The sequence below is a fragment of the Eublepharis macularius genome, chromosome 12 (assembly GCF_028583425.1).
Source record: "Eublepharis macularius isolate TG4126 chromosome 12, MPM_Emac_v1.0, whole genome shotgun sequence".
NCBI lineage: Eukaryota > Metazoa > Chordata > Lepidosauria > Squamata > Eublepharidae > Eublepharis > Eublepharis macularius.
Genome location: NC_072801.1, coordinates 59997444 through 60065683, shown reverse-complemented (window position 1 = coordinate 60065683; position 68240 = coordinate 59997444). Strand labels below are relative to the sequence as shown.

At 45.1% G+C, this 68240-nt stretch overlaps 3 protein-coding genes across 4 annotated transcripts; all 3 read left to right on the top strand.

The window, feature by feature from the left end:
• Positions 1-11650: 11650 nt before the first annotated feature.
• SYT5 (synaptotagmin 5) lies at positions 11651-26840 on the top strand. The gene is made up of 8 exons (XM_054993613.1): positions 11651-11798; positions 15905-16086; positions 18890-19009; positions 19666-19833; positions 20010-20177; positions 21403-21520; positions 22936-23069; positions 26631-26840. The coding sequence occupies exons 1-8, from the start codon at positions 11672-11674 to the stop codon at positions 26838-26840; spliced, it is 1227 nt and encodes a 408-aa protein (XP_054849588.1). The 5' UTR covers positions 11651-11671.
• An 8591-nt stretch (positions 26841-35431) lies between these two features.
• Positions 35432-51537, top strand: DNAAF3 (dynein axonemal assembly factor 3). 2 transcript variants are annotated; one of them, XM_054994757.1, is made up of 12 exons: positions 35432-35514; positions 38269-38352; positions 40430-40572; positions 45311-45404; positions 45545-45702; positions 46422-46598; positions 46743-46865; positions 47815-47937; positions 48540-48693; positions 49432-49546; positions 49777-49851; positions 51280-51537. In XM_054994757.1, the coding sequence occupies exons 2-12, from the start codon at positions 38271-38273 to the stop codon at positions 51440-51442; spliced, it is 1407 nt and encodes a 468-aa protein (XP_054850732.1). In that variant the 5' UTR covers positions 35432-35514; positions 38269-38270; the 3' UTR covers positions 51443-51537. The 2 variants fall into 2 exon arrangements, with proteins under 2 accessions (XP_054850732.1, XP_054850733.1); XM_054994758.1 differs by having other exon boundaries at positions 38269-38356.
• Positions 51538-56842: 5305 nt separating this feature from the next.
• Positions 56843-66471, top strand: TNNI3 (troponin I3, cardiac type). Its single transcript, XM_054994100.1, has 9 exons — positions 56843-56868; positions 57417-57429; positions 58739-58936; positions 60031-60072; positions 60693-60824; positions 61490-61579; positions 63677-63853; positions 64166-64275; positions 66039-66471. Exons 1-8 carry the CDS (start codon positions 56843-56845, stop codon positions 64265-64267), a joined length of 780 nt encoding a protein of 259 aa, XP_054850075.1. The 3' UTR covers positions 64268-64275; positions 66039-66471.
• Positions 66472-68240: the final 1769 nt, after the last annotated feature.

Sequence of the window (68240 nt, the reverse complement as noted above, 5' to 3'; positions counted from 1 at the left end):
GCAGCCAGAAGTAGGGAGATCTGCTTCGCCATCTCAGGATTCTGCATTCTGTTTCATGTATAGGCCAGGCTTTGGAAAACTGAGCAGACACATTTGGTGATATGGAAGGTAGGTTTAGGAAACATCTTTGGGCAGGGAACTGAATGGAATAACAGGAACCGTGCATGGGCCGCAACAGATGTGCAAACAGCACATCTTTGCTTGGAAGACTTCAAGCCTACCCTGAAAGATGCAGAAGAAAAATATAGGATGGAACTCTAGAACCTTGAATTCCTGTAAAGACTGCAACATTCCTTGGGGGACAGAGAAACTGAGACTGGCTTGAGTTGCACCTCATTCCATACAAAGCTGCCACAGGAGCTCAGATCAGGGTTCTGTCCAGCTCATTTTTGTCTACTGTGATGAACAGCAGCTCTTCCAGATCCCAGGCACGAGAAGGAGCGTTTCCCTGAATTGCCAGACATTGAATCTAAGACCGTCTGGATGTAAAGCAAATCCTCTCCCTCTGAGACCCAGCCCCCTTTCCTCCCCAGGTAAAGCATCTCTTTCTCTGCCCAGCAGTGGAGGGGTGTGAGCTCCTGTTTTTGAAGGAATGCCACAAGGACTGGGCTTTAAACAACTGTGCAGGTCCCATCTGTGAACAGCCAAAGAGGCTGGGGAGTGGTGGACAGGAGTAATAAGACAGGTAGATGGACTTAGAGGACAAAGATGGGGTGACTCAGGAGAGGAATTTGGGGGGGTGGTAAAAGGAGGACAGAAGGGAAAGAGATTTCCTCCTCAGTTTGCACTAACTTTGTGAGAATCTTCCTCCTTTCCAACCTTTTCTCTTCCTTTGGAGTTTGTCTGTTTCCCCTGGACTAAAATATTAAAAGTAAACTGATACTCACTCAAGTGTATGGAGAATTACACCCATAAACAGAGTAATCCCGCCTACTCGAGTGCATTGGAATAATTATCTCATCTTGCTTTTCACATTGTTTGGGGGATTTGAAAGTTGAACCATCTCAACTTTAAACTCTTATTTTGGAATCTGTATTGCTTTTTGAGTTAAGAGCTGCTTCCCTTTGTTTTTCATTATCTTCCTATCCATCCCTGTATATAGATAGTTTCAGGTGGGTCTGTAGTAGAAGAACACCTTAGAGACCAACTAGATTCCCAGGGTTTGAGCTTTTGAGAGTCAAGGCTCCCTTCAGCAGACACATGGAGGGGGTAAATATAGCAGTCTTTAAAATCTAGGTAGAGGGTAGGAGGAGTATTGCAAATGAGATTGCCAGGAAGCTAGCTATAATACATATTGTAGTTAGGTTGATATAACATAGGTGTGGAATGCATAAAATTGGCATCTGTAATGTGAGAAAAATCCTATGTCCTGATTCAACCCTGGGGGATCAATTTCAGCCATCTTGACTTGTAATTTTCCTTTGAAGTTTCTTTACTTGAGAACTGCTACTCTGAGGCCAGCAATGGAATGTCTTGGCAGATTGAAATGTTCTCCCACTGGTTTTTGAACGTTGTGATCTTTGACATCAGATTTATGTCCATTCATTCTTTTGCAAAGGGACTGACCTGTTTGTTCAATATAGAGAACTGAAAGACATTGCTGATGCTTGATGGCATGTATAATGTTGGAAGATGAACAAGTGAATAAACCTGAGGTGGTATAGTTGGTGTTGTTAGGTCCAGTGATTGTGTTGTTGGAATGAATATGGGAACATGTCGGTTTATTGCAGGCCCTGATCCCACAGTTCATGGCCAAGTTGGGATGTACATTGTTGTGAGTGAGGAGTTGTTTAAGGTTGGGAGGCTGTCTATGAACAAGAAATGGTTTGCCTCCAAATGCTTGTGAGTGAGCAGTATCATTGTCCAGCATAGGTTGTAGGTCATTAATGATGCATTGAACTGGTTTGAGCTGGAAGCTGTGACCACCAGTGGTGCTCTCAAGCAAGCTGAGGACTTAAAAGATTTCATGGACAAATTTGTTTCTGGGCACAACTCAAAGGACCCACAAAGCTCTACACAGACGAGTTGGAGAAATCCAAAGGCCTGCTCACTCCCGTGTGACCCTGCCCCATTTATTGGAAGCCCCGTCTCTGGGTGCTCCCACCTTTGGAAGTGAGATTGGTGCCTATGAGGAGAAGGTCTTTTCGGTGGTGACACTGAATTTGGGGAACTTTCTCCCTGTATTCCACTGGCGTTGACCTTAAAGGCTTTTATGTGACAAGAAACAGCAGTCTTGATTCCCCACCCCCCCAGGTTTTTAATGGCCTGTGATTTATTTGACTGATCTTGTGTTGATGGATTTACCTGCCAGAGTTTGTATTTTTTTATGATACTATTTTTAATTCTTACCGTATACTGTAAAGTGAGCTGCCTCAAAAACTTAGGCCCAAAAGGCAGGACAAAAACATTTAAAGTAAATAAATGCAGTCTCCGTACCACATGTATTAAACTGCAGTTCACTCTTGTTCAACTCAGACCCCGCCATACATCTCTTGCACAGATGGGGCTATTCTTTGAGCAAACCCCCTTTCAATTATTTTAGTTCACAATTTTTAAAAATCATACTTTTTTCCTCCCCCATGCACAGGCATTCAGGTATGACATTTTTGACAATGCTGGGTGGGAGGGATTCATGTTGGGTGGGAGGGATACTAGGTGGCTAAAGGGGCCCCTGCAGTGTATATGGGGGAACCAGTGAAAATTAGTTTCCTCTCTGCTGCCAATGGAAGTCCCTTTAGACCTGCTGTGGAGGCCCTACCCATTGACAGCAACCACTTTAATATTTAAAAGATGGTTTTGAATACACCACCCCTAGGGCAACCACCAGATCACAAGCATCAATCCTAACAGGTGTGATGAACACCTTTCCTTGCAATAAGTGGCCATGCAGAGGGTCGGGTCTAGATGAGCCTTTGGTCCCCTTCCAGCTCTGGACTACAAGTTTGTTTCTGGGCACAATTCAAAGTAATGGTTAGGAGGACCCACGAAGCGCCACACAGTTGGGGAGATCCAAAGGCCTGCTGGCTCCCTGCTAGCTAGTATTTCAATGCTCTTCCAAATGTGCCAGTGTATGTACCCTCCCTCCCATGTACACACATTCCTACAATGCTGTTCTTAGCAGAGCTAAGCTAAAGGTGTAGCTAAGAGCGACATCTTCCCAGATCATTGACATCAATAGGCTTACCTCCGCTTAGGATGGCACTGTTAGTGATTTATTTACTTAATTAAAACATCTTGCCTCTTTCCAGGCACTTAGGTTTTTTAAAAAAATAAATAAATATCTTAAATCAAAAAATGCATGACTACAAAAACCACACCAGATTTTTTAAATTAAAAAAACCCTCAAAAACATAACAGCATTGGGAGTCAATACCAACAACAGGTCAGTCAAACAATACCTTTGTCACTAAGCAGAAATGTCTGAACCACATCTCAGGCAGATCTTTCTCACCCCCTCTTGTAACCTCTATGTTAATGTCTGGATATGCCAGTAAAAGTGTCCGGGAACGCAATGAGAAATGGGACAAAGTGGGACAAAGAGAACAGCGCCCCCTAAAGCCAGACAAGAGACCCTCTCTGCTTCTTCATATTTCCCTTTCAGTTTCATTCCCAGCAATCTCCCTGACAATTCCTGGGCCTCACGTGTGTGCATGTGTGCAGATGCACATTGGCGCATGCGGACGGCTGCGTGCACTGGGCAAGAGTGAATCACAAGTTGCACTCAGTGGCAGGAGGTGCCTGTGAAGCATGACTGCTCGAGGCTCTCTGCTGTCTCCCTGCACGTCTCCTCCTATATAGAGAGAAGCTCAAGGGTTGTGACGGTGGGAGGAAGGCGAGCGGAGAGAAGATGGTTTTCAGGACCCTTGGGATGGGGGGATGATTCTAGTAGAGAAGTGGTTCCTCTTGATCTAGTGGGGTTGTGGAGAGAAAAAGATGGAAAGGGGGATATATGGATTTTCTGGACTCTTAAGGAGGCATAGCAAGCCAGGCCCTCTGGATTCAGTGGGAAAGAGTCAATTAGAGATGTATAGCAGAGAAAAAGCCATATAGCGGGAGGATTTCTGTGTTCCTTGGATGCAGGGATAGTAGGTTTGCAGTGAGCAATATCTGATCGAGATCTGGGCTCTTAGTATCCCTAGAAATGGACCAGAACTATGGAAACATTGCAGAAATTTTTAACAAGATTCTCTGGGAGGAGTGGGATCAAATAGTTTACAGCAGGGAGACAAAAACTGTCAAACAGCTCAAGGACCATTAAGCAAGGGATCTGGACAGAGGGCCAACTCTGAGTGCCCCCCCCCGTCTCCCCGGGAACTGGAACAGCCAATTCAGAGCCTTCTAAAGTGTCTGAGATCCAGATATGGCCCTCATTAGAGCAAAGAGCCCAAAAAGAATGGAGCGAGGGCCTGTGGAGACCAAGCCTCGAGTTCAGGTGCTATTCAATACTCCTGTCTATAAGGAGAGAAGATCAGAGCACGATAGCGTGTAGGATATTTGTGGTGTCCGCTTTTGAATCCTGAGGCTATTGTGGCCTATTTGTCAAGAGATTAATGGGGGCTGTCCAAGCTAGAGAAACATTCTGCCACTCTGATTTATAGAGACGCTGGCCAAGACACTGAGGATTATCTGAAACTGGTATTCTATGTGGAGGGGGGACTTCCTTCTCCTTTGTACACAGTTATTTTCTTCACCATTCGAAAGGGGTCAAGTGAGTGACATTTTGGTTGGTTTGCAAAGATGTGTGTGTTCGTGGGAGCGGGGAGAGGGGAGAATCTATAAAGTGGGAAAAGCAGCTAGAGCCATCTGTGCCCTGGAAGGAATGGCAGACAAATGGCTTAAAACAAGGATGGGGTGGATTGCGTCCCCTCCTGGGCCCCTGGGCAGGGGGGTGCTTCAAGAGACAGGAATCATAACAGGGCAACCAAAAGCTTGGCCTCTGTCCATGGTCCTGATATGCTGGCCTGCATCCCTGTTTTACGCACCTTCCTTCCTTCATGCTTATGGAGAACTCCCCAGGGAGGACTGTTCACCACCTCCCTCCGCCTTAGCCAAGCTGTTGCCATTCTGTCCATCAGCATCCAGGGAGAAGCTTGGACCAATCAGAAGAGGCTGCATTCGCTAAGGTGGACAGCCCTGACAGCTGCGTCTTCCTTCCCCTCCACAGGCTCGATGAGGCAAGAGTGCATGCAACCTGAACAGAAAAGCTATGGAAAGAGACAGGCTGTGTGTGTGTGTGTGTGTGTGTGTGTCCACTCTGTAATGTGGCTGCAGCATGCAGTCTTGGCTGACAACCGAAGAATCCTGTCTCCAGTTTTTACACAAAGCAGATCCTTCCCTGCACTACACAACCCAGAGAATCTAGTACAGGGTAGGCAATGATTTTTTCAGCCCAAGAGCCACTGCTAGGTCTGCTGCTGAAACCAGGAAGAACTCAGGTGTCTGGCTCAGAAACCTCAAAAGCAGGCAGAGAACCAGATGTATCCTCCTCGCCTGCTGCTCTTCATTGTTCTACTCAGGCTTTGAGCTATTTAAAATTGGAGGAGGGGGAGGAAAAGATCCTGCAGGCTGGATGTACACCTCCCTCCATCATTTGCCCATCTCTCAGCTCCCATTTTCCACTCCCTCTCCCAAATCTCATACAAAAAGCTACTGCATATAACCCTGAACTACCAATCCAGAAGCTCAATCAGCCATCGGGCAGTGTATATCCATTTGCTGCTTTACTCAAGTACTCATTTAACCTAAATACCTCCCTCCTCACCCCTGTATTAATCCCCCTGGATGAATTTGCAAAGCACAATCATCCTATCCCCTCTCTCAGCCCTCTCTTTGCTTGGCTAAACAGGCCGAGTCCCGTCCACTCGGTTGCACAAGGGCTATGTGACCTAGTTCTTGCTGAAGTGGTAAACCTGTGTCTTGACTCAGGAGCTTACATGAGGGAATGCTCACACAGATGTGTGTGTGTCTGCTTGCGTAAACATGCACACATTCCTACACATCGAATTTAGCACGCTTGGTAGAAAGCTCTCAGCTATAAGGTCAGGCTCCTGGGGTGAAGTAGTTAGTGCACCAGAAAAAGATCGGATCAGATAGGAGGGAGAGGGCTTGTTTTTAAAATGCATACTGCAAGCTCATGTGGCTTTGACTTGAACCCATGAATCTGCCTTCTACCAAATTAGTCCATTTGTCTCTCAAGGTTTGATCTACTGTCTACTTTGATTGGTAGTGGCTCTCCGGATTCTCAGGCAAAGGTCTTTTGACAACATCTGCTAACTGATCCTTTTAGAGGGAGATGTGGAGGATTGGACCTAGGACTATATTTTGCCCTTGTCTGGTTTGGAGTTGGGCCGTGGCTCAGTGGTACAGCATCTGCTTTACATGTAGAAGGTCCCAAGTTCAATCCCCAGCAACTGCCTATAAAAGATCTCCGATAGTAAATGATGTGAAATACCTCTACCTGAAACCCTGGAGAGTCACTGCCTCTGTGAGTAGACAGGGCTGCTTCCTGTGTGTGTGTGTGTGTGTGTGTGTGTGTGTGTGAGAGAGAGAGAGAGAGAGATGAATACAGAGGAAGAAGAATGTCTGGTGTAGCAGCAGAGGTGCTAGATGTGTATTGGAGAGATGCGGCACTGATCCCGCCTCCTCCGCTACAAAACTTTCTGGGTGACTTCACTCCTGACATTATCTTTACCCTTCAGTTTAGCTTACTTCCCATGGTTGATGGTGTGACGATTTAGTAATAATAGTAATCAGGAAGGGGTGGGTGGTTAAAAACACACCAAGAGCCCTGCTGGATCAGACCATTGCTCCATCTAGTCCAGCATCCTGTCTCACACCAGCATCCAGTCCACCAGTTATTCTGGAGGGCCAACAACAGGGCGTACAGGACCAAGGCTTTCCCCCACTATTGCCTCTTACCACTGGCATTCAGAGGTTTACAGCCTCTGAATGTGAAGGTTCCCTTTAGTCACCATGGCTAGTAGCCACTGATAGACCTGTCCTCCACAAACGTACCGAGTCCCCCTTTAAAGCCATGCTTGTGGCTTTTAGCATCCTCTGGCAGTGAACTAATGTAGTCGGTTCACTATATATTTACAGTGCGATCCTCAGCAGAGATCCCTTTGCAGACATCCCTCAGCAGAGATCCCCTAAACCCTTTTGACTTCAATAGTCTTACAAGTGGGCAACTCTGTTTAGGACTGCGCTGTTCAGCTTGGTTGCAATAAAGATTAAAAGAGGCAGGGCTTCACCCCCACCCAGGCATTGCATGAAAACACACCACAGTATTCTATGATGATTCTATGACTTGCTGTTACCATGAGTGGCCGAAGAATGGTTTACCAGGTAAGCAGTACTAAAAGAGAAGAAACACATTTGTGAAGAACAGATTTTACGTATTTGCAGTTTGTATGCTACAGCTCACAATAGGCTGCGCTGCCGAACCTGCGCATGTCAAAAGCCAACCAACAAGGGCAGGAGAAGCACCGAAGGAAAATGCAGAGGGCTGTAAAGAACAAGTTCACGGAGCGTTGCAGGCTTGATGGCTAGCAGGCATGTCAGTATTTTATCCGTTCCATTGCCGTGCCCTGCCTCCAGCCAGTTCATATCAGAGCACACGGCCATGGCTTCTTCATTGTCCTCTCACAACAACCCTGAGAGGTAGCTTAGCCCGAGAGAGAGTAATTGGCTGAAGATCACCAGTGAACGTTACAGATAACTGTGGGGTTTGAGCTCAACCCAGGGTCTAGTGCAACTTTTGAGCCACTTTTCCCCACTGGCGGTCTTTGCCACACTCTCAAACCAAGATGTGTCTCAGCTGTCAAGGCTCTCTAAGCTGACACAAAGCAGCACAAGGTGCATTTAAAGCTAGCAGGGGCCTAGAAGGTCCCCATTCCTCCACTCGTCGGGTGTTCAAGTACACTCGTCTCTAGCCAGGATTTCTTTGTAGGGGGGAAGGGGTTAACAGGTCCATATCATGAGACAATATAAAACAAGCAGTATAACATAGTTGTTAGCATCAGACTAAGATGTGGGAGACCCAGGTTCTGTTACAGAAACTTGCTGGATGCTCTTGGGCCAGTTTTGCTGTCCTAGACTAACCTACCTCACAGGGTTACTGAGGAGGGGAGAATTATATTTTCAGTCACCTTCGGTCCCTATTGGGGAAATGAGTAGGGTGTAAATAAATGTTCATGCTTATGCATAAGATTATGTAACAGAGAAGTTTGAAGTTTGGTATAAAATAGATAACAACTTGGTTTAAATGCTATGAATGCTAATTCAAGTTATAGAGAGCCATGCTGGCCTTCTAGAAGATAAATCCATATTCAGTTGTGGTGTGCTATCTTTCCTCAGGATCAATTTTAAAAATCATAAAGTGGTACGCAAGCTTTCACATGCCCCAGGAGGTGGGCAGAAGAGAAAGATCAGGCCGCTCGCAACATGTCAATGTCCATTTTGCCATTTGTAACCCTCTTCAAATGGCCTAATACAAATGATGGGCAGATTTAGGTGCAAAGCACATCTCCATTTGCACCCAGGGCTGCTCAGGGACAGAGATGCTGTCTGCGGCTGGTCTGCATTTGAAAATAGAAATCCGAGCTGCCAAATTGCTCTACCTCTTACCGATCAGAGGGCATCTAACCTACCCGAAGCAAAATCCTATCATTATTCTTAGCTGGCCAAAGTTCTGTTAAGTAGGAAAACTGTACCCAGTTTCACTGCCTAAAATTAGCCTCTAGCTTCATTAACAGAAAGAGCGCCATCTTTTCCTTTCCTTTTCCTATCAGTGACTTGGATGAGCCAATCAACCCCAAAGGCAGATCCGAATTACTGTTGGCTTGTACGCTTTCAGAGGTGTCCTGGCATGCTTTAATACAATGAGATCTTTCTGCAGAAAATGTTGTCTCACCTAATACAGGATGCAATCCTAAGTACACTTACTAGGGAGGAAGTCCCCTTGAATAATTCAGTAGGACTTGTTAGTATACATGCTTTGAAGTGCAGGGCCTCCTTTCTGTTTTAAGACTATTTCAAAGTGGGGTTTGGGGCTTTCTCATCTTGCCCCTCAACAACTTCTCCCTTTTTCTGGGGTTTGTTGGTTGCGTTGCTTACAAGGCAGCCCAATGAAGAGTTCTGGTGAACTCAAAATCTTGCCTTTGTTCCTCGGTGATGTTTCCACTGGTTCTAATGAAGGCACTGGGCTACGGTTGCTTATTTCTTGGTGATTGTTAATAGCTTGAGCTCTTTCACTGGAGAAGTCAGTAAAAAAGTCAGCGCAGTCTATCTGGGGAGAAATGGCAGACAGAAGCTGCGTGAAATGTCCCCAAACCCCTAATTTCATGAAGAATAAACGGGCTTGAAGACCGGTGGCTTGTAACATTCCAGTCACTGGCCAAGTTTCTTGTCTGCTTTAAGACAGCTCATGATACATTCCAAGAATGGATGTTTTCCTGGAAGTACCCCCCAATGAAAAAAAATGAGCAAATCTGTAATTCTATGCACACCATTGGTTAAGCACCATTGAATGCAAGAGGGTTTCATGCTGAAATGCAATTGCTGCCAAAAAGCCTGTTGCTGTAATAGTGTACCTGTTGTGAGCTGACCTCACTCTCACACACACGCCACTGTCATGCAAGGTTGAAGAAGAGCCCTGCGAGCAAGCCACGCCAAGCCTCCTGCTGCTGGGTGCAGAGTGGCGTTGGGTAATATTTGACAGGCAGAGGCAGACAGGGCTGGGCTCAGCCCTCCCCACTGCCTCCTTCCACACAGCACGGAAGCAAATGGCCGCGGAGGTCCCAGCTATGCCTTATATGGGCATTGCCAGCTGGGGGGAAGGCAGAAGGCATTGCACTAAGGACCACAGGCTCTGGCTGGCTGCTGGGGAGGCTTGCTGCCATGGGTGGCACTTTACGTTTGTTAGGGCGTGGGAGCTGAGTGGGCTGCAACCTTTTATAATTAAAGTGTCAAACTCTGTCAAAATTCAAAGCAAGAGAGCAACAAACAGCTAGTGTAAGAGAGGCCATGTGAATAACTGAACATTACTGATAATTGACATCAAGGAGTCACCCTTTCTGGATGAGGCTGCACTCCTCTTGAAGAAGCAGCTCCATAGTCTGGGGGTGCTCTTGGACCCAGTCAGGCTTATTGCTGGGTAAACCAGTGGCAGCTGTGGCCAGGGGTGCCTTTTACCAGCTTTGACTGGTGAGCCAGCTGCAGCCTTTCGTGGGCAGAAAAGATCTGGCCATGAGGTACATGCCCTGGTTACATATAGTTTAGATTACTGCAAAGTGGATTATTGCCCTTGAGAAGTGTTCAAAATTTCAGTTGGGACAGAATGCTGTAGTCAGAATGTGGACTGGTGTGTGTCATAGGAACTATTCCACTCTAGTCTTGGGCCGATCTGCCTACTCAGGATCCCAGTCTGTACGCGGACACAATTCAAGGTGCTGGTGCTAACTTTTAAAGCCCTATGTGATTTGGGACCAACATACTTGAGGGACTGCCTACAACCTTATGAACCCACCTGACCTCTATGGTCATCTTCACAGGTCTTGCTTTGAGTGTCCCCCACCTTCTGAAATTGGGTGGGTGGCAATCTGTGAGAGAGCCTTCTTGGTAGTGGCCCCAAAATTGTGGAACTCTCTCACCAGGGAGATTGATCTGTCCCCAGTAGGTGAAGACTTTTTTGTTTCAGTTGGGATTCCCTCAGGTATTCCTCCTTCATGCCAAAAGTTTTTAATTGTTGTTTTTATTATTTTGTATGTATTTTACCTCTGATTTTAATTGTTTTAATGATGTTTTGGTTGCTTTTAATGGTTTTAAAATGAGATTTTATTAAATAAGTTTTAATTTGTTAGCTGCTTTGGTGGTCCTTGGAAGGGCAGAAAAGTGGGATATAGATTTTGTGAAATAAACAAATAGTTGATTAAATAATCCATAAAGTTTCTGCAGCCCAAAAACTGGCTGTTGAGAATCTTTTATTAGGAACTGGCGCACATGTAATCTCACGATAAATATACACCCTGTGCAACTGATTCAATGCACTGGCATAACTGTGCATGGATTACTCACATTAGATTACTTTTCATCTCTGCCATTTCCTATTCTGCACAGCACGTCTGTGAAGCCCTTTCATACCATAAAAATCTTTGCCTGTCATTTTCTTCACATACTGGTTAGTCTAGTGTCCCGTCTACCCCTCAGATATACCTTAACTTCATGATGAACCATATTTTAGTTCTGCACTGAGCCATATTTGTCTCATAGGTTGCAGACCCCTTAGCCTCTGAAAGCCACCCCCTCCCAAATCTATCTTAAAGCTACGTACTGTAATCCCACAGATAAGCGAAGGAGGTTGTGAGGGGACATGGCATTTAGCAGGCAGCTGCCTCAACCTCCCTGGCTTCTGGTGCCCTCCAGGGTGATCCAGGCTGGGGGGAGTTTTGAACCCATAACTTTTCTCTTGGTCAGACACCATAATATATTCATGGGAGGAGTTCCAATCTTGTGAATTTCCCCACTAAACTGGAATGCTTTTTAAAAAATGAACGATTACAGTGTTAATGGATTAAAGCTGATTGAACTTGTGGCTCTAATCAGAACAAGCAAATCAATTATCTTTCTTTCTCGCCCTCCAGCTTGAACAATGAACGAGGCCCGGAGGTCAGCCATGGTGGCTCCAGAGGTGACACAGCCTCAACAAGAGTCATCCCTCAATGCTACCGAGATGCCCAGCAAGGAGAATGTCTTTTCAGACATGAAGGACAAGTTCATGAACAAATTGGGCAAGCTACCAAGTAGGTAGAGCTGGGCTTTCCCCAGTCCCAGGTTCCAGAGAAGACACTGGTCCTAGCAAATTGGTTGAGATGGGATCTGATCCAATATGCAGAAGTACATACTGGGCCTCATTTACTGAATCACTTAATTAAGTATTTCTTGGAGCTGAGTTCCTTTTTTCATGCAGAGGGGGCTGTGTGTATTTTGAAATTCCAGTTAAGTGCAAACAAAGTGATACACATCTCACCTTGTTCTTTTAAAAAAGCCAGCTTCTAGGACTTCAGCAGGATTTGTGTCCAGTGGTACCATAGAGACCAACAAAATTTTCAGGGTATAAGCTTTCAAGAGGCAAAGCTCTCTTCTTCAGATAAACTTTGAAAAATTCATACCCTGGAAATCATGTTGGTCTCTAAGGTGCCACGGGACACAGATCCTGCTGTTCTACTGCAGACCAACATGGCTACCAACCTGAAACTTTCCAGTCCTGGGAGATGTGAAACTCTCCTTGAATTCATGTAGCATATTCAGAAAAAACAGCGTACCAGAGGATACGGCTTGAAGTCCTGCCCTGCTCCCTGGCAAGAAGAAGCAGAATAAATAAAATGATTCAAATGTACATATCTTTCTTCCTTGTTACACTGGAGGAGTCTGGCAGTCCAGGTGACTTTACTTCTCCTCCAGCCTAACAGGGTTGAGCTGAGAAAGACACCATCCATGGGTATTTGTCAGATGGAATTGTGCAGGATTAGTTGGCTCCAGTGAAAGAAGCCAGGAGTTGGGCTAAGAGGGAAGGAGAAGGATACAGGTTGTTGTTGTTTTTTCCCTTTCAAACGTGCCACTGACACAAAAGCTGGCATGGATGGCACATGCTGGTGAGACCAGCATTCTGCAGATGGAGGGCTGAGGAGGGGAGCTCAATAAAGGACTTGAGGAGAAGGCGTGCTGGAGAGTGGAGGCACAAACAGGAAGTACAGCAAACCTCCCCCCCCCCACTGCCCTTCTACCTTTTGCTCCTAAGAATAGGTCAAAAGTAATACAATAGGACTAATGAAATAAAGAGCTCAATAAAGGACTTGAGGAGAAGGCACACTGGAGACTGGAGGCACAAACAGGAAGTACAGCAAACCTTTCACCCCCCCCATTTTACCTTTTGCTCTTAAAAATAGGCCAAAAGTAATACAATAGGACTAATGAAATAAGGACTAATGAAAGCCAGTAACAGCCACAATAGCACAATGTTGAGAGGGCTGGACAAAGAGACTGGGCAAGTTTTGGTGGAAATCTTTACTTTACCATAGAGTTTACTGGACCTGATATTAAAAAACTGTTGGATAATGGAACCAGTTTACTGCAGTGGGTGGATAGCAAGGCTCTCAATCGCTGGCTGTCTTCAAGCAGTTCCAGAGGAGTTAGCCATGTTAGTCTGTAGTAGCAAAATAATAAAGAGTCCAGTAGCACCTTTAAGACTAACCAACTTTATTGTAGCATAAGCTTTCGAGAACCATAGCTCTCTTCATCAGATACAGGATGCATCTGATGAAGAGAAGTGTGGCTCTCGAAAGCTTATGCTACAATAAAGTTGGTTAGTCTTAAAGGTGCTACTGGACTCTTTATTATTTTGTCTTCAAGCAGACACTGGGCAGCCATCTGTCAGGGATACTCCAGCTTTTAATTTCCAGCAGGGGGTTGGATTAGAAAGACCCTTCTGACTCAAAACCTGCTTCTTCCACATGGAGGGTTTTCTCCACTAAACGGAAGTGTTTTTTTTTTAATTGGAGGTTCCACACAATACCATGCTGTAAATATTCAGTTTTCAGGTTTTCCCCGTCTTCCAAACCTGCTTCTCCAGTCTTTTTGGAAAGAATGCAGTCCAAGTCCTTTGAAAGGAATGGTGAGCATTTTCCTGCCCTTCAAAGGTCTTCCTCCACTTTGGTGTCCTTTCCCTGCTGTCAGCACATAGTGGGCACCATTTTCCCAGCATTTTTTTTTCCTGTGGAGGGCTTTTTAAGTTTTTTAAAAAATCAGTAATTGCTATAGCACTACAAAAATCGATTGCTGCTTATCCAATATCTAATGTTCTACCTATATGGTTTGATAGACCGAGATTGGGGGCAGGGGGTGTTCTTCTGCAGACCTGCCCCCCCAGGTTTATAGAATGTTGAGAAAAGTTTTTTTAAGGAAAGGGAAGTAAATTGCCACCAACAAGAGGAAAATTGACTGTGCGAGCCCAGGAGTGATCCCATGGGCAGAAGTGAGAGGAGGAAGGCCCTGGAGCCAGAGCCAGTGACACCCAACTCCCTCTTGTCTATCTCTAATTTTAATAGAAGAAATTTTAATGAGAAGAATGGAACAAAAAAGGGAATGCCGAGGCAGTCATGATGACTGTGCCTCACACAGAAAAGTTGGGGAAAAGATGGGGAGAAGCATGCAGAAAACTCTCACATGTGGAACTCCATTGCGAATGCACATGTCTCTGCATTCCCAGTGGCGATGAAAGCAACACAGAGAATCCTTGCCATGTGGAAGAAGTCTAGGATTCTTATGGTCTGCCATCCTTTTATCTCATTGGATAATAATTGGCATGAACTGGGAAAATGGCGGTTCGTTGAGGTTCATGGTTCGTTGCGTTTTACGAACCATGAACTGGCATGAAATTGCCTGGTTCACAAACCAGTTCATTTGGTTCGTGAAAACATCACTTCCGGGGCAGCAGAAGGTCTGCAGAAAGTCCGTCACTCCACCCCCCCCATCCCCGTTGCCTAGGAAAGTGATTGATCAGCACCAGGCTGTCCCCAGTAATGAACTGAAAAACAAACCAAACAAACCGGGCTAAAAATCATAGCGGTTTGTCATGAGTTGTCAGAAATACCCTCCGACGAACCACTGGTTTGTGAACCGAAAAATGACCTGGTCCGTGATGAACTTTGGTTCGTATTTCAGTTCGTGCCCGTCTCTAATAATGATAATAAATGTGACATAGTGAACAAGTTCTTGAATTCTTCAAATGGATGTTAAGAAAAAAGAAAGTGGAGGGGGATAGATGGAAAAAGATGTTGAACATATAACAAAGTCCCTATCTGCAGGTTATGAGCGACACTCTTAAATTGCAAAGGATGTGGGATTATACAGAAATCTCAGGTTGCACCACAGGCTGGGGGGGACAACAGTTGATCTTCTGTTGAACATACAAAAGCCAGCAGTGCTCTGGACTGATCTCCATTTAGACATAAGGCTGATCTGGCTGCGATATCTGTTGCCCCACTGAGAGCCAAACTACAAGTGACGTCTTACACAGGTTGGACACTAGTTGGCTTCCCTCAAGTTTTGATGGGAAATGTAGGCGCCCTGGTTTTACAGCTTGGCTCTCCATTACAGCTGCAAGACCAGGATGCCTACATTTCCCATCAAAACTTGAGGGAAGCCGACTAGTGTCCAACCTGTGTAATATGTCACTTGTAGTTTGGCTCTGATTGCCAGGGTTGAGCCAGCTGATCTGGTTGGCTAGAACTGTATCCCGTTCCTCCCTCACTGCTCCATGTGCATCCCTCCAGAAGCTGCATGCTTGGCAACAGAGGATGACCGCTCCAGATAAAAGAAGTGCACCATTCTTTGGCCAAGGTTATATCATATGATTTGTATCCATCTCCAGCACTAATTAGAATCCACAGATCCTCCTTGTTGTAAGGCAAGGAGGAGCAAAGAAAACCACGCTAGCCCTTTTATTAGCAAAGCTGGTTTCCAAGGGTGCACTAGAAATAGCGTCATTCAAAGCCAAGTTGGGCAGCACTACTTAGTGATCCGAGGGCAGGAATCTCTCTAATAGCAAATGGATTGTCTTTGCGAGGGGGTGGGGGGTGGGACAGAATAATTGGATTAAAATGCCAAGAGCTTGAAAATGAACATTTTTGAAAAGTCGAGCATTTGCTCAAAGGATGGGGAAGTGGGACAAAAATCAATACTGCGTGTGTTAGAGAACGGAAGGCAGCTAAAGGCAAAACTCTCCCCTGCAAGCAGTCCAGCTTCTGTCCACAGCCTTAATGATAGCTCTGCATCAGTGCCAAGGGTTGTTCCACCACCCCAGACTCAGCTGCCTCCTCTGTCCCTTAATTCTTCTGCTCTGCTTCAGTCCCACCCTGGGCTTTGGCCTCCATCCTCATTGTGGCTGCCCTCCTGCTCCTCTGCTGCTGCTTCTGCGCATGTAAGAAATGCTGCGGCAAAAAGAAGAAAGGGAAGAAAGGGAAAGACAAAGTGAAGGCCCAGATCAACATGAAGGAGGTGAAGGAGCTGGGCAAGAGCTACATTGATAAGGTGAGGTGCTGCAGTTCTCCCAAGAGGCTCAACGCAAACGTTTTTCCTGAAGGGAAGATGCTATGGCAGGAGTCCCCAACATGGTGCCCAAGGGCACCATGGCACCCACTGACACCTTTCCTGGTGCCCCATCAAGTGTTTTTAGGAACTAGGTGGGACCCGGTGGGGCTTTTGCCCAGCAGGGCTTCTGATTGGCCACTGGAGGTCTGATTGGCAGATTTTTAAAATAGTTGCTGCTACTACAACACAAGGATCTTCACTACGTTACTGTATGTCTATACAAGAAAATGTTTGTAAACAATATACCCATTTTTAAAGGCATCCTGTTAAAGAGAGCTTTTGTCTGAAATGTTGAAGAGTTACTATTAGAGCTATGCTTGACCTCACTCCCTGACATTTTAGGGTTGGCTCCACCTCCTCTGGCAGCCAATTTGTGGTTGCACCCACTGCTATGTCATAATTCCAAAGGCACCCACAGGAATGTTGGGGACTCCTGCTTTACGGGGATCCCCAGTGGAAGAGTTTCCCGTAGTGGCCAAGAATTTCCTGTAGTGGTTGCCTGTATATTCCTGTAGTTTCTGGGAAGTTCTGAAGGAGGGCAGGCCATCGGAAACCTTCCCCTTGCTGCTGCCTTCCAAGAAATGGGTATCCCGAGATACATTGCCTCTGAATATGGAGGATCCATCATGGCTCATAGCCATGGGTAGACCAAGGTTTCTTTCACATGGGGACAAATTGCTCATTGTGGTCTCATTGCCATGCATAAGTAATGCCATTCTCCAGGAATATTATGTAATGGCATCTCTGACCTAATGCTGTGTCCTGTGGCAGCAAGTTCCTTAAGTTAATTTTGTAAACTCAATTGCAAAGTGAAGGGAAATTTATTTGGAAAAGAGGGGAACCTTGTGAAATAAGTGGATTCTGGAATTTGTTGAGGTGTCGGAAATGATCGATGCTTCTGTCTTAAATGCCCAAGACAGCATCGTATAGTGTTTAGAGCACCATGCCAGACAGTAGGATGAACCAGGTTTAAGTCCTTGCTGCAGAGGAAGGAGCCAAGATGGCTGAGGGGAAGTGCTGCAGCTCTTGGTCCAGCAGAAGCTCTGTGGCTGTGCAGGGGTGCCCATTGCACCTGCCCCAAGCTGAAAGCATGCACGGCCACCCTCGTGCATGTGTGTGTGGGAGGGGGGAGATGAGCATTTTCTGGACCCTGCAGGGAGGGATGGGTCGGAGGTGAAAAAATATGCATGAAAGGTAGGGTTGCTAGCTCCAGTTTAGGAAATTCCTGGAGATTTGAGGGATGAAGCCTGGGAAAGGCAGGCTTTGGGAAGGGAAGGACCTCAGCGTAAGATAATTCTATAGAGTCCTCTCTCCAAAGCAGCCATTTTCTCCAGGGGAACAGATCTCTGTGGCCTGGAGATCAGTTGTAATTCCAGAAGATCTCCAGCCACCACCTGGAGGCTGGCAACCCTAAAAGGGCAGGGGGAAGGATAGGCCAGCCAGCGATCCTGGTTCCAGGTGACTGAAGTGACTCAGCGAGTGCTAACGGTCCACGGCTTAGGGGACACAATACTTGCCTTGCCACAGGCGCTGGCAACCCACGCCACACCACTGGTGTTCCTTGAAAGAAGGATGGAGTAAAAAGTATTATCTTCTGCATAAAGGGAACAAGCTTCTCCCATTCAATAGCACTGTCTTTGACGTGTTGGAATTGAGCCACACTAGCCTTGAAGAACAGAGCAGATAAGGAATGTCTAGGAGGACACCCATTCTGGCATTTTTCCAGCCGCAGCTCTCTTGCTAGCTTGTGGGGCTGGAAGGGATGAATGGTAATTAGCCGGAGCAGCTAGGTGTATAATCTCCCTATAGCAGCTGGTTCCTGACCTTGAGATCTCAACCTTGGAGAAAGGATAAGTGGAACCTAGGGAGACAGTAAAGGGTGAGAGGGGAAGGGCCAGTAGGAAGGAGCTCTGCTGAAGCTCCTGCCCCTGAAGTCGTCGTGAGATCTGATTCACGAATGCTCATGCTGGAATGAAGGTTGTTAGTCTTCACGGGCCCACTGGACTCTTGCTTTATTTTGCTACAATAGACGGAAACAGCTGCCCCTCAGGAAAGAGCAATGTCAGGAATGGAAATTTTCAAGGAGTCTGAGGGCAAAACAGACGCCTGTGTGTGAATGTTAATTAACGGGGAATGATGAAAGACATATATGTGTGTACCAACCCTGATTGGTGGGTGCGCCACTTTCTTTTTTTACACTGGTACAAAACGGGCACACTGTTCAGTGCTCAGCTGCTGCGGAAAGCGGAACAGCTGGAGGGGCTGACGCTCACAGCAGCTTGGATGGTCTGTCAAGCAAAGTGACTTTCCCATTAGGTTTTGGCATGTCCTTGCCGTTGGTAGGGGAAAATGGACAGGCAGTTGTTTTAAGGATCTGGCAGCTGAATTAGGTCCACCTGCCAGACCCAGAGAGAGAGAGAGAGAGAGAGAGAGAGAGAGAGTATATATTTCAGTTTGGAGGATTTGGAGTTTGGGGATAAAGATGAGACCAGATATGGCTGTGAAAGTAGTACTTTCTGTGTACTTCCTCCTCTGCCCCACAATACCTACTCAACCTGTACATTTATAAATAAACGGATCATTCCAGAGACTCCAGTGTTCACCCCTCCAAAGACACCATTCAGAGTAAGGGAAGCATATATCCAAATGTATCTGTTGAGAAGGATGGGAGATATGTCTCCTTCCTGTCTTTGGTCTTCATGCTTCCCTACCGGCTGCTCTGAATACTTTTCCTTTCTTCCAGGTCCAGCCTGAGATAGAGGATTTGGACCCAGCTCTGCTGCAGGAACCCAAAGAGGAAAAACCTCAGGAGAAATTGGGGAAACTTCAGTACTCGCTTGACTATGACTTCCAGAGCACCCAGGTGAAGATGACAAGAGGTTCACTCATCATCCCATATTGGAGAAGACGAGCCTTTACAGTGCCCTTTTCTTCTAGTATAGTGAAGACAGATGTATGCAGTTAGAGCAGTGAGACCGCCGTGCAGCTGCACTCATCCCTTTTTGCAGAGCTTTTTTTCTGGGAAAAGAGGTGGTGGAACTCAATGGGTTGGCCTTGGAGAAAATGGTCACATGGCTGGTGGCCCCACCCCCTGATCTCCAGACAGAGGGGAGTTTAGATTGCCCTCCACACCACATGGCAGCGCGGAGGGCAATCTAAACTCCCCTTTGTCTGGAGATCAGGGGGCGGGGCCACCAGCCATGTGACCATTTTCAAGAGGTTCCGGAACTCCGTTCCACTGCGTTCCTGCTGAAAAGAAGCCCTGCTTTTTTGAGTAGAAGTGGCCCCGTGGGCAGAAGTTGGCAAAGGAGGGAGCAGGAGCTGTACCCACTGCCGCCCACCTCCCTCTTGTCTATTTCTAATTTTAATAATCTGTTCAATAAAATCCAGTGGTGGAAAGAATCACAGCTTTTAAAACTGAATTGAGAAGTTCTGAACCCAAAGCATGTGTCCTGCCATGAATTATAGGGCTGCCTTCTTGAATGTTGCTCATGGTGTTCCCTTTAATCCTTTCCCCAGCTGGTAGTGGGCATTTTACAAGCTGCTGACCTCCCAGCATTGGACATTGGGGGCACTTCTGACCCTTACGTCAAAGTCTTCCTGCTACCAGAGAAGAAGAAGAAATTTGAGACCAAAGTCCATCGCAAAACCCTCAACCCCACATTCAACGAATCGTTCACTTTTAAGGTAACTTTCCCACTAGTCCCTTCTTCCATTGTTGCCTAATTTTCAGAGATTCTCCATTTGCATGCCATTGCTTCTTAGCTCTGACTGCGCTCCAGCCTTTTGGGATGACTCGTACATCTCACACCTCAGCTGTGGCTCGACCGTTGAATTATAACCCACTGTGTGTTTCCGCTTAGGTTCCCTACTCAGAACTGGGTGGCAAGACCCTCGTCATGGCCGTCTATGACTTTGACCGTTTCTCCAAACACGACGCCATAGGCGAGATTCGCATCCCTATGAACACTGTGGATTTGGCGCATGTGATTGAGGAATGGCGGGACCTGCAGTCGGCAGAGAAAGAAGAGGTAGGTACTGGCACTGAGCCCTCTTTCACAAGGTGTTCCAGTTGCGATGCTGGTATATCAGGGAATGGACTGGCACTTTCTAGCAATTCACATATCATAAAGTCCATGTGGCCAGTCAACAGACATGGTTTGGGATTTAACTTAATTCTTAGGTGTGCACTGGCCCAGTGTGGGTTGACTCTGGACTATGGGGAGAGGTGAGCTTCAGCCTCCCCACCTGTCCCATTTCCTGATCTGAAATGGCCTGAGGAAGCCATTATTTGCCCCATTGGGGAATGGGGCAAATAATTGGGGAAATAGAACGTGTACTAATGGCTACTATTTTAATTGTCACCGTATCTGATTTTTGACAAGCCGTTCCCACAGAGGTAAGGGAACGTATAAGGGACCCAACTACATCGGCGGACAGGGATCTCGACACTGAACTGGCACCTTGTGGGGAGGAGGAGTGCTGATTCTGTAAGGAAGACCCATGTGATTGGCCCCATTGACCCATGAGTTATTTTAAAGTAATTCCAAACTCACAAGAGCGCCTTATTTAAAAATGGAGAAAAATGAATACTCTTTGTCACTTTCAAGTGGTACCCAATTTAAAGCAAATCTTCCACCAGTGCTGCCCGTAGCTTCCACGTTGTGCAGGAAAATGACATCATTTTCAATGTGACGTGGAACCCTGCCCCCCCCCCCACAGGTGCCTTCCCTGCTGGTCAGGTGAGTGGAGGTAGGGGTTGGGGTCAGGGGATGCCCCACCTCCAGTGGGGGTTTGGCAGCTCTGGAATCCAGACAGCCTTCTTTCCCGCAGTACTGAGGAAATTTAAAGGAATGTGTCTGAGGGAAGAGGTGGCTAGTGGTAATCTTGTTTCCCATTCATGCCACAAAGTGGGATTCTGCACCAATAGCAGGTGCACTTGACTACCTCACCATGCAGACTGAGTACCTTTTTCTGCACCAAGAAGCTCATCTCATTAGGCCCTGAATCCTCCGGTTTCTTCATATCTCAGTAGTTTCAGCCCCATGAGCAAGGGTGCCTATCCCCACACAATGAGCTGAGTCACCTGTAGTGCCTTACTTTTCTGTCCTCCCTGATGTGCTAGTTTTCCATATGCAGTCACCCTCTACTTGCCAAGAGTGCTGTACTGCAAGCTATTTTCTTAAAGCAAAGATGGAGATGGCTCCCTGATGCCTCCATCCCAGCTCTGCATTGGCCCTCTTTTTCTTCCCACAGCATGAGAAGCTAGGAGATGTTTGCTTTTCACTGCGGTACGTCCCTACGGCTGGGAAGCTGACGGTCATTGTGCTAGAAGCCAAAAACCTCAAAAAGATGGATGTGGGGGGGCTGTCAGGTAAGAACACCTCTTAGTGGTATAGATGGAAAAGGTAAACAAAAAGCCCATGTGGCTTATACTGCCTTGTATGAGTGAGGATCAATGTTGTCTAGGCTGACTGGTAGCTACTCTCCAGGGCCTTAGGCTGAGGTCTTTCACACCACCCACTAGCTGGTCCTTTTAACTAGACATGCCACGTATTGAACCTGTGGCCCTCTACATGTGAAGCAGATACTCTGCTGCTGAGCCGTGGTCCCTCCTTAAAACGAAGCCATTTTGACTTTCTTGGTCTCCTCTGGCATTTCACCATCTCAGATCTCACTGACTGTTCATTTCATGTTTTTCTGGGCAACAGGCAGGTGTTATAGGGAGTGAGGAACCCCCACCCCCACCCCCTTGCACACACCACATTTGGAATTGGTACAGTCACAGAGGGCTGTTCCACGTAGTTGGAGGATGGGTGGGAAGCAGCACCAGCCCAAGGTATTTTCCCCAGGCAAGGTTCACTCATTGCCTTCTGTCACACCCATCAGTGGTTGGGTCTGAAATAAGTCTCTGCGGCAACACTGCTGCTAGTGTAGCTTGGATTGGATTGGTTTGGGGATCCAGGAGGCAATGTCCACTTCCCTTTCATGGATGACTAGGAGCAAGCTGAACCCCTGTGGAATCCTGCTGTCCTTTTCATTGTGCCATCCCAAACAGCTGGTTGGGTGACTTGGCCACAGATCTGGCTGGGGGGCGTAGACAAGAACCGAGCAAAGAAGTAGGAGAAAATGGACTGTTGGCAGGGCTTTTTTTCAGCTGGAAAGCGGTGGAACGGAGTTCCAGAACCTCTTGAAAATGGTCACATGGCTGGTGGCCCCGCCCCCTGATCTCCAGACAGAGGGGAGTTGAGATTGCCCTCCGCGCCGCTCAGCGGTGCGGAGGGCAATCTAAACTCCCCTCTGTCTGGAGATCAGGGGGCGGGGCCACCAGCCATGGGACCATTTTCTCTGAGGGCAACCCACTGAGTTCCACCACCTCTTTCCCCAGAAAAAAAGCCCTGACTGTTGGGATAAAGCAGGAGACTGGGAGAGAACAGACTTCAGACTACCCTTGAGCAACAGATTGGTAAAAGCCTTGCCCCCAAAGCCTATCCTACAATTCAAACATCTGTTCACCCTCAGCTCTGAGTTTAAAAGAGAACAAATGGACAATCACTTTAATCTGGACCAACTGGGATTGAAAATGCACTGTGCAAGCTTTTGGGGTACACAACGTTCTTCCTTATGCCCAGCACTTGAATCATTTTTTCTCCTTGTTTCTTTTTCTCAAATGTGGCTTTAAAAGTATTGGTCCCTAGTGGAGAAGTTGAAGATGTAGAGCTACTGCAACTCTTTTGTCAGTATAATGCATTACCCAGTATTCTAATCTCCCTCTTTCCCCCTCTCCAGACCCCTATGTTAAAATCCATCTCATGCAGGGAGGGAAGCGTATCAAGAAGAAGAAAACCACTATAAAGAAAAATACCCTGAATCCTTATTACAATGAGTCCTTCAGTTTTGAGGTGCCTTTCGAACAAATCCAGGTAAACCATCAGTTTTTTCCCCTTCCTAATTTCCCCCAATATATAAATACTAGCAATGAAGCCCATTGTGGGAAAACAATACAACGGGCTCTAGAAAGCAGAGGGCGGGCGGGCATTCGCTCCTCCTCCGTCACTGATTTGAACTGGTGAAGGAGGGGTGGGTGGGCATTGTCATCTGCTCCACGTCTGATCTGCCTGATCTCGGACATGTGAAGGTGTGGTGGGCTTTGCTACCTGCTCCAAGCCTGATCCCAGCTGGGTGAAGGGGGGTGGGCATTGCCACCTGTTCCCCACTGGGTGAAGGGAGGAACAGGCATTGCCTCCTTCTCCACATCTGACCCAGACAGGTGAAGGTGGGCAGCGGTCTTTACTACCTGCTCTGCTCCTGATCCCAGCTGGGTGAAGGGAGTGCAGGCATTGCCACCTGCTCTAGTCTTGATTCCGGCAGGTTGAGGGGGGCAGGCATTGCTGCATGCTTGGCTCCTGATTCCAGCAGGGTGAAGACAGGGTGGGCATTGCCTCCTGCTCAGTGGCTTATTCCAGTAGGTTGAAGAAGGCAGGCATGGCCACCTGCTCTGCTCCTTATCCCAGCTGGGTGAAGGGAAGAAGGGCATTGCCTCCTGCTGTGTACCTGATCCCAAATGCGTGATGGCGGAGCGTGGGTATTGCCACATGCTCCACTACTAATACCAGCTGGATTAAGGCAGGGGAGGGCACTGCCACCTGCTCCACTCCTAATACCAGCTGGGTTAAGATGTGTGTGGGGGGGCATTGTCACTTGCTCCACTCCTGATCCCAGTCGGGTGAAGGAAGGTGGACATTGCCATCTGATCTGCTCCTGATCCCAGCTGGGTGGAGGGGGATGGTGTTACCTGCTCTGCTTCTGGTCCCAGCTGGGTTAAGGTGGGGTGGGCATTGCCACCTGCTCCACTCCTAATACCTGCTGGGTTAAGGTAAGGGGTGGCATTGCCGTCTGCTCTGCTCCTAATAACAGCTGTGTTCAGGTGGGAAGGGAAATTCCACCTTCTCTGCTTCTAATATCTGCTGGGTTAAGGTTGGGGGTGGCATTGCCCCCTTCTCTGCTCTTAATAACAGCTGTGTTAAGGTGGGAGGGGAAATTCCACCTGCTCCGCTCCTAATACCAGCTGGGTTAAGGCAAGGGGTAGGCATTGCCATCCATTCCGCTCCTAAAAGGCGGGAGTTAGGCATTGCCACCTTCTCCACGCCTAATATCAGCTGGGTGAAGGCGGGAGGCAGGCATTGCCACCTGCTCCCATCCTGCTTCCATCCTGGGCTTCCCACTATGGCACATTTTCTGGAGGGATGTGGTGCCTTGCCTAGGCTTCCCTCCATTGGCAGCACCCTCTGGTGGCGCACCAGGGTATAAAGTGAGTTTTCTGAAATGCACTTACTCAAATATATAGTAAGATGTCACTAAAGCTTTTCCCCAGTTTAATTATTTCCACAAACATTTTCACTTTGTTGAAAAGTGACACTGTGCCTTTGGGACACAAAAATGGTTTTCTAAAGTGTTTGCGTGTTAGTTTTTATATTAAGGTCTCCAAACTCATTAGGTTGGCCAACCTGTTATGGCACATCACGTTGGGCTACTGCTTTCCATTGAACTAAATGCAAATAGCTGATTGGCGAGTTGATACGTATGGTGCTGGGCTATTTCACATCCCTCCCCTTAGCTGTAAAATTTCTTTCAAATCAAATCAAATCAAATCTTTCTTTGGTTGTTGTGGGTTTTCCGGGCTGTATTGCCGTGGTCTTGGCATTGTAGTTCCTGACATATCCGTCTCATATATATGTGAGCCGCACTTTCTCAATGAGGAAATTAATCATCGAAACCACGCACTTCAGGCAAATGGCTACTCCAGAAATGAAATCCGAAGAGCAATCAAACCCAGGATGAGTCAAACAACCAAGGAAAAACAGTCTCCTACAGGAAAAGTGTTTTTGCCATATATCAAAGGAATTACTGATCAGATGGGAAAGCTTATGAAAAAGCATAACCTTCAAGCAGTGTTCAGACCCACCCGAAAAATACAACAGATGCTACGATCAGCAAAAGACAGTAGAGACCCCCTCACCTCTGCAGGAGTATACCGTATACCCTGCAGCTGTGGACAAGTTTACATTGGGACCACAAAGCGTAGCATCCAGACAAGAATAAAAGAACATGAAAGACACTGCAGACTTGGACAACCTGAAAAATCAGCAGTGGCTGAACATAGCCTAATGCAAACAGGGCACAGTATCTTATTCCAGGACACCAAAATACTGGACAACACTTCCAACTACTTTGTCAGACTGCACAGGAAAGCCATTGAAATTCACAAGCATAAGCAAAACTTCAACAGGAAAGAAGAAACCTTAAGAATGAACAGAGCATGGTTTCCAGTTCTGAAAAACACCAGGCTAACAAAACATTCTATCCCCGACAATAGCTCTGCAGAGAAGATTAGCACATCAAGTACCAATCCATATGCAAAAGAACCTCCTCAGGATACAGTGAAGCCTCCCGCCATTAGCATTCCACACCCTGGGAAACTCTTACAGGATGACTCAGCTCAACCCCACCCCTCCTGAGGAGATACAAATGACCTACATCTTTTCCACACTGTGACACTGAGAGATCTCTGTCTTTTGGTGCTACACCTCTGAAGATGCCAGCCACAGCTGCTGGCGAAATGTCAGGAACTACAGTGCCAAGACCACGGCAATACAGCCCGGAAAACCCACAACAACCATCGTTCTCCGGCTGTGAAAGCCTTCAACAATAAATCTTTCTTTCTTTCTTTCTTTCTTTCTTTCTTTCTTTCTTTCTTTCTTTCTTTCTTTCTTTCTTTCTTTCTTTCTTTCTTTCTTTCTTTCTTTCTTTCTTTCTTTCTTTCTTCTGATCTGCAATAGCTTTGTGGAAATCTGGTGCTACTTTAAAAATATATGAAATTACCAATGTGAAATTTTTACTCCTAAAAATGAAGGTAACCATCATCATATGCGTAATAAGCAGAAAAAGGTCACTTTACCAAAGTTCCATAGAGTTTGCTAGTCCTGGGTTATGAGCCGGCCCTCCTCTGAGAGTAAGCATCCCTCCATAACTACAGACTCTGGAAACAACACCGGCTTTGAGTGCTAGGCACCGTTTCTTAGCTTTCAGTTTGATTATAAGGGATGAACTAGATGTTTTGCAACAGATGAATCTGAGAACCCAGTTTGCTGGAAAACAGGGAGGAGGAAAGGGTGGAATGTGATGAGGAAAATGGCTGGCCGGATGCAATGCTTAATTTTCTTCCCCGCGCGCTCTTTTCTCCTGCAATCCTCTATAATCAGGCACTCTTCCCTGTGATGCAGCAAGTATGTATCCAGAATCCAAGCTGGAAGGAAAACAGCTTTGGTGACGGTGTTGCAGGGCAAAATCAGTAAACAGGGGAAAGTTTAAGATGCACACAGCTGACCATTATGCATCCCCTGCAAAATCCTGTCCTCCACCTGCTGCTTTATCAGTGTTCTGTGCCCACAGAGTTCATCACGTGATCTCTTCTTCCTTTATAGAAAGTCCAGGTTGTCCTGACAGTCCTCGATTATGACAAGCTGGGCAAGAATGAAGCTATTGGGAAGGTCTTTGTGGGATGTAATGCTACAGGTGCTGAGCTGCGCCATTGGTCTGACATGCTGGCCAATCCGCGGAGACCCATTGCCCAGTGGCACACCCTGCAACCAGAAGAAGAGGTGGATTCAGTGGTGGGCATAAAGACCTCTTGATGCCCCTTTCCCTTGGCCGACCCCTGCGGCAACAGTTCCTTCTCCCGTCCAGAGCGAATGGGAGTGTGTGGGTGAGGCACCCCTGAAAATACGTGTGTGTGTTGGGGTAGCCTGTGAGCCTGTCTTCTCTCAGAGCCATTTCCTGTTGAAACAAAAATCTCCAAGAGAAAAAAAATCCTCTGTTTTTTATCCACTGTGTGAAAAAGGAAGGAAGCTTACACAGTTTAAGATGGGTGAGAGATTTACTATAGGTTTACTATGAGGCTTACAGTACAACTTGTGTAGGTTTAAGTGTTTGGGTTTCAGCTGCATTTTAAAGCTGAGTACTGAGTGTAAATTTTTTACTTTTTGACAAGCATAATAATTGGATATTATATTGCTATGCTACTTTTTAAAAACAGCCCTTGAAGAAACCTGTTGTTTATGTTTGAAACAAAAACTTTTACATTTGCAAAAGGTTTTTGTAGAAGGTCATAGTTTCATATACCTTTTGGATCTTGTACTACAGTGCCATGTTTGAAAACTAAACCTCATACTTAAATCTATTGTAAACAACATTTACCAATTTGTTTACAATAGGTTTACTAAAAGGTTGCAACAAGTTGTGTGCGTTGATAACTTACACTATACAACTTTTTTGGACATTGTATTATACTACTGCTTTACAGAGTTAGAGGAAACATGCCGGAAATCTTATAAAACATATTTTAAAAATAGATTTTCTGTAACGATGATGGCTTTATCTCATGACTAAAAAAGTTTTACTTTTTTGGTCATTGTACTATGAAATGTTTAAAATGTGGTTCTCCTGAGCAAATTGTCTGCCTAAAATAGGCTTGGATCACAATAAGATTACAAAATATGTTGTGTGTGGGCCTCATATATAAAAACTTTGGTAAATATGTTTAACATAGTTGTAGAATATCCTAATGATTTTATTACAAACTGCTCACCTGATTTGTCAGATATTTAAAACTAGCCCTCATTTGCAAAATATTGTGGATACGTTTAGCAGACATTTGTCATAGGATTGTTTTTTAGATTACAACAGTTTTATGGGTATTGATGTAAAAAGCATAGTATAGTTTTAAGCATCATCTAGTTCATTATTAGCATTAAGCTGTTCATATAGATTATCCTATTTTATTTCTGCTTAATTATAACAATTCCAACATAACCATTCATCAGTTTTATGGCATGGTTAACATATGTTTTACAACATATTTATGAAATTTTCAATATGAGTATGATAGACATTTGCTCTAGGCTTTTTGTGGACATAGAATAGGTTAACTACAGATTTACTAATGGTTCTTACCCAACAGAAGTTACCTTTGCTATGTTGAAACATGTTTACATTTTTGCTACAAGTTTAAGACTGGTTTATTATACAACTGCAATGGGTTTACTGTTTGTTAGCAACAAACAAACAAACAAATTTTATATGAAGATACATTTAACAGGAAGTTTACTACAGGATTTACAATGGTTTTACACAGGCAAGACCATGTTTACAACACCTTTGCTATGACGACTTTACAAGATCCATTGGTTTTGTCTGTTTAGGTATCTATTACAATTTCATCCTCCCTTTCCTCAGGCAACATATGTGGCTCTCCTCTGTTTTATCCTCACAACAACCTTGTGAGGTAAATTAGACTGAGAGAGTGACTGGTTCTTGCTTCAGGCCTGCTGTGATTTGAAATCAATTCCCCGATCTTAGTCAGTCATGTTAACCACTATACCACACTGGTTCTGAATTTTTCAACAACCAAAATACATTTATCTTAAAGGACTACAAGCTGTTTACAATATATCTGAAATTAAGGTGAAAAATTGATTCTAATTTAACAATTTGAGCTTTCAATCCTGAATTCAACTATTTGTGTTCAGCTTGCATAAATTTGAAATCTCAATTCCAAGCAAGATTTTGTGTATTTTTTTAGTGTAATTTTCTACTTTTGCTGTCACAGTGAATATATGTGTGTATATATGGGGAAATGTAAAAAATTCCACCTGCACACAAATTAGACTATAAAAAATCAAACTAAAAAATGAATGACATATTTCACATTTTTGAAAAAAAAATCAAATGTGACATAATATTAGTTGTTCCTTATTTCCCCTCAATGTTTGATAGAGCATTATAACACAGTTATCATTCATTTGCATCTAACTCATATTTGAGGCTAATTTAAACACTGAGCGTCTGGTTTTGTCCACTGAACACAAACAACTGGGCCTCAGGTGCTAGAAATAATTTTAAATTCATGCAATCTAGAATGACTTGCAGATGAGATCCAGTTTTCAAAAGAAAGCAGCACTCATACTTAGGGAGAAGATATCAGTCATTTTAATAGAAAGGCCCGCCTATAGACAAACTTTGTGCTGGTGATATTCTTGCCTGCTATTTTTTTCCAGTGGAGGCAAAATATTAATATACCTTAATTCCTTGGAGAGACAAATCAGTATTATTCTTATTATTATTTTCAAAATCCTTACTTTCAAGTAAGGACGACTGGCACAAAAAGCAAGGGGGAGGGAGGTAAAGGAACGATCTCTTCCTGACTGAAAAACAGATTTTTAAAAATACTTCTGTGACAGAGAGATCTTTTATTGGTGCTGATCTGATGTCCAATGGATGTGAATAGTTAGGTGCCATATTTGTTTGCAGCTCAGCACAAATGATGGGAGAGACGACAGGACGAACTGTACCAGCAGGATTGCCAGCCTACTGGTAGGACCTGGAGTACTCCCAGAATTACAATTGATTTCCAGACAACAGAGATCAGTTCCCCTGGAGGAAATGGCTGCTTTGGAGGGTGGACTCTATGACATCACATCCCCAAAGAGCTCCCTCCTCTCCCCAAACCCAGCCCATCCCAGGCTCCAGCCCCCAAATCTGTCAGAATTTCCCAATCCAGAGTTGGTAACTCTGGCTTGGTGTGGGAGAAGCCATTTATGCAGTATGCGCCTCTGCTCTGGAACATCTTTTAAAAAGGCATTGCCACCTTTGCTGCACCCATACCTCATTGAACACTATGTGATATGGCACTGTAGCAGTCCTTTGCAACTGGAATGTCTCATCCGCACAGGAAAACCTAGTTGCAAACGATTGCTTTAATGCTACACTAGTGCAATGTTTAACCATGTGCAGATGCAGCCTCTGAGAAATGATATAACAGTGCAGGCTGTATTACATAATGTGGCACGTAAGTTTGCCAGAACAATCAGTAAAGGACCACAAATGTAAAGCCTACCAATTTTCCATCCACAGAAGTCCAGATTTTGGAGTCTGGCACTTGCCAGGCCACTTACGTGTTTTCCTCAGATTTTACAGATGTGGAAGTAAAGCATCCGCACCCTTGTGTCACATGGTAACATGATGAATTTGCTCACAATCAAATCCATGCACTCTGGAATTTATTTTGGTACAGATTTGGTTGCGGATGAGATCCCTGTGTTATGGCTCTTCACATTTATGGCTTAGAAGCCTGGTGTCCAAGTAACGGTTTGTTCCAAATAGGATAATGATACCACTTTATAATCTGAAGTAAAATTGGGAGTTATAATATGTCCAAGCAATGTTCAAAGAGGGCAACTGAGGCAATTTGAAACTAGAAGTCTCAGGGGACTCAGGGCGGGGCGGGGTGGGGGGGAAAGAGACTGGATTTGGGATCTTGTGATGAGAGTAAAGTGAGTAAGGCTCCAAAGCTGAGCAGTTTTCTGTCCAGAATGGACTATCAGCCTGTCATCTAACCAAACATTCGGAGGCCCTCAAAAATAGAGCCTTAAAGTATTAGCACCTCCAGCACTATTTTTAAATAGATTATGTTTATTTCAACTTAGAAAGGAAACAGATCTCAGCACCCATTTGTACAACCTGGAGTTCTTTCAAATTGTAACAGAACTCTCAATCCAATATCAGTTTTGTAACCAGTGGATTTTTTTTTTTAAACTAACAGTGGAGATGCGAAAATCAGCCCCCTTCCATGACCTGGAGAGGGATTTTAAAATGAAACCAAAAAAGGAAACAAACCAACAAAAAGACTAGGCCAAGGTTGATTGCCCAAAGGAGGGCATGGTGGCCATTTTGTTTTGTTGCTATTGTGTTTGTGTAGTTGTAGTGTTGATAGAATCGTTCACCTATCCCCATCGGACTTCAAAATATTCCCTATTGTGTTGACCTCCTCAAATTCATCTTAAATACAACCTTAACCCTCACATCTTGTTTATTTTTAAATATTAGTGACAAAAAGAAGAGAAACATTCAAGAAGGCGATCATTTAGCCGTGATATACTGTTTATTATGTTCTAGCAACAACTGCTCATTTCGGGTAGCTGAAATGCCACCTTGTTTTCCTTTCCTTCATAGTTCTTCACAATTAGAAAAATAACCCCAAAAATTCATTTGAATTGTTGGTGAGTGCTGTTCCATATTACCAATCCCTGTCCCCAGCTAACACATTATCTTCCTTCCATTTCCATCTCTTGCTAACAGCCATCCTCTAGCTTTTGGCATCGGCAAGCATGTAGATGTCTCATTCAATGTGTCTGCCATTGAAAACAGGCCACCTTCGTGTTTTGAGGAGTTGTGTAAATGTAATGACCGAAGGGATTGTATACTAAAGTGCAGAAGGCTTTGTAACTTTGATGTGTATTGTTCCTATTCCCTTCAGTCCTCTGAATTATCCCCTTTAGAGGTGCTGTCCTTTGAAAGCCACCTATACTGCCCTTTTGAAACCAGTTTTAATATTGATGTATTTGACTAAGCAGTACTCTTGTCTGTTAATAAATAAGAGATCTCTATATTTCAAATGTGTTGCTTCTCATTGTCTTTGATAAGGGCTGTGGTGGAATAAAGTACTTGCTTGGAACCACATTCTTCCATGCAGGGGTTTTTTTTCTGGGAAAAGAGGTGGTGGAACTCTCAAGAGGGAAATGAGGAAGAAACACACGGGATTCTTTGAAATTATATTATTTTCAAGCAGTATTGCCGAGTATTTTCAAGAGGTGCCAGAACTCCATTCCCTGGCGTTCCCCCTGAAAAAAAGCCCTGCATGTCATATTTGTGAGGTGTACTGTTTCTTCTTGAGGACTCGGGTGCCTGTACTAGTGATATTCTCAAATTCTATGCCAGGAATTATTAGGAAAGGATTGGGAGGTGGGGGGAATGGTCAATATTGTGATTGCATAGAATTATAATGTGGTTGAGTTTGAAATGGTGGTTGCTCCATCTCTCAAAAAACATATCACAGACCTGGAAAAATTGCAAAAAAGGAGAACCCAAATGATGAAGTCGTTCAAGCATCTTCCCTACGAGGAAAGGTTAAAGTATTTGCAGCTTTTCAATTTTGAAAATATAGTCAATTGATATGAATGAAAGAGGTTTATAGATTTATGCATGATGATGTGGAGAAATCAGAGAACTTTCATAAAGCTACAACAGTAGATTCAGGACAAATGCATTTACTAACATGGAACTCATTGCCACAGGACAGAGTGTTATAGCCACTATTTTTGATGGCTTTAAAAGGGGATTAGACAATCACGGAGGACTAGGGTTGCCAGCTCCAAGTTGGGAAATTCCTGGAGATCTGGGGAATGAATGAAACCTGGAGAAACCGGGGTTTGGGGAGGGAAAGGACCTTGGCATGGCATAATTCCATAGAGATCACCCACCAAAGTAGCCATTTTCTCCAGGTGAAGTGATCTCTGTGGCCTGGAGACCAGTTGAAATTCTGGGAGATCTCCAGACATTACCTGGAGGCTGGCAACCCTATTGAGGACAGATCTATCAATCGCTATTAAACATGATGACTAAATGAAGTCTCTAAGTTTATAGGCAGTACACCTCTATCTTTAGATAGTGGGGTGGAGTCAAGAAGAGGGAGAGGCTGTGGATTTCCTCCCCTTCTTGTAAGCCTTCTGAGGCATCTAATTGGTCAGTGTGGGAAACCACATGCTGAACCAGATGTACCTTAGGAGTGATCAGCAGGGCTCTTATGTAAAGGTTAACAATGGTGTATTTCATGCCCCCAACTCAGGTGAAGTATTAGTCTCTATTTACACAAAGGCATGAGTCATAGATTTGCAATGAAGGGAGAATAGGCTGTTGCTCATTTGAATCTACTGATTCATCAAAATGTTTGCAGATTTTAAAACACCCCTTGGTTGACCACCCAAGGTGACAAATCCACAAAAATGGGACCACATCACAATGCTAGTGGTAGAGAAAGGAATTGTCTTACTCATTTCCATCAAGGTTATACAACATTCCATCTCTTTTTGGTCCTCAAGGAATCCCTTCTGGTTTAGATGGGAAAGCAGAACGCTAACTTCAATGGCCCCACTATATTTTCTTGAACAAACCACCACATACATGGTTGCGACCTTTCACAGCAATGAAAAGATGGTGTGGAATCTTTCCAAAGAGACTGCTGAGCAGTCATTAAAGCAGTTATTCATGCGCAATGCATTCCTAATTTGTAATCGTCCCAGCCTGGGGCAGAAGCACATGCAGACCAAGTCAGAGCCACCTGTCAGAACAGCCTGAGCAGAACTCTGGGGACAGCCTTGCCAGCCATGCGCTGCATGGGCTGTTGCATTAAATATCCCTTGGCCCCAGAAAATCCCTCCCAATCCCAGACTGAAAATGGGCTTTATGTTATGAGGATCAAGAGCTCTTTCATTCCTGGAGATTTAATTTGTTGGAGATAATTAAGGGGAAGAACAAAGAGAAACTGGGTGGGGGGAAATGGGTGTGTGTGCATGTGGTTGACGGTGAATCTGTGGAAATGAAAAAAAAGAGAGAAAAGATCTGTGAGGCGTCTATGCAGATGAAAAAAATACATGAGGATACAATTGAGCCAGGGGGTTGAATGTTGATTAAAGATGTGTCTAAGGCACAAATCTCGTACACAATTTGAAGTTCAAAAAGGTTAAAAAGATCATATATTAGCCTTCTCTCATGGTCATCACTCAGTTCAGAATCCTGAAAAACACAGTTACACTGCCTTTCTCCTTTTTCACCTGGGAATATCAAGAACGGAAGAAAGACTGGAAAACACTTTGAATGGCATGTATGAATTTGTTCTAAGCATATGCCTTCTCTACCTGCCTAAATAATAGTTTTCTATATGCACATATTATGTTCTGGGAAAGCTCCTTCACTTTGGCAATTGTGTGGCAGACATCAATCCATCTGGTAAAGCTCTTCCCAGCATTAAGCTGCAAAAATAGGAAAGGCTTTACCTCCTGTTTTTCTATCTGTTATGCCAAACCTTACCAGTAGGGTGGTGGTGACAACTGAAAAGCTTCTGGAATTACAACTGATCTCAAGATGACGGAGATCAGAGTGGGGTTTCTGACCTGAGTCTCCTAACCTATTTCTCTCTAGATAAATATATCAACAATTTTTTATCAACTGTGTCTAGTATTTTTGTTGAAACCATCTGGCATCCCTATATGCCTGCCACAGATGGATCCTTTTATTATTATGAATTAACAGAATGCCACTTGAAACAGTAAAGAAGATGCTGTCCTCATCTCCTTTGGCAAACCATTCCAAAAGCTGGAGGCAATGAATGACTAAAAGAAAGCTATATCTGGGCTGAGGAAGACTTCACAATCTATCTGATGCAAGAGAACACCAAACAAGCACTGCTAGGAAGAGCAGAGTTGACATCTGGGTTTGTACCAACCGGAGATGATGGTGCTTAGGGTAGGAAATTTTTCTGTGAACCCAATTTTCTGTGAATCCAATTTTTAAAAAAATTATGAACACCAGTATAGTTGGTGCCACAAAAACACCAGGGCTATTGGTTAGCAGCTGATTGATACCCATATTAAATAACCTATATATTATTATTTCTATGTTGTATATGGTCCATTACAGAATTAGTGTATTGCTGTTTTGCTGTTTTGCATTGTATTTCTTTCTTTTTTAAAATGGGTGTATAGTGTTATTGCCCATGATTTCAACAATAAATATTCATACCACCGTTAGTGGTGGCAGCAGAGATGTAACAGTTGTCAAATGAAGAGTGTCAAATGATGGGTGTGTGGCAGTCTGGTTCACTTTTGTGCTTTTAGACTGCAACATTTTTGTAACACCACCCAGGGATGACTGCACCAAGCAGTGGTTAGAGGCACAGCTGCAGGGACAGGATAATAAGTTGGCCACTCTAGCCATAACTGGGAATAATGGGGTGACTGCAGGGTAAATTATACATAGACAGAGATAATGGCTTTGTGCCAAAAAGTGCTGGGTCGCATTAAGTTGCGCTCAACAGCTGCGAAGTTTTGTATCGGTGCAGTTAGGGCGAGGCGCAGATCCAGCAAATCCAGAACTTGCATACCGCCCGCTTCCCCGCAGGCCCTGTTTCCATGGCGACAGCGTCGCTCAACACCCCAAGCTCCTCTTCCGCCCTTTCCTTTGTGCGCCCTGATTGGTTCCTGCCGTCTGTCGCCCGGCTCGATTGAACCATGAGCCTGCCTGTCACCCCCAGAAAGGCGGGACATCGGAGTTTGGGGCGGCTGGAGCCATAGAGGCTCTGTGAGGGAAGCTTTGCTAAAGGGTGTGTTAGCGGGGAGGGGGGAGTTGCTCGATTTTAGGCATTGAAAAGGAGGGGGAAGCAAATCGGCATTTGATGCAAAAGGGGGTGGAACCGAGGTACGGTAAATGCAGTTTGCGTGAGTGCAAAATGGGGATAGAAGGGGGTGCAGTTTGAGGAGAGTGTGTGTTAGAATAGCAGAAGAATTTGAGGGTGCTTGGGGTGAAGCTGGAATGAACTCACTGAATGTTGCTGCTCCCGAGGAAAAATCTCGGTTCAGCGTTAGAGTGGCGTGTGACAGCCAGAGACGCTGTGGGAGATGTGACATACTTGTAGACAGAGAGAACTTTAGACAGGTGTATTGTCGAAGGCTTTCACGGCCGGAGAAACCCCCAACAACCAACTTTAGACAGGTGTTGTTTTCTTTTTGTACTCTGAACAATAATGGGGAAGTGGCTATTTCTGTATTTATGTGTGTGTGCAAACTTACCTGTGAAAACGTTTTGAGTATCGCAAGCCCCAGCATCAGAATTTTTCTGCACAGAAAGCTGAATTTGTCAAGATCACAATCAGCAGGGTAAACTGTGCGAACAGTATCCAGTCATTTAAGGGAATGAATCACTTAGGTTTGTTCGGATTGCTGCAGAAGTAAGGCCTCTTATTCGAGCCACTGACATTTATGCTAAGTTAAGTACTTCTGCCCCAAGTCCAAATTAGAGCAATAATTTACTGTGGGTGTATGTTGTGGAATATATGGTGAGCAATCAGTAGGCATGGGGGCTTCATTTATAAAGCTATTCCTCCGTAGGTCACTGTTAGCCTTTTCTCTTTGTTCTTCCCTCAGAGCATTTTGAGGAAAATAGGCCACAGTCCAGAGAACATCCATGTGCCTGGTGGAATGCTCCTCCTCCACCCTGTCTTTGAAGAGCATCTTTCCCAGATTGCATCTCTGCCTCTTTTGAATGTCCCTTTTGTTTTGAGAGTTGATAATCTGGGGAAAAAATTAAAGCCAAGATAGACTCCAATAGACAGATGCCCATTTTGCAGGATCTCCATTTTGTGCTGAGATATGGTGAATGGTCAGAATAGAGAGATCTTTTTCAGTATCTGTGATGTGATCTTTTCCTTAGAGTGGTCTGCCTTTACCAGTGTTCCAGCCACCATCTGTGAAAACCTTCTCTTTGAAAGGGCTTTTACTTTTTGAACTTTTGAGTGCTGTTGGTGATTTGGCTGCTGTGAGGGTTTTTATTTTTTTGTACTGTGCTGTTTTGTTTTTGCTGGTTGTTAGTTGATATTCTGGCTGCAATTCTTTTTCTTTTTAAAAAATATGATGTATTGTCTTGTAAGATGCACTGTGGCTCATAAAGGAAAAAGATTTTTCACAATTATTTGGCATATTTTTCTCTCTGGTGGGGACCCAATGATACAAAAAGAGAAACACTAAACCAAACAAGAAAGGGAGGAGAGGCTTCTAATGGTCAAGCATGTCTTCTCCCTCTGCTTGCTGATCTTCTGCCCAGCTGTAGGTCCAACCCTCAAGCTAAGAGGTGAAGGACAGGAGCCTGTGACAGCGCAGTCCTATGGAGGTGAACATGGAAGCAAGCTTCACTGTTCAGTAAAAACAAAGCAGAATCTTGTACTGCTTAAGAGATAACATGTTTTTATACTAGCCAAATTTTTTTAGAAGGTTTACACTCAGAAAAAACTCAGCAATCTTTGAAGTGTCACAAGACCTCTGTTTTCTTCATGCATCTGATGAAGAGAGCTGTGGCTCTTGAAAACTTATGCTACAATAAAGTTGGTTAGTCTTAAAGGTGCCACTGGACTCTTTAGTATAAGACTGCTGCTTGTTTCTGCTAAAACAGGCAGTCACAACTACCCCCCCCCCAGCTGTGTTCAGTAGGGCTTACTTCCAGGTAACACCATCCTTAGGGTTGCAGCCTAAATATCTCCATTGCCAGCCAACCATTTTGCATAAGAGGGAGGGAAAAACAGTGAGGCCTCTTCCCTTGACCTATGTTGCTCCATTTTTATTTGACATTTTTTTTTTGCATTAGTCACCTTGAGGTCTTCTGCTGCCAAAGAAAACCAGGATATAATTGTAATCTTGAAATCAGCCTGTGTGTCACTTTAAGATTGCCCAGCAGGTCATGCTGGTTGGCTGTGTTGTCTTCTTCTTGCTAGATGTGACTATCCAGAGCAAAGGCATGTGACTTTTCAGAATCTTCTCCAGTATTATGGGTTGAGCTGCCCAGTGATGCATATGGAAGGTGCCTTCATTGTTCTTGTTTTGCACTACTTGCAAAGCTGTTCTTTCTCATCAGGATTTTTCTAAGGAATATTATTCTGTTTAATTGTCAGTGGTTTTAACAGGATTCTTGATTTTATTTTTAGATTGATTGCATTTTTTAACATTTTTGTTATTAATGAGAGCCAGTTTGGTGTAGTGGTTAAGAGCACGGAACTCTAATCTGGAGAGCCGGGTTTGATTCCCCACTCCTCCACTTGAAGCCAGCTGGGTGACCTTGGGCTAGTCACGGCTCTCTGGAGCTCTCTCAGCCCCACCCACCTCACAGGGTGATTGTTGTGGGGTAATAATAGCATACTTTGTAAACCGCTCTGAATGGGCATTAAGTTGTCCTGAAGGGTGGTATATAAATTGAATGTTATTATATTATTATTATTGTAATTGTAAAGGGCCTTGCGTAAGGCAAGAACAAATTCTCAGATAGATAAATAGGGCAAAGGTGTGTATGAAGGTTTGAAAAAGCAGGTGAGCTTATAAAGGAAGGCCTGCTGGGATGCCTCTCTGGCCCAGTGGGCATAAATAGGGTATCTCCCCCACTGTGATTTCACCTGTGCTTTTTCTACAGCCATGACAGCAGCAGGGAGCAGCAATGGTTTTGGTACCACAGCTTGGTGGGGCTTTTCTCCAGCACTTGATCTACAAGCAACATGTAGGTAACTTCTTGTTCACTAGCCTACTCTCATTAGATCTCTGGAATTTAGCAATGTCAGCTCTGGTTAGTACTTGGGTGGAAGACCACCAAGGTATTAGAAATAGTTATATTTTTTTTGGTAGCAGAGTTACCCAGAGAGAAGCATTCCCCTCAATGTGCAGTAATATCCTCAGGCAATTAAATTGTAGAAAAGATAGAACTTTATTGAGACAGATTCCATTTGCAGCAATTTTCTTGTAGAAGAAAGAATGCTAGTATAAATCATGACTTTCCCCATACTACAGCCAACTAGTTCAACATTGTGGCTGCAGGTAGGTGTGTGGATTAGGCCTTCATGCAGAAGCTCTGAAAGGTACATCCTTCCATCCTGGAAAGCCATGAGGCAAGAAAGAGAGACTCTCTCAATGGAGATAGGGAGAGAGGAGGGGTTAGGAGGTGTTCCCACCTTAGACAAAGAGAAGCCACTTACTTATCAGGAAGGTGACACATCCACACAGAGAAAAATGCAGTGCCCCCCCAGTGTTCAAGGCATGCTGAGTCGCCTATCACAACACAAAGAAGTCCAGGGTTACTTTGCAGTGGCAGGCAATGGCAAACTACTTCTGAACATCTTATGTCTTGAAAGCCCTATGGAGTCACCGTAAGTTGGCTGCAACTTGAGGGAATTTTCCACCATGACGGACTTGTTTCTCGTTGCTTGCTTGCTTTGTATGAACTTGGACACATTTGCTTCATGGGTTGTGTGAGGAATTGCTCCCATTGGCAGCATGTGGCCTGGTTTTGTGGTAGTCCTGGCACTATAAAGCATCTGCCTTTGGAATTGGGAGCATTTTTCTAAACCAGAGTCGTTTCCTTGGGCAGGGACTCTGTAAAATTGTCATCTTTGATTTGGAACCAAAGGCGTCTCTGTTTGGACTTGGGGAGGGGGGGATAATTTGGTGTGAACAGAATTATTTGCACCAATGCTATCTATTGCATAGCTGTATTTGAAAAACTACAGTTTAGTCACCCCATTTTAAAATTTAGATAGCACAGCTGCAAAGATGTGGAAAGGAGTAACCAAAGCGAAGAAAGAGTTGAAGCACCTTCCCTTTGGGAAAAAAAAAGCTCAAGTGGATTGGGGGGAGGTCATTTTGAAAAAAGATGACTAAGAATGGGGCGTGGAAGGATGTAAAATTAAGCACGGTGTGAAGATATTCCCTCCCATTACTTCCCCATAATGCTTAGACTTGAGGTCACCCATCACATCAATGGGCAACAGATTCAAGGTAGACAAAATACTTCTTCATACAATGCATAATTAAAATCATGAATGTTTTGTCATAGGATGTAATAATGTCCCATGTTTGGCCTCCTGCTTGAATGGTTTGGTTTTTTTTTCAAAGTGGGGGGAATTAGACAGTTTCATAGAGGATACATCTATCAATACCTATTAGTCATGGTGCTAATTGGAACATCTATGTTCAAAGGCAATATATTTATGAAGTCCAGCTGCTGGCTGCATCAGCAGGGGAGTGCTGTTGTTCTCATACCCACCTTGTGGGATTCCTAAAGATATCTGGCCGCTATAGAAAACAAGATGCTGATCTAGACGGATCTTTGGTCTGATCCAACAGGGCTCTTGTTGTGTTCTTATGCATGCCTTCTGCTGTTCTAATGAAGTCTGGTGCAAAATTTGGATTCCTGAGAATATCAGTTTTTATTTGGGCTCAACAAGTTGATTTCTAGATCTGTGTTGAAGAAATGTTTAGATAATGTTGGCAAATGGCACCAGGTAGAACTTCTGGGACCTCTACAGACTTTACCTTGCAACTTCCAGACATGTTCTTCTGCTTTTATATCTTTTACTTCCTTCGGCCATACGTAAAACTACAAATTCTGCTTTTGCTGCAACTGCAGTACTTTTTCAAAGTGGGGACCCTGCAAAGAGCCCTGCAAATTATTTATCTTTATGCAGTCTTCATACACCACTAAGTCATGCACATTTTTAGCAGACTTTCCTAAACATTAGTTTTATCTTTACAGTAGAATGAGAATGGGAACAGCCCTCCAGATAATTTCACTCTCTCTGCAGATCTGGAGACCTCTACGGAGCATCTGCACATGTCCCAGGATGGCATTCCTGTACTGAATATTCTGCTTGTGGGATCCATTGATGGTCGTCATGTTCTCAAGACCATGTGTCAGGCACACCGATGGCCACGGAGGAAAATCAATGTATGTACTTGCCGACACCCTTCGCCCAATTTTGTCTTGAACTAGGTCTGCACATTGGTGCATTCTTGTCATGTATTTTTGTGCTGGCGGTTGTTTAAGTAACATCACCGTTATGTGCCTGGCACTCTTTACATAGTTACAAGATTGTGGCAGATGGCATTATGTGCAGAAGGCCGCAGGTTTGATCCCTGCTATTTCTAGGGGAGCCTGGAGGGTGACTGCCAGTTGTCATGATGTGCTAGATGGAACAATAGTCTGACTTGGTATAAAACATGAATTCATGATAAGTCCCTGCCTCAAAGAGTGTCCAGATTCAACACAGGGGATGCAACAGCGGGAGGGAAGGAATATGGAGCTGAGGGTGAACTGGAAGATTATGCATTCAGTTGAAAAATGAAATCCTGCCCTCAAGTCATAGTTGACGTATGGCAATCCCTAGTGGGGTTTTCATGGAAAGAGGCTAACAGAGGTGTTTTGCCATTGCCTGCCTCTGCAACCCGGGTCTTCATTGGAGGTCTCCCATTGAATTACTATCCAAGGCCAACCCTGCTTAGCTTCTGAGATCTGATGAGATCAGGCTCTCCTGGGCTATACAGATCATGTATGTATTCAGTTAGGTTGCATATATTTGGTGACCATGTGGGGTGATGACTAAGGCCCAAGCTACACAAGATGTTATTCCATGACTTGAATCATAGTATTTGACACATTCCCCACAGCCACACAGCAGCTGCAGAGAACATACTTCCCAAGCACTACCAGGTCCAATATGTATCAGAAATATGGCACAGGAAGAAAAGAGGTTTCAGTTCCCTTTCTGCACTGTTTTCCTGACGTGAAGCAGTGTGGGGAGGGGGAGGTGGTATTTGCCCTGTCGCAGTGCTGCGTGTGCCCTGAAAGTGGAGAAATGTCTCATGTAGTTAGCCCCCTAAGGAGTTCTGCACCAAAACCTGAATTGAAAAAGTGCTTTTTGAAAGGAGTGATGCGGAGGCATCACGTAGGTGCTCTGGGAAACAGTTCAAGGCATAAGGGACTTCATTGTTCGGGATCATCCCCCCCCCTATTGTTCATAAGTTGTTTTGTCTTGTTATCGGTCTGTCATGTTGGGATAACATGACTGGGTGGGTTTCACAGGTCTGCTGCTTTCCTCGAGAGTTCTTGGTCACACTTTATGCCAGAACAGCAGAAGAGGGCAAAAGGCTGCCAGCCAGATGGCAAGCAGGGTTGTGCGCTTTCCTTGGATTGGCAGCATTGCTGCAAAAACACAGATTCTAATATTGAATTTGGCATCTTGAGTGTCTGGGCGTTTTCTCTCTCCTTCCTGTAGAGAGATGCTGGCTAATTTCTGTATTCTTGGTGGCTGCTCTATTCTCCGGACAGTGGTTGGGATGAGCGGGGAGGGGACTGACTATCTCCTGCGTGGTTAGACTATAGTAAAGTTGGTTTGTCAGTGTAGGTGCACGTGTGCTTGGTTGAGGATAGCCAGGATAAGGTGTACAGAATTCTAGGGCATAGTCTGGAGGCATCTGACCCAGCAGCCTTCTTGCCATTGAAGCCAAATCAGGAGAACACAATGGATCCACCTCTAAATGTACCATTTTTTTACATTTACATCATTCCTACACCACGTGACGCTGCTCCTAAGGAATGAATGAGAATGATCAGGAATAACATAAATTGAAGTGTGGATAGGTTCCTTGCCCCTGAGGAAGTCATTGATGAATGCTGAGACATGCAAGCCGGCCCCAGTTTGGGCAGGGCACAGACGGGCTTGGACTCCTTCCCCCATCCACTCTGCTTTCTACAGAGAGAATAAACAGACTCATTGAATTCACTTTATCTTGTTACTACTTACCTGCTTTGTTGCATCTTCCATGGAGCTTCTTGCCGACTGAGTTAGAAGAGATTTTAAAGACTGTTTCTCTGAAGATATAAATTTGCACAATCGGGTGTATAGATTGAATGTTTTTATGTCACATGAGTTATCAGCTGTTTGTATTTGTGAATGGATGCTATTTATTGGTGTGTGTGTGTGTCTGTGTGTGTGTGTGTGTATTCTGTGTAATTTTGATGAACTATTTATTCTGGTTTCAAAAAATATATTTCACTCTGTATAAGCACTTGGTCACTTTAAGAGTAAATGTAAGAAAATTGTACATTTAGAGGTGGATTCGTTGTGTACTCCTGATTTGGTTTTCTGAGGACCTGCTTGCATTTTTCAGGAGAGCCTTTTTTGTGTTGCTGTTCTTGCAATTAAAAGCAAGCCTGGGTATCATCATTGCTTGGAAACGTCCCAGATGTTCGACTTACTCTGCTTTGAGCTCCATAGAAAATATAGAAATAATAAGTCTGTCTGCCCCCCCACCCCCCAGGAGGCCTATCTCAGGCTGGATTTACACCTGCCTGTAACAACTCTTTCTATCTTATCTGCCTCCCTCACTGTGTTCATCATCAGCACACACATAGAAATGAGAAGACCAGTTCCAGTCTGTTTTGATGACTTTCAAAAGTATGCCCTTGATTGTGTTCTTCTTTCTGTGATTCTGTATGAATTTGGATTCCTGAGAATCTCAGCTTCTGTTTAGATTCCAAAAATGAGTTTCTAGATGTTCTGGGTGGAGTGAGGTGTCAGTGAATATTATTGGAGTTGTTGGCTTAAAGGGCTAAATAGAACAAAAAGATCATGAGCGTTGGCACAGTAAGTGAACCTACAGGGTGGCACACTCCCGCTTCATGATGCTTTAGAAAGCCCATGAGGGAAGTAAAATAAATCAAGAGGACTAGGAACAGGGATGGGGGCTTCTTTTGTGGTGGGGAAGGGAGTTGTTCTGTTGAGTTGGAGTGGAGAAATGAGCTCTTTTGGGCTCTTGTTCTGGCTGTGACTCACTTTGCCCAAGCGAGGAGGGAATTCTGGTGCTCTGCTCCACTCCCGCCTTCCCTTTCCTCAAACGCCTGGTGATGTTAATTAACGCCTGTCAACATGAGGAGTCTGGCAGGGATGCATTGGCAGCTGTCTATGGCTGGGAGCACCTTGACTCAGCTGGGCCATGATGTCCCACAAAGGCCCCAAGCTGACATATGAGAGGGAGGTGTGAAGCTCAAGGAGAGCAAGGGCACGAGGGGTCATGGAGGCAGCACAGACTCGGCCCCCTTCCCCCATAGCAACTCCTACCAGGCAGTGTGTCACCAACACAGCCCCTTCCGACCTTCCTTCATCACAAGGCAATGACTCAGCAGAGCCAGCCCCGTGAGTCTTCTTTTGAGTATCACTTTGCTGTTCAGAAGTCTGGAGTGTCAGGCATGGGAGAAGGAGACATGGGAGCAGGCTTGTGGGGGAGAGCATCAGTGCCTAGATATTGGTACCAAAATTCATAGGATCCCTTGCCAGGGTACTTTGCAGTGGGAGAGCAATGTAAACTGGGGTGCAGTGGTGTGAATGGGTGCCATGGCTCCGGGATTCTTTGGGAGGAGAGACAGTACAAAATGCACTAAATGATGGGGAGCTAGGAAATCTGGATCTGTCAAAAGGGGAGTGGATCCAACGGGGACAAAGGAAGGGTGCTGAGAGGGGAAATGTGATCCAGTGGGTTAGAGCTGGAGAATCTGGGAGTCAGTCCCACCTCAGTGAGAAAGGGCAGTGGTGCCACATTCTCTCCACTTCCCTGAGCAGCAGGACAGTCCTGTAGGAGCACTGAAGGGTTTGGAGAGACGTGGTATTTTTATAATGTTTTTTAAATTTATAAATAGGGGAATTGAGCGTGCCCAGAGGCAAACAGGTACTTCCCCAAGGCAGCAGATGTCTTTGCATCAGTACCCCAGAGGAAGGGGAAGAGAGAAACCCCCGTATCCCAGGATGCCTCAACTTCTGCCAACTGTCTCTCTCCTTCTCCCCCTACCGATTCTTCTTTCTCACCTACCATCAGCCAAGCGCTTATCTCAGACTTCCTCCCTTCCCTCAAGCATGTGAATTACCCTTTGGGGGTCCATCAGCAGCCATTAACTGAACATTAACCTTCTTTTAGCAAATCTTGAGCTCTAATTAGGTGATATTTTTGAAGGCAATCTGTAACGATAGGCCCATTCACAGCAGTATTAACCTTCAGTGAAAGATTCTTGGAAAGCCGTTGGGGGAGGCGGAACAGAAGCGCTGGTTTCTCTCCTCTTGAAATTTCACTCCAGTTTCTTTCTTGGGAACTCGCCAGGCAGGCTGTTGGAATGTATTTGGAATTATGTGCTTTGTTACTGATCTTCCCTTGACATTAATGCCTCACAATGTCATATTGGCAGTCATTTGTCACTTATGATTGCCGGAAGTGCTCTGCTGAATCAGACCAAAGGCCCATTCTGCATCCCATTTCCTATTGTAGTCAGTCTGAGGCCTCCGGGAAAACCATAGGCAGGGCGTGAAGCCTTCTTCCTTCCATGGAGAGCCCTTTCCTGACCCAGGAATCATTTACTCGAAATGTCAGAGAGAAGCTTGGTGGATACAAAAAAAAATAGTCCATAGGCAGAGATGGCGTAATAATGAAAAGGAATGTAAAGATAAGAAGGAAGCTGCCCTCTCCCCCTTCTGCGCTGCTCCCTGTGACTCTCATTGGGAAAGGAATTGTACTAATTTCCAAGCCCCCTCCCCATACAACCCTCCTCTGTTTTTGAGATGATTCTTCCATATTTTCTGGGACTGGAGGGAGCTGTGTGAAGCTTGCTCCACTAATTGTTCTTTCTCTCTGGTGCTCAGTTTTACGTGCTGGAGAATAATCTGGAGACGCTGGGACGGCACTTGCTGTTTCTGAGCCTGGCACTGGAGCCTCTAGAGAAGATGGGCCTGCAAGGTGAAGACAGATAAATGTTCCTCCCACCCCAGTGTCAGCCCCTCGGGAGTCTTGGTTTGTGGCCCACGCCTTGGAGTCCCCGACCGTGGGGTCAAGTCAGCTGAATGATACCAAGCGAATGTCTCTTCTTCCCCTTCCAGAGAAGAGTGAGACATTCTTGGAGCTGATGGGGAATACTCTGCTCCGGAGCCAGACAGCTGCGTACTTGCAGGAGAAGTCGGACCTTTTCATCCGTTATGTCACAGACCCCTGTTTCCAGGAGGCTCACCTGCCCACGTTGGACTTGTCTGCCCTGAAGGTGAAATGTGCAAGAACCTGCTCCGTCCCTTGTTGTTGCCTTGCTGGGCCCAGCTGCCATTCTCCTTCCAAAGAGTCATTCTTTGCATCTTCCTTTTCCAACTGCAACTACTAGACCGTGTCTTCCCAAGTTTTTGGTGATGAATAATATATTTTTTTACTTATCACTGCAATGGTGATTTTTTAAATGTATGTTACTTATAGTCCACCTTTCTCATTGAGACTCAAGTCAGATTACACAGTGTAAGTCAGTATGATCTACAGCTGGGCTGTTCAGCAAACTGTAGATCTTTTGAAAGGTAGACAATGGAAGGGACTTTCTTAACTGAGCTGTGAAGGGGTTCAGTGGCAAAAGCTATGCCGCCCATGCCCTGAGAGGATCTCTGATAGCCAACGCTGGGAGAGATGCTGAGAGCTGCTGCTAATCAGAGATGATCCTACTGGGCTAGTAGGCCAGTGCTATGACATAAAATAGCTTACAGATACAATAGTACAGGCACAAATGCTAGCTCACCCCCCGTCTGAATCTGATATAGTGAATGCATATAGAGCAGAGTCTGGTTTCCCCACCACAGTGGGCAGATATGGTTTGTGACAACTATTAAGCCACCTTGGAAGTAAGTCTTGGTGGAAAGACAAGAGGGAGTATTTTAAAAAAAGCAATAAACCTTCTCAGAGGACTCAGAAATCCTGGCTTGTTGGTTGCTCTTCCCTTAACAGTTCAAGGAGCGGGACCAGCTGGAGGCAATTTTTCGGTTCTGGAAGAACCCTGATCCACAGGCTTTCCAGATTGAGCAGCTTTGGGATCTGCGGCTCCGGCAGTACTTGGGCACCCGCTATGACTCCCGCCGTGGGGTTTGCGACTGGGATCTCACCATGAAGTTGCACGAGCATGGGGTACGAAACTGAATAAGAATGAATCTCATGTGCCAAGACAATCCCAGTAACTCAATAAGGGGATGCTGAGCAGTTGAACAGGCACATGGTAAAGACCCTGGGAATGTACTGGCATCAGATAATTGTTACATTCCTTTGTCCTAGGCCAAAGTAATAAATTCCCGTGAGTTTTTCCGGTGGCGTAACACAGGCGTGGCATTTGAGATGCGGGAAGCCTCTTATGACATCCCCAACAAGACTCTGGCATCTGGCCATCTCCTCAGACACGTGAGCCCATCTCACTTTTGTGACACTCTGATTTGTTTGTGGTGGGGCATTGCCCGAGTACGAGACAATGGGCTCACTTTTGGCCCATTTTGATGTAGGATATAGGAAAAATCTATACTCAAACAGGACTCACCACTAAAGTCAGGTTTTGAGTTCTTCTTCTTTCCAGCATTGCAAAAAAATATCCATTTCAAGTCCTCTATCCAATTTGTGAGCAGTAATTACCATATCCAGTGGGAAGCCACCCTTAATGTTACAAACTTCATCTTTTGGAAGAGAGATAATTTCTTGCTGCTTCCTCGATCTCTTTGTGCAGCTGCACCTTCTCATGCCACTGATGAGGGAGGAAGTACCAGGGTCAGACTTCCCCAGTTGTCGTGTAACACTAGTGCAGCGGAGGTGTGTTTATTCAGAGGAGAATCAGCAGAGGAAGGGAGGTATATGCTTATGCCCTTTTCTGTCTGCCGTTTCTCCTCAGCTAATGCACCCCCCTCCACCCTGATTTTTTCAGTGAGTTTTCCTTTTCCAAAACTGGAAGTAGCCTGGTTTGGGGGGCAGGGGTGGGGAGGGCTAAGCATTATTGCTGCCTCATTGATTGGCATCCTGATTTCCTCCCCCAAACCTTGGTCCCTCCATTAGCTCTAACTAGCAAATGCATGTTTAGGAAAGAAGCCATATGGGTAGAACATGCCATTCTCAATCCCATTCAGTTTTGTTCATCACATGGTTGGAAGGTATTTTTGGGGCTCCCCCCCCCTTTTCAAGGAGAATGCTGTGTAGGATTTGTGCTTTGAGGCTGGGTTGGTAGCAATGCTGTCCATTTATGGTGGGGGGGAATCTGCTTTAATTTGCTCATATTGCTGCTGTGATGTTAATAGCTTAGATTTTGGACTGCTTGGACAGAGAAGTAACCCATCAGGTCAGCTAATATAGACTTCTCGCCTGCCAGAAAGGAGAGCCGATGTCAGCACGGGGATACTGGGGAGACATTGCCACCGGCCCCTTCATCACCTTTGGAACTGAGACCGAAGAGACCAGTCTTCTGAAAACCATCAACGGCCTTCCTAGCAAGGTGGGCTATGATTGGCTTTTTCCGGGCAGCAGAAAAAACAGGCTGTGCTTTTCAGAGGAAGGAGGGAGTTGATACTGTGGGCCAAATTTCTCTCCAATCCATGAATTGATCTCCCATCATTTTTAAAAGGAGGTTAACTGCATGAGGCCCTAATCTGAGACTGGGGCTATAGATAAGTGTGGGGGCAGGAGTGGCACTCAGCTGTTTTATTTCTTTCCTCTCCCCATATGGCTTTGTTGATCAAAACTGCTACATGTACATACACACTGAGTTGGCAAAGACAGTATTCTTATCCCCTTCCCTCTTTAAGGGCTATTATTGGGGGGGGGGGTTCCACCAGTTTTAACTGATGACGTGAACGGGAAGCCCTGTGAAGGGGAAGCCCTGTTGTGTGTGCCACAGCCCTTATCTGAATCAGGGGATCACACTCAGCTTCTGTGTTTGTCTTTAAAAACAAAACCTTGGAAGCTGTCTTCTCAGATCTCCCAGCATTATATCTAGCAGTAGAGGATCCTTGATAACCCTTGCCTATGAGATGAGAGAGCCCAAAGGGGACAGCATGAATGCAGATACAGGCCGGCCTGTGTGTTTCTCCTCCGCAGAGTGCCCAGGAAATCTCCTTGCACAATCTCACTGCCCTGTTCCACGAACTCAGCTATCGCTCCCGCTATGATCCACCAACCGCCTCTGACAAAGATGGAGACAAGGGCAGCTTGCAAGGGCCTGATGACCCCACCACATTAGATGCTCTCAATGGTGAGCAGTCAGTGCTCTCTGCTAATGGGGCTTCCAGCTGTCTCTCTGGGGCACAGGCTCCCATCATACACTGCCAAATGCTTGTTAATTGCGTTTATTTTTATTCCTCTTTTAACCCACGAACTCAGGATGGGCTAGAACAGCAAGCAAAAGAGAAAATGTCTGAACAATGTATTTTTTCTATCAGTAGTGATCTGGGCAGTCTTCTGCCCCTCACTTGCTCCCCAGGCAGGGCTGTGAAAATTACACAAGGTTGTTATCCCTTCAGTGGGACAAGATCCCACTCAGTTCCAGGCCTGCCCATGAGATTTCAGAGCCTCTTATTTTCACCCTAGTCCTCTGTGGACATTTTGAGTAGCCAGTGGGAACAGGGCCCAGCATCTACTTGCAGCTGCTCTAGAACTCCTGTCTCCTGGTTCATTAATACAGCATTCTAAACCTGCAGTGTAAGATATCACAAATCTGGGGTTTATCTCACATGTTGCTGATGTGAGGACTTTTTAGTTGCCTTGGGATTTCTGGAAAACTTTGGGCTTTTTTCCTTTTCTTTTTACCTCTCCGTTTTCTGCTCAGTTGCAGAAAAATACGTTTCAGGCCTATTTTTTAGTTTCAGGAATATCTGTTTCTGTATCTTGCTTTTATTCCCCAAATTGTTCCTCTCTAGCTTAATCTCCCCTCCTAGAGTCTTTCCTCCCCTTCCCTGCCACTGGTGTCCAGCTGTGTTTTCCCAATGCTCAGGCCCTCCCTCCACAGAAGATATCCGAGTCCACTTCCTGCCTCTCAACTGCCTCCCTCAGCTCCATCAGAAGGGCAGATTCCAGCAGCTCTTCAATCTCATCTTCTTCTCTTGCAGGTAAGGATGAGGAATAGGCAGGAGACTCCCAGAATAGCGGAAAACCCTTGCGGCACTGGGAGTCAGCCCAGGGATGCTGGCATCCCAGGAAGAGGATGGAGAGTAGCCAGCTAAGCTGACTGGCAGGGCTACTGGCTGATCGAGGAAGGGTCTTGCCTGCCTCGACCGCAAGGGGAATAGGTGAGATTTCTGTTCTCTCTACTCACTTCCTCCTTGCTTGCCTTTCATAGCATGGTGCACCTCCTGAAACCAGAACTTCATCGGGTGTCTGCCCCGAAAGCCACTCTCCTTATTGAGCTGACAAAGTAAGTGTTTCTTTCTGCACCCTCTCTTGGCAGACAGATCTTACCCTGCCCCCAAGAAAATGGCTCACAGTGATGCAGTGGATGGAACACTGGATTTGGGCAAACAAGGCCTACATTCAGAGCCTTGTTTAGCCATGAGTAGTGCGTGAACTGACCTCCCTTGCACGGATTGTGTCTTTCTTTAGGGTTCCTTTGCTGTCTGGCTATGTTAACCTTTTAGCATTCAGATCTGCAAAAAATTGTTTGAAGCTGGAATGACTCCATTTTCTCTGACCACAACTTCTCTTAACTAAAAATAAAAAGTGTGTGTATGGGGGCGGCGGGAGGATCTTCAGCTGTAGGACTGGGAAAGACTTTTCTCTGCCGGAGACCTGATGAGCTACTGACCATTTTGATGAACACTGCAGGACTAGGTAGACCCAGAGCTCTGGCTCTGTATAAGGCAGTTCGCTACGCTTTTTAGAAAACAGTGGGCATCAGTACTGAAGTTCTGAAGCAGTTGGAGAATTCAGAGGAGTTCCTGTACTTGGAGAGATGGAAAATCAATCGGCTTAAGACAGATTATGTTAGGAATGCCTTCTTAAACAAAACACAAAAACATGAAAGCAACAAGTGACAAGATCCATCTTCCTCTTCTGTCTTTCTAAAACAAGCGCTCCAGAGCTTTCCACGCTTGATGGGGAAAGATTTTGCATTTGAGCATGCCTGTCCTAGCACATTACAAATTGAGAATCCTCCTCCTAGCTTCTGGGCTTTTATAGAGAAGTGGGACTAGATTATAGTGGAACGGGGGAAATTGGATTGTCCTGTCTGTGTGCCCTATCCTGAGCTGCTCGTTCATTTGTCTCAGTTATTTCATCCCGCTTTTCTCCCCAATGTGGACCCAAAGCAGCTTAATAAAGTACAATGAGCAAAAAATGCAGTTTAAAGAAGGGAGCAGAAAGCAAAAAAAAAATAACCAGTATCATACACCACATTGTAGTCTAGTCTAGTCCTCGATGTGCTTGTCTACTATTTCATGCAGGCTGTGGGCTGAGAGCTCTGAGAGCCTTTGGCTCTGGCCCTTTGGCTTGCACTGCAGGCCTAATACAAGGAAACCAGAGAGGAACAGAAGCTCAGCCCAGATCTCATTCATAAGATCTTCCCCACCTTCTTCCCCTGTTTGTTGGTGGGGCCCTGCTTTCCTGAGAGGTTTATACGGCCTAGTTAAAGGTACCACTAGGATCTTGGCTCTTTGGTAGGGAAATGGTGTCCAGAAGAGCTACCGGGGCTCCTGGCTCATCCCGCAAGACTTTTAGAAGGAAGTGACTGGGTCAGACATATCCTATTGCATTGTTTTTTTAATGTTTGATTATATTGACCTACATTGTGTAAAGAATGTCAATAAATACATCAAACATCCATCAAATCCATCTGTTCCTCTTTCAGCTTTCTTCCTGACCTCCGCAAGGAGCAGGTGTCTGAGTTTTCCTCTCGAGTTGGCAACCTGGTGAAGGCGACAGGGTTCGTGCCCGTGGAAACGCCAAGCAAAGAAGCGTTCTCCTTGTTCCAGCTGGGGGATCCTCCTGAGATGGCAGAGCCAGGCCTCTGAGGTCCCCGCCCCCCCCCTTTTCATTAGTCTTATTTTGAATGTTTATTTTTTTAAAAATGCTCCTCTTAATAAATAAGATCCTGCTGTATAACATTGCCCAGACACTTGTCAGTCTATTCTGCTCTCACTGAGTCATGATGGAAGGAGGACCCTGGGCTGTCTGTCTGTCTGTCTAGCAGATTCTTCTCACCCCTGTGTTCTCAGCCGCAGCCATGCAGAAAGGATCAAACTGGATGTGGTGGAGACCACGAATCTCCCAGTGTCTTTGAAAGCACCAATTACAGCTGTAGGAGACCTGATTCAGATCAGAGCCATGCGGGGAGTGTGGAGGAACTGTAACTCTTCCATGACTACATGGTTGTGCTAATTGTTTTTTTTTCCAGTTTGAATTTTCTTTATTTAAACTATAAACTATACACCGTAACATAATAAACAATAAACATAGACAATAAAAAACACCATTTTAAACATGACACACTAACAATCTATAAAATTTTATAGGTTTTGCTAATTGTTTAGCCATATTTAGCCATAGGTCTGAGAACTCAGACGTCGCTCAAAACTCGCGCGATATTTCGCGTTTTCTGCGCAACGACGCGCGACGACGCGCGACGTTTCGCGAGGCGGGGGGCCGTCTGGAAACGGCCATGGTTTCCTTCACCTCCCTTTCCAGTTCTTCTGTCCAAGGTTTCACTTTAACATCCCCGTGTCTTAATCACGAGATAAGTTAGAAAGAATACATGGATCTAAAAATTGAATTTCCAGCAACAAGGGGTTTTGCTAATTGAAAACTCTTCGTTCCCACACTGTCCCCCATGTAGTTTAAAGAATTTTAAAGAGGAAATAAGGTGGGTGTCCGTTTTTCACCTGCCCTTTTTCTTTAAAAGGCTATAACACAGCTGGCAGGGTGGTGGTGTTGATTTCTGAAATGATAAAAGGGTGAGGGGGTTAAACACTTCTCTCCCTTACACACAAGAGCCTCAGTATCATTTCCATGCTTTTTAGTGCACGGGCAAGAGCCTTAAGTGTTCTCTTAAATCAAAAGGCTTTTGATCCTAAAATATTAAATATACATCAATCGTATACTATGGTACACCATTTTGGGGGGCGAACCTAGAGGTGGAGCTGAAATGAAGGCGGCCTGGCTTTGACCATGAGCCCAAGTTGTGACTCTGTCAGCTCCAGCTTTGCCCTGGGGGCTCTTTGCCCTGGGGGACTCTGACCAAAATCCCATTCTGGCCCCCCTTCTCTGAGCAGCGTCTGGTGGCGGTCCTTATCAGAAGAATGCATTCCATTCTCCTTCTTCCCTAAAAGGCTCAGCTAATGCTGAGCTCTCTTCTTCATAAAAGGCCACCAACCACGTCAGTGCCCTTATAATCTCTGGGAAATTCTTCCCGCCAACAGCGCATCATTCCAGTTCTTAAAGGCACCAGGTAATGGGAACGAGGGTATCTTTTTTGCCTTGGGGGAAGCTGTGGAGCAGGGGGGGGGGAAGAGTAGCAGGTGCTCCTTTGTGCATGGGGAGGATTATACATGCTCTGCTCTAGGGGGGATATGCAGGGTCATATATAGCGACAGAGAAAATGCTTATTTTCTGCATTTTAAAGAAGTCCTTGAATGAAGTGGTGGCAATGTCAGGACAGCCTTTGTAGGGGACAATACATTTTGCTTCATGGTGCTACAGGCCTCCGTTTTCTAGAGCACCACAGCTGACAGGGGTGTGTGTGTGTGAGAGAGATTATTTTCAATAGATACACTGAACAGCCGTTGTTGTTCTGGAGACGGAGCCCTACGAGGAAAGGCTGAGGGCCTTGGGAATGTTTCGTTTGGAGAAGAGGAGATTGAGGGGGGACATGATTGCTGTCTCTAAGTATTTGAAAGGCTGTCATTTGGAGGAGGGCAGAGAGCTGTTCCAGTTGGCAGTAGAGGGTAGGACCTGAAACAATGGGCTTAAATTACATGCACAAAAGTACTGGCTGGATATTAGGAAGAACTTTTTCACAGAGTAGTTCAAAAGTGGAATCAGCTGCCTAGGGAGGTGGTGAGCTCCCCCTCACTGGCAGTTTTCAAGAAGAGGCTGGACAAATACCTGTCAGAGATGCTTTAGGCTGATCCTGCCAAGGGCAGGGGGTTGGACTAGATGGTCTGTATGGCCCCTTCCAACTCTATGATTCTATGATATGAATATCTTTCCATCAGCTTCCCCATCCCTGCAGTCTCAGAATCCAAACCACTGGAAAGAGGTAGTTCTACAAACTCGGCGACAGCACCATCGCAGTGGCAGGTGATAACACTCCCGCCCTGTTCCGCATAAAGGGACTTAGACTGTGTTTATGTGACTTACTCAATTTAGCCTGGATGTACTTAAGTTCTTAATATGCAGGAACAGTACAGAAGTTGCGCCCTCTTGAATAGCCTGCCCCCCACCCCAATGTATTAATGCTGCTAACTTATGCTACTGTGACCTTAACATTGAATTAAACTGCAGTTCAGGGTTTTAAATCACACTATCAATTTATCAGCTGGAGCGAGTCCGATAATGCAAAGGGCGGGGATGTGCCCTTTGTGGAAAAAGGAACATAGGAGCTAATTCTTTTCCTTCTCACCAAGAGATGTGTGGTTTAAAGTAAACTCAGGTCAGTCTTAAGAGTTACCAGTGGGGCTGATCTTTAGCACAGGAAAAAGGAGAAGCTGGTCCCCCCCCCCCGTGCTTCTTCAAACCCATCTCCTGCAGCATTTCAGGCTGTTCCTGGCAGCAGATGCCTGCAGCACGGGTGCTGAATGGTTGATTTCACACCTAGGGCTAAGAATAAAAGTGTCCCTTCACAGTTCTCGGGGAGGGGCTTTCTATATTGCTGCTTCCAGCCTGTGATCTCTCCCCCCTCCAACTCCCATTTCTGAGGTGGAAGGAAATAATTTAAAACAGCCTTTCTCAATATTCATCTCCCTGCGGATGTCAGGAATTCAGTCCCAACCCAAGTCTGTCTCTAAAAATAAAAGTTGCCTTTCTTTCTTCGTCCTTGGGCAGAAGCAATCCCCTCCCAACCCAGGCTGAAAAATGGAGAGGGCAGAGAACGGGTTGTGGCAACGGTGACCGATCTGGCCTCCCCCTTCTGTCTCCGGCTTGTTTTTTCACTCGTTCTGCCGGGTTGCTGCCTCCTTGTGGAATGGCCTAGCCCTTTTGAGAAGTGATAATACGGCCCAAATTTAGCTGCTTCTAAAGAGGCTCTGGTGATAATGGTATCTTGAACACATTTCAGACAAGTGTAGACAAAGGCCAGAGAGGGCTTAGTTAGTGGGCTGAAGTAAGAAAGAGTGAAAGCACTTTCTGAATTAAAAAGCAGCATATGGCACTGTTAGTGTATTTACTTCTCAGTGGAAATAATCATGCTAGTTTCCAAAAAAAAAAAAAAATCACAGTTTCTCTTTAAACCCTCCATAGTTCATGGTAATTCAATACCCTTGCAGCAGTTCATATAATACATGGCAGCAAATCTTTTGAGTATTGGATACACATGAGGTATTTGCAGACCTCTGGGAGTGTACAGAATGCACTTTCTTCGCGCATGTCACAGATTTAGCAAAGAGGGCTCCCGAACAAATGCTCTCAGTGGCTGATTATGCCTTCAAAAGTACATTTGCAAGCCATGACCAAGAAGGAAATGCCTCTTTGAGCCTTTATGTAGAGTTGCTTAACAAGGAAGAAACGCTGGCTCAGATCAGGACGCCCTTGAGATAACTAGGAGGGAAATCTGGAATACGTCAAAGGTACACCTTGTTCTTGTATACAATTTACTTGGGAAATGAAGGAATCAAAAGATTCTGGGGAGTAACGTGGATGGTATTCAAGCTGTGTCCATACTCCAGCTGGGTCCAGTCATCTACTTTATGTGTGTTTCCCGCACCTTCGATACAATCTTTCCCAAACCTGGTTTGGTACAATCTTTTGGGAAAGATCACATCGGAAGCCTCTTTGCACACTGTGCGGACAGGAAGGTGTGTATTTTTGCAGGTATTAATCACATCAGTACCATCTTTCTTGCCTCAGTCTCAACAGTCAACATTCCCACCCCCACACCACCAAAGGACTTGGAGGAGGGGGTGCTTTAAAAACCAGTAATTGACATATCTCTATAGCAACTCTACAGTGGTACATCAACTACCGATTTTTTTTTAAAGCAGACCTTTGGTGGCATGGGAGTCGTGTTGGTGGCAGCTGTGGGAGGCTGAGGCAAGGAAAGTGCATGGGAAATGATCATGTGGAGGCCTCCTTTAATGGCTACTAATGCTTCTAAAATAGAAGGACCATAGAAAACCATGGCCGTGTGGATGCTGCCTCAGTCGAGGATGGGAACATAGCATAATTCAAAGATACGGCTTATTGGTTAATGGCCAACAAGCAGTTACGTGCTTGTGGAATGTTTAGCAATTAAAACAGATACATTTCTGTTCCAATTAAAAGAGTAATAATGAACTAAGGTTATTTGACTAGACAGCTGCAAGGATTTAGTTCATGCTATCTAAGAATATATAGATTAAAAAAATCTTTCCCAGTGTTTTATTTTTTGTGAGCTCCAAATAAGCGGGACAGTTAGAGATTATTTTAATATGAAGCAATCACTTGAAAATGCAGAGCAATGAGAATGCTGGAATGCAACACACCTTCTTTATTAGAGCTGTCTGAAGCTAATTTTGCGTAGGAATTTACTAGTGCGTAAACCAACTTCTGGACTCAAGCAAACACTCTGTCTTGCTTTATGAATTGCCTGTGTACAGCTAATACTTTGTATTGTTTTGATGTCTAAACTGAAGACATTGTGTATAATTGTTAATAAAAGGGAAATGGGTGCGGAGATTTTGGATTATTGTTATACTACACTCTCAAGGAATTTAGAAGCGTTGTTCTGGTATGCATTTTGTCAGGGTAGAAGGAACTTACACAGAAATCTATTACTTACGTGATTGCTGTTGGCAATCTCTCTGTGGTTTGTGGGATGAAGGACTAGAAACCTAATAATCTGAGATTAAATCAAAATTTGCTGCCTCAGTGCCAGACTCTTGATTTAGAAAAAAAAGCTGCCTTTCTTGATCAAATTTTCTGATGTCTACTTTTCCAAGGATAACCAGAAGGAAGCGACTTCCATAACCTTCTTCTCTTGAGCTCCCTAAGGAAGCAGAAAGATACTTGTGCCCCCTGGAGGAAAAGTGAAGATGTACATATATAAAAGAATAATACTTTTTTCTCTTTCCCCCCCAGTTGATTGAAGTTTTATTTTCCAAAATGGCAGAAGAGTGAGTATTTTTTTTTTAAATGGGAACTATTAATTAGAGTGAATGGCACGTTGGAAGTGAGTGTTTGGTGATAGATCCAAATTCTCCAAGAGATGCTGAGGTGGTAGAATGGGCTGCACCACTTCAGACTACAGGTGGGGGGTTCCATCTTTCCCTTTCATACATGGAACTTCTCTGCAAACAGAAAACTAGCACAGCAGGGGAGGGGACGTCCACTCCCTTTTTGCTTACTATGCTGATTTTCTATGCTCAGGAATCTTTTTTCAGAGAGGGGAACATTCCACAAGGTCATCCATCCACCTGTAGTTTGAAGTGATACAGTCCATTCTACCACCTCTCTCTATCTCTTTTCTATGAACCAGACCTGAAGGAACAAGGAAACAGACTGCTTGGGCCTTTTTTGTTGTCTGAAAGGAAAATGAACCTGAATTAGAGTTGGGGAGAAGGGGGAAATAACTCAGGGCTGTGGGCTTCTCAGGAAGGAGTGGCAAGTGGGGAGGTACAGGGGAGCCAAAAAAAAAAACCCCTCTGTCAAGAGTAGGGCTGTTATTTGAAAATTTGGGATGAAATTCCTTTTAAACAGCAGCTTTGGAGTCTTAGCAGGAAGGGGAATATGTGGATAAATCAAGAAGGGTTATATTCATTCTGACTGACAGATGCCTTTCTCTTCTGTCTTTCACAGGGAAGAGATCACAGTAAGTACCAACAAAGGGACACTCTCCAAACTGATGGAAAATAAAGTGTCTTCTTTTTAGTTGCCATCTTTACCTCCTTCTTCCAAGATTCCTTATTTACTGTGCCAGGCAAATTCTTAGTGTCAGTGGGGTCTTTTTTCTACATGTGTCAAATACTATTCAAATAGGCACCCTATTATCATGCAAAGTAAAACCATCTTAAGTTATTGTGAATGTTCTGCCACTGGATCCAAATAACTAACTACAGTATTTACAACTGTGATCTCTTCGGAGAATAGTCTGCTCATATCATGATTGTTGTTCTTAGGACTTCTGAGCTCCTCTTTTCATCTTTAACTTAAGTTTTGTTGCTTCAGATAGGCTTTGCAAGAGCTTTCTCTGCTAGCTCCTTAGAAAGAGGGTTCAGATGAGCTTTGCAAGAGATCAGCTACATCAGTCCAGGTTATTGTAACTGAAACCAGTGCTATTTTTAAAAATCTTTAATATTTTTAGCTGTGGCAATCTGGAAGGAGTTTGACATTTATTTATTTACTTCATTTATACCTTGCTTCCATCATTCTCCTATCTTTCATTTCAGCCTCACAACACCCCTGTGGAGTAGATTAGGCTGAGTGTGAGTGACTGCCCTCGAGGGGTGGCCTGGTAGAGGGAGACGCTTTAAGTGAGTGATCTTCCAGGGGTTCCTTGGGGCACTGTCTGAAGGTGCCAGTGAATACAGGCCCTCCTGAGGATGTAACTACCAGCCATTTCTCCAGAGGCTGTTCACAAGTACTATTAGTAATAATGGTGGTGTGGGCAGAAAGTGTCGTCAAGTCATAGCTGACTTATGGTGACCCCTGCTGGGGCTTTGAAGGCAGGAGACTAACAGAGGTGGGTTGCCATTGCCTGCCTCTGCAACTTAGGTCTTTTTTGGAGGTCTCCTATCCAATTACTAACCAGGGTTGACCCTGCTTAGCTTCTGAGCTCTGATGAGATTCCTTACCTGGGCTACCCAGGTGAGGACGTTAGTAATAATACAGTCTACTATTTTAATACGTTGCTTTGAGAAGCTGGAAACCAAGTGATAACTGCATTAAATAGATAAATATTGTAGTTCTGCTAATGCTAACAGATTTACACTCCCCACTCAAGCACACACCCCCTCCAAATCAGGAACCTCACCCAGTTTTAAACTCTGGCTGTATTGCCTTTTGAGATGCAAACCAAAATGTGCACGCACACAAACTCACACTCTGTACAGTATTTCTTATAGAAGATAATGTAACAGCGAATGCTATAGAATTAATACATTAATCCTTTCTTTGTGCAGTATGAGGAAGAGGAGGAAGAGTATGTGGAGGAGGAAACAGAAGAAACTGCAGCCGAGGCAGAAACGGAACCAGAACCTCCCATCCCGGAGCCTCCCAAGCCTGCCCCTCGGGCTCCTCCCCCAGTTGCTGCCCCTCCTCCTCTCCGTCGAAAATCTTCTGCTAATTATCGAGCCTATGCCATCGAGCCACATGATAAGGTGGGGCTCAGATGCCCTTTAAAGTTTTTCATAAAGCAATACAGGATGGGACTGGTCCGTCTCCTGTCGTTTCAGGATAATCAGACACAGAATCCAGATTCTTGAGAATCGCAAGCTTCTTTCCCATTGTTAAGATGGTGTCAAGTCCTCATGATTATAGAGATCTGTTCAAAAGCACACTGATACGCTCCTGTATTCAGGGGTTGCTCCAGTCCTTCCAAAATGACCACCAGTCAGGGTCTATCTGGGGGCCAAGCTACACATGACGAATGACACTTGAACGGCAAGTGGATTGAGTGGAGGGCAAGTGAACAGGGAGAAATACACTTGCCGTTCAAGTGTCATTTGTCATGTGTAGCTTGGCCCTTAGTGATTAGTGCAGCTCTGGGCAAAAGTCCAGGATTGAGCCCCAGAATTACTTCCACCACCACTGCCATTGGGGCCAAGAAAGGAGAGGCCCCTTGCCCCATGAAAGGTGGGTAGGAGTGACAGCCAGCCTTGGAAGCTGGTTGCCCAAGCTCCAGATGGGGCAGGTGAAAGCAAGTGGCAGCAGGATCCTGCTCTTCTTCTTTCTCCTCTCCATTGAGGGGGTAGGGCTGTGTGCAGTTAGGGCCTCTTGGGGCCTGGGGCAGCTGCCCCCATTGGACATTGGCTAAGGCCACTCCTGCCTCCAATCAGGTATCTTTGCTTCTTTCCATTTACCCATCTCTCCCCTCTTCTCTTGTATTTGTCTAGCACATTTCTGTCTAGTACATTTGCCAACCATCTTCCCTTCCCCTTTACTTGTGTCCCACCCACCAGATATTCATAATAGATGGCTTTGAAATTAGAAATACCCATGAAGGATAGGTCTATCAGTAGCTAGAAGCTATAACAACTAACAATGGAACCCCCACAGTCAGAGAAAGTCAACCCCGTTTGCCAAATGTTGAGGACAAACAATAGGATAGAGCACACACTTTGTAGGCATGTTGTCTCAGGCTCTTTGAATAATCCTAGATTGCAGGGCTGGGAACAGTCTTTCGCTGCCTGAGACCCTGTTAGTTTCATGACTTTGAAAAAACTGGCATATGTTTTCTTTTGTTCCACCACAGAGAAAATCCAAGATAACAGCTTCTCGGAAATTGCAGCTCAAGGTAATGTTGGAGGATTGATGGGTGCGGGGAAAGGTGTGGGCAAAGTAACATAGTACCTGATTCGATGGGGAGCAGAGCAGATATTGGGAAAGTTCCTTGGTTTGAAGAAAATCGTGAGACTAGGTAAGCTCATTGGTCTAAACCAGGAGCCCTCAACCTTTTCGAGCCTGAGGACACCTTTGAACTTTTGAGGCAGGGTGGCAGGTGCCACTACAAAATGGCCACCACAGGAAGCAGAGTCAAGCATACATTCACACACAAGAGGATGGGAGAAGCGGAATAGAGGCATACACAGGCATACCCCAAAGTGGGTAACACACACGCACAGAAGAAGAAAACACTGGCCCATGGGTGACACACACACAGGAGACCATGTGAGGAAAGGAGGATTAACACCAACACAGAAGGCCAAGGTGTGATAACGCACACATACACAGAAGAAGACAAAGGTGAAAAGTCCTTGGTTTGTAAGAAGGCAGTCATTCATTGGTTCAGCTTTCACAATGGACGTGCCGCATTTACTGAAGCACATGGGCAAGTGCCTGCACACACCATGGCACTCGGAGGCACCACACTGGGGAACCGTGGTCTAATCTAATATTATCCTTCCCTTACAACAGACACTGATGCTCCAAGTGGCAAAGCAGGAAATGGAAAAGGAAGAAGAAGAGCGTGCGCGGGAGAAAGAACGCTACCTTGAGGAACACTGCACTGCCTTAGACTGGACAGGCCTTGGCCTCACAGAGCTGCAGGTAACGGTGGGTGGGTGACTGAAAGATGGGGCTCGATCAAGGATGAGGACTGGTTAAGGGCTGAGAGTTAAGGCAGAAGTAATAAAAAGAATGACAAGGGAGGAAGACAGAGGTAATATAAAAAGAACTTTAATTGTGTTCCAAATCCAGGAACAAGCTGGAAAAAGACAGAGTTAATATAAAAAAATAACTATTAGTGAAGGCAAAAAAGAGCGACTGGGGTGATGTGATAGCATGTTAGCATCAAGATTTCTTACTGTGCTGGGATTAAAGTGCCTATGCACTGGTGCTCAAAGGTGACCTGTGGGAGAAAAGGAGAGGAAGAAGCACACTGAAAAGTGCATGTAGCCACATGTGTGCCAGTCCTGAAATTTTGCAAATTTACCAAGTTGTGCCAGAGGACAAAGGAGAAAGACAGAGTGATCTCCCCACCCCTGGGACAGGTTGCAAAGAATCAGCTTGTTGTTCATTTTGGGGGAAAAAACAAGGTGTCTGGGGTTAAACCTGTCCAACAAAAATTCACACTTTTGGATGAGGAAGCCTAGTTGATGTATATAGTCTGCTGTATATAATGCATGCTTGGAGGACATTCTTCCTTATTACTACTTCTAAGCACACGACCCTGGCAAACCGGTATCTCTGTTCAGTATTCATCTTATTTGCAGGAGATGTGCCGAGAGCTCCATGCACGGAACGACAAGATTGATGAGGAGCGTTATGACATGGAGGCTCGGGTCAACAAGAGCATCAATGAGGTGGGCTTAGGAAGATTTCCTGTTTCTCCCTCCTCCTGCCCTTTCATGCCTCAAAACTGAAGCAAACTAAAACTGATTACAATGGCAGTATATGGAATTTTAAGAACAATAGGAAAAGGGCCGTATTGGTTCCTCCCAGACCTCTCTGTGGCTGCACCACTGTTATTAAAGGGAAAGAAACCCCAATATTGAAAGATGGACCATCCCTGCAGCTTCCTCAAGAGAACTCCTGTACCTTTAAGGGAAGAATTCGGCCACCTGAGGCTTCTCCCATCATGCAGCACTGTGATGCAGACTGTCATGCTTGGCCAAATCCTTCCTTCTGTGTTACTAGTACTGAGGACTGCCACTTTTCAGGAGCTGGATCTACCAAATCTCTATCTAGGAGGTGGTATGCAACTATTATACGTTAATTTACATATTTCTTTAAAGGAACTCTACTCTCTTGCCCAGTCCTGTTCCAGCTCCCAATCTTCAGTGCCTCTTAAAACTCCCACTTCGTTTCCTGTTTGCAATTTTCCCTGCTGTTCCTGGAAGTCAAAGGCAGGGTATGTCTGACAGGGAGTTGATCCCATTTTGCCTTAGATTCCCGTCCCCCTCCACATACATATACACACAACTGTTGCAAAGAATGCATTTTAACCTGTAGTGTGTGTCTTGTGAGTATAGTTCATGCAGAACAGAAAGCACCGGAGATGCAATCACAGATCAAGTTCATATATCAGCCACTGTAGCATTTGGATTTTTAGATGTGGGGAATAAATAGAGAGAGAGAGGAAGTGTAGCATAGAGAATGGAATATGGGACTGGAGAGACCTGGGTTCAGATTCCCACTCAGTCATGAACCCTGTCTGGGTAGCCTGGGGTCAGTCGATATCTCTCAGCCTAACCTACCTCACAAGGTTGTTGTGAGATTAAATGAGGGGGAGCAATGTGTGCTGCCCTGACTTTCTCAGAAGAAGATTAGAATGAAAATGCTGCATAATGACACTGTAACATAACCTGTTTAAGGCCCAGCCCTTGACCACTAGCACATGCAATGCCGCACAGATGGTGAGAGCCAGTGTGGTATCGTGGTTAGAGTGCTGGGCTAGATTAAAATCCCCAGTCGGTCCTGGAAGCTTGCTGGGTGACTTTGGGTCAGTCTCAGACTCTCAACCTAACATACTTGGCAGGGTTGTCATGAGGATAAAATGGAGGAGGGGAGAATGCTGTGAGCCACTTTGGGTCCCCATTGAGAAGAAAAGTAAGGTACAAATGAAGTAAATGAATAAAATCACGCCATTTACAACTCAGTCTAGGGTTGCCAGCCTCCAGGTAGCGGCTGGAGATCTCCCGGAATTACAACTGGTCTCCAGGCCACAGAGATCAGTTCACCTGGAGAAAATGGCTACTTTGGGGGGTGGACTCTATGAAATTATGCCATGCCAAGTTCCTTTCCCTCTCTAAACCCCACTTTCTCCAGGTTTCACCCCCCAGATCTCCAGGAATTTTCCAACTTGGAGCTGGCAACCCTAACTCAGTCCCTTGTGGGAAAGGTGCAGTACTAAGGACAGCCTCGAGGTGTCAGTGCTGGACCAGTTTTCTCCTTAGCTCCTTCTGCATAAAGCCTGTTTTCAAACTTTCATGCTTTGGAGAACATTTTTCTTCTTGACTTAAGGGTTCTTGAACTTGGGTTTTTTTCGCTTCGTGGAGAGCAGGAAGCCTCCCCATCTAAAAGGAATGTCCACATGACGGCTACTCATTCAGAGCACGACACAAGGGCTTTGTGTGCTTTCCCAGACATGACAGTGGACTTGAAGATAAACTGTGCATGCAAGCAGCCGTGATTCAAAGCGGCTCCTCATGAGAAAGGAAGAAATGATTTAACCCTTCAACCCCCTTCAGTTTTGACCATCAAAACCAGGCGCCCTCTCTGCTATTAGCCTTTTGAAAGGGCGGGGGGGAATGTGTTCTTTTAAAAACCTGTCGTTTTCTTCTTTTTATACCACTACCAATAGTACAGGGAGATGAGTTCTGATTAGCAAATGCAAGTGGGGTTCCTAACACAACAAACCTCCCTTCTCTGCTTTAGAAGTGCTTTCTGTTCTCACCCAGATCCAAGATTTGAACCAGAAGATCTTTGATCTGCGAGGCAAGTTTAAGCGCCCGGCTCTTCGCCGTGTGCGTCTCTCAGCCGACGCCATGATGCAAGCGCTGCTGGGCTCGAAGCACAAGGTCTCCATGGATCTGCGGGCCAACCTAAAACAGGTCAAGAAGGATGACACCGAGAAGGTGAGGAAGGGGGAGTGGGGGAGAAAAAGAGGAGGAGATGGTAAGGAGGGAGGCAGGTCACGTAATTCGGATGGGGGGGGTCTTTAAAACTCATGGACTAGAAGGGGGAGAAGAGATGTAGGAAACTTCCTTCTCCACAGGTCCCTCATCTCAACTTCTGAGCCCAAAAACTTCTGTCACGGCAGTGGCCACGCTGTCTTTCTGCAAGGATATTTCTCTCTTTATGTGGAGCTGTGAGAGAATTAAGGTGCTGCTTTCCTATTGCAGGGCAGAGGCGGCTCTCACAGTCCTTTCTCTAAATTATTCCTGTAGGAGAATCGAGAGGTGGGTGACTGGAGGAAGAACATTGATGCATTGAGTGGCATGGAGGGGCGCAAGAAGAAATTTGAGACCTCGACTGCCGGGCAAGCCTGAACCCTGAGGTGAGAGAAATAGCTGCCCTGTGTGGATTATAGAGGGAGGCAGGGCTTTTTTTCAGCGGGAACGGGGTGGAATGGAGTTCCGGAACCTCTTGAAAATGGTCACATGGCTGGTGGCCCCGCCCCCTGATCTCCAGACAGAGGGGAGCTTAGATTGCCCTCCGCACCGCTGAGCGGTGCGGAGGGCCATCTAAGCTCCCCTCTGTCTGGAGATCAGGGGGCGGGGCCACCAGCCATGTGACCATTTTCTCCTAGGGCAACCCACTGAGTTCCACCACCTCTTTTCCCAGAAAAAAAGCCCTGCAGGGAGGATACGATGCTAGGCAGCATGAGGTCAAAATGCTGTGCAAAATATGTCTGTAGAAAGAAATTTTTTCCCAAGATCTGGGAAATAGTCACCTTGGATAAAGTTTATTCACAGCTTAAAGCAACAGCCAACCTGTCATACCCTCCATATTTCCGGATCCAAACGACTTCCGGATAGATTCTATCAAGCCCGTGTCTGTAAAAGACTTGCAAGATTAAAATCTGTTTTTAATTACAAGATGGAACTTTGTTGGTCAGTAACTGACACCCCCGCAATGCGCACAAGTTTGTGTAACATATGTAGTAAAAATGATCCCCTACTTGGAAAGAGACAGTGATAGATATTTCACTTGGTACCAAAATATTGAACCTCGTATAAATACTTAGTGACACTAACAAAAGTCTTTTGTAATCATGTAACCTTTTATCATTAAGTTGAAAACTGACTACATTTTTAAAAGAACAGTTTAAAATGGTGAAAAACAAAGCCTTTTCAAAATAAATCCAGTTTTCATTCAAGCTGAAAAATATTTTTTCTATATAGGCAGAGATCATTTTCTATTTTTAACTCTAAAGCTCCCCTTATTTGGACACCCATGAGAAGCCACCTTCGAACTCATGGTCACAGTGGTAGTGGAAAGTACCATCAAGTCAGTGACCCCTGCTGGGGTTTTCAAGGCAAGGGACAGAGGTGATTTACCATTGCTTTCCTCTGTATCCCTGTTCTTCATTGGAGGTCTCCCATCCAATTACTAACCAAGGCCAACCCTGCTTAGCTTCTGAGATCTGACAGGATCTGGCTTGCTTTGGGCTATCCAGGGCAGGTTATCACTACAATAGGCAAGATCAAAGTTTAAGTGTGAGGCAGTTTGAAAAATCCTTGAAAAAGAGAGCGAATGAGTGTATTTGGCACAGAATTCAGGTGTTTTTTTTAATGCACATATCCAGCTGAGAACAGTGAAGGATGTGAAATAACAGTAAAGAGATGAACCCTTCTGTGTGGCACTTGCCCAGCTGGCTGGATCCAACCCAGAGTGATGTAGGAAGCTTTTTTAGCACAGTCAGGAGAATGAAGTAGCAGTGACTACTTCACCTGGTAGACTGTACCCCTTCGGACCATAGGTGGACAATTCCATTTTGGAATGCTTCCCTATGTTAAAAACATACAGCAAATAGAAAATAAACACCACATGGTGGGAGAGGCATAAAACGCTTCTCTTTGCTGTGCAAGTTCTCTCTTCATGTGGAGAGGTGAGGGGTTTTTTTAATGCAGAGGGACTTTCAGAGCAGAAATCCACTGAAGTGGTAGAGTATAGTCTATCCTGTCAAGATTCTCTCACCTCAGTTGTTCTCTTGAATGTGAGAACCAAGCTGCAGGCGAGGCTAAAAGTATGACTGTAAATATCCTCATTTAGAAATGGATTATTTTCCTGCTTATTTTTCTGTCTTCTGTTTCTCAGACGAGATTCCTTGGGTTCTCCCCAATCCATGGATGCTTTGAAATCTACTTACAAGAAGATAAAATGAAGTATTATTGGTTCCCCGGTGTGGATTCCTGTAGCGAAAAGTAGTAGAGCCCTGCTGAATTATTGTTCTCCATCCTGCTCTCCAGGGGTTCCCTCCACTCTTGGGGGAGGGGGGCGGTGGATCTAGACACCATAAAAATATTTTTTTAAGTCTGCCGTTGTGAACTGATCCGGGGGTGGGGATGAGCAGAGCAGTCAACATTAAATTAATTGAGCACATGTGTGGGTTACTGATGCACATGTACATGTTTCCTACCAGATAGGGAGAAAAAATAAAATAAATGCTAGTTCAGGGGAGGAAAATCCTTTTTTAAAAAGCTAATACGTGAGGGGAAATTACAAATAAAAAGTAGAGTTGAAAGGGCAATGTTTTGTACGTATTCATATCCAAGTGTGTCTCCAGATCACAAGTCAATTAAGATCTTTGAAAATTCAATGAATGTTACTATCCTGCCACATTTTTGAATCCCGTCTATCAATTCTTTCAAAGCTTGGGGGGGTGAGTACACCATTAACTTGCCATCAAAGTTTTTGGTGCACGATGCCCCTCAAGTGCTCACAACATTCTTAAGAGAACTTTGGATGTTCTTAACACCGGGTACTCTTAGGAGAATACTTTTAATGACATGTACAGCTGGTAGACCTCTGTTTTGGACCAGGCAGGTGGATGGAGAAAAGAGAAAAGGGACTTACAGTGCGATCCTAAGGAAAGTTACTCCAGTCTAAGCCCATTGATTTCACTGGGGTTGAACCCTTGATAAATGAGTTGTGAACATGGCACCTGAGAGGTAGGCTGCCTGTCTACCACTTCGTGTCAGATGTAAATTATTATCAAGTACTGGCTATGGGATGAAAGTTGTCACAGAATAGTCAGGCACACTCAACATTCAGATAATTTCATCAACAAAACTTGCCAATTTTGAGAATTAGCGGCGAGGGCAGGGAAGGACAAATTAATTTTTAGTTCTAAGGTAAGATAAATGGGAGAACATTCTGTTAATGAGCTCTTATTAGATATCAGTCATGATAATGAGAAAATGGAGCTTCCTTCTTCAGAGAGGCTGTGCGCCTCTGAATACCAGTCCTTGGAGGCCACCTCAGAAGACGGCTGTTTCTTTTCTTTCCTGCTTGGGGGGCTTCCAGGGGGCAAATTGTTGGCCTCTGTGGGAAGTTGGACGCTGAACTAGATGAACTCTTGATCTGATTCCACAAGGGTGTTCTTAATTCCATACTCTTTTCAGTTAGATCTAGTCTGTCTCATGACTTTTCTGTATATAAAAGTTGTGAACGCCTGTTCTAACAGGGATCTTCTGGAAATGAGTAAACAGTGAAAGGCCTTTGGGCTGTTCTTCTTCCCCCCCAAAAATCTTATTCCTTTTATTTTTCAAATAAAGAGTCAGCATATTTTCAACAAGCAGCAGGAGCATATATGATATAAAGAACAGCATGCTAGATATAGCCACGGGTCTTGTGTCAGATTTTTCAGCATTGATTGCAGAAGCCATTATTTACCCTTTCATTTGACACTTCAATGCCATTTATAAGAGCTAATTCTCCTTCCTGGTTTAGGAAGTGATTCCAGCCCATCAAGGATCACACGAGGATCACAACATCCTGTAGCCAATCAGATTTTGTTTCTTTTGCAAGAAACAGAAAGCCAATTAAGAATCAAGGCAAATACCTTCTGGACCATGGTGGCCCTCACTTTGAACAGGTGGTCACTTTTTGCCCTATTTCGCAACACTTTCCCAAAAAATTTGCAAAAAGCTTCTGTTAAAAGGAAGGAAATTCAGGTTGGATGGGCATTTTCTATCTCTATGCATATCTCTTGATGGAGGTGGACTTAGAGTTGCCAAGTATGGGTTGGAAAATTCCTGGAGATTTGGAGGTGGAGCGTGAGGTGGAAGGGTTTGGGGAAGGAAAGGAGTTCAGCAGGATATAATACCAGAGATTGCCCTCAAAAACTGCCATTTTCTACAGGAGAACTGATCTCTGTGGTTTGGAGATTAGTTGTAATTCCAGATCTCCAGCCCCACCCCCCCACCCCCAGTTGAGGCTGGTAACCCTAGATGGACTTCAGGGAGAGATCTATTTTGGGGTCCCAGATGCCTCAAAGAGCTCAGTTTTGCCCATAGA

Bases quoted from the DNA above. Each gene is read 5' to 3' on its own strand.
- SYT5 (XM_054993613.1), top strand. From the start codon at position 11,672: ATGGTGGCTCCAGAGGTGACACAGCCTCAACAAGAGTCATCCCTCAAT. The intron at 19,834-20,009 runs GTAACTTTCCCA...GTTTCCGCTTAG, and splicing joins ACGAATCGTTCACTTTTAAG to GTTCCCTACTCAGAACTGGG. The intron at 23,070-26,630 runs GTAAACCATCAG...CTTCCTTTATAG, and splicing joins TGCCTTTCGAACAAATCCAG to AAAGTCCAGGTTGTCCTGAC.
- TNNI3 (XM_054994100.1), top strand. From the start codon at position 56,843: ATGGGCTGCACCACTTCAGACTACAG. The intron at 60,073-60,692 runs GTAATGTTGGAG...CCCTTACAACAG, and splicing joins CTCGGAAATTGCAGCTCAAG to ACACTGATGCTCCAAGTGGC. The intron at 63,854-64,165 runs GTGAGGAAGGGG...TTATTCCTGTAG, and splicing joins AGAAGGATGACACCGAGAAG to GAGAATCGAGAGGTGGGTGA.
- DNAAF3 (XM_054994757.1), top strand. From the start codon at position 38,271: ATGACAGCAGCAGGGAGCAGCAATGGTTTTGGTACCACAGCTTGGTGG. The intron at 46,599-46,742 runs GTACGAAACTGA...CCTTTGTCCTAG, and splicing joins TGAAGTTGCACGAGCATGGG to GCCAAAGTAATAAATTCCCG. The intron at 49,852-51,279 runs GTAAGTGTTTCT...TTCCTCTTTCAG, and splicing joins CTCCTTATTGAGCTGACAAA to CTTTCTTCCTGACCTCCGCA.